The sequence below is a fragment of the Asparagus officinalis genome, chromosome 3 (assembly GCF_001876935.1).
Source record: "Asparagus officinalis chromosome 3, Aspof.V1, whole genome shotgun sequence".
Taxonomy (NCBI): Eukaryota; Viridiplantae; Streptophyta; class Magnoliopsida; order Asparagales; family Asparagaceae; genus Asparagus; species Asparagus officinalis.
Window position 1 is genome coordinate 6,344,784 of NC_033796.1, and position 61,023 is coordinate 6,405,806.

The 61,023-nt window shown below is 35.2% G+C and overlaps 3 protein-coding genes across 9 annotated transcripts; 2 read left to right on the top strand and 1 right to left on the bottom strand.

Moving 5' to 3' along the window:
• On the top strand, positions 12,544 to 24,348 carry LOC109832787 (LMBR1 domain-containing protein 2 homolog A-like). 7 transcript variants are annotated; one of them, XM_020400199.1, is made up of 12 exons: positions 12,544 to 12,939; positions 14,667 to 14,743; positions 16,951 to 17,109; positions 20,033 to 20,246; positions 20,643 to 20,741; positions 20,818 to 20,957; positions 21,167 to 21,253; positions 21,732 to 21,796; positions 22,187 to 22,362; positions 23,852 to 23,982; positions 24,087 to 24,159; positions 24,247 to 24,348. In XM_020400199.1, the coding sequence occupies exons 1-12, from the start codon at positions 12,772 to 12,774 to the stop codon at positions 24,247 to 24,249; spliced, it is 1,392 nt and encodes a 463-aa protein (XP_020255788.1). In that variant the 5' UTR covers positions 12,544 to 12,771; the 3' UTR covers positions 24,250 to 24,348. The 7 variants fall into 7 exon arrangements, with proteins under 7 accessions (XP_020255788.1, XP_020255786.1, XP_020255787.1 ...); XM_020400197.1 differs by having other exon boundaries at positions 24,254 to 24,348; XM_020400198.1 differs by having other exon boundaries at positions 20,655 to 20,741; positions 24,254 to 24,348.
• Positions 24,347 to 26,736, top strand: LOC109834552 (60S ribosomal protein L18a-like protein; the record flags this gene model as incomplete). The annotated part of the gene is made up of 4 exons (XM_020402589.1): positions 24,347 to 24,551; positions 25,848 to 25,932; positions 26,041 to 26,155; positions 26,473 to 26,736. Coding segments are annotated over 4 exons (465 nt in total), but the record flags the coding sequence as incomplete, so codon positions are not given.
• LOC109832788 (persulfide dioxygenase ETHE1 homolog, mitochondrial-like) lies at positions 36,627 to 41,957 on the bottom strand. Its single transcript, XM_020400204.1, has 9 exons — positions 41,596 to 41,957; positions 40,823 to 40,951; positions 40,539 to 40,646; positions 38,960 to 39,094; positions 37,873 to 37,914; positions 37,715 to 37,774; positions 37,579 to 37,632; positions 37,293 to 37,317; positions 36,627 to 37,198 (listed from the first exon to the last, which is right to left on the bottom strand). The coding sequence occupies exons 1-9, from the start codon at positions 41,818 to 41,820 to the stop codon at positions 37,098 to 37,100; spliced, it is 879 nt and encodes a 292-aa protein (XP_020255793.1). The 5' UTR covers positions 41,821 to 41,957; the 3' UTR covers positions 36,627 to 37,097.

A 61,023-nucleotide genomic window follows, 5' to 3' on the forward strand; every position in this document is an offset into this window, starting at 1 on the left:
GCCCTGGCAACGGTCACGCTTGTGACCGTTATGGCCGGGCCGGGCCGGCCCGGCCCGGCCATTCGAAGCCACAGTGCCTTTTTTCGGCACTGTTCCGGGCCCGGGCCGGGCCCGGACGTGGCTCGCCAACGGCGACCCGGGCCCGGGCTCCGGGCTTTTTGGACACCCCTAAGTCCATGCAATTTGTATTGATATATTTAGAATAGAAGGAAATATAAAGTATTCAGAAATTAGATGGACTATTAGTATTGTGATGTGATTAAGATATTAAACATGGCTCGCCAACGGCGACCCGGGCCCGGGCTCCGGGCTTTTTGGACACCCCTAAGTCCATGCAATTTGTATTGATATATTTAGAATAGAAGGAAATATAAAGTATTCAGAAATTAGATGGACTATTAGTATTGTGATGTGATTAAGATATTAAGTCCATGCACTATTAGTATTGCTTTTTGCAAGTTTCTAATAAATAATAATAAGATATATCATGTTCAGTCAAAATATTCTGCTTTAATTAGATGCAAACTTCTCAGTAATTTGACCAGAATCAGAGTTCTACGTGAGATTCTAGCATAGAGCACAAGTCGACCCTTGTTGTCGACGACGGGTACAACAACTAGTCACTTAATACTACAGCTGGTAAACATTTCAACATAAGCTATAAATTATGTCATCAGCAGCACCAATTAGAAAACTACCAAGAAACAGTATAGAATGTTAGTAATAATAATGAGGAGACAAAATCTAAGCCACGAAGATCATTTTTTTAAAGAAATATTTGACTCACTTAATAATCTAAAGTATAAGAAAATTGCTATATAAAATGTAATGTAATTTTAACTTTCCCTAAAAAAATGGTGAAGTCACATGAAAATAAAAAAATTAGTAATTAATTTTAATTAAATAATTTTAACTATATTTACTATTAATCCTATTTTGATACATTAACTATCTTTGCATTACATTTTCAACAATAATTTTATTTTTCAAACAGACATTGTATTTCACTTGCACGCTCATCTGGATGCGAAACTTATTTGCAAAATAAAGTAACTTACACATTTTCAATTCACATTCAAATTGCCAAACATTCCCTAAGTTTGCTTCAGGTTAAGCAAATTATCTTTCCATGATATAGCAGATTATGAAAATTCTAGAAAGTAAAATTGGAAATTTCCACCAATTCTCAATGAAAAAAGTTCGTAGTATTGTATATTTTTTAGAGAGAAATTTTTTTTTTTGAAAAAGAAGTAAAGTTTGATGTCTAAAATCATAGACCATTTGTAGGATTGAAAAGTGCCTCCAACAGGCATAAATTTTCAAAACACCCATTGGAGAAAAATAGTCATTTTCCAATAGTAAAACAATCATTTTCTAACAGTCATTTGTTTGTTGGTTTGTTTCATAATATTGAAAATTAAAATAACAATAATGATAATAAGTAAAATAATATATTTGAGAAAATATATAGTGAAAATTTGAAGTATTTGAGAGTCAGCTACAAGCGTGTCAAGCGCTAAGTACGTTTAATAATTGCATAAAAATCGCACTATCACACTACCTGTTAGATCTGAGTAAGTCGTAGCACTTCTCGCACACCGGTTTAGAAGTCTATGCTTTGACCCATTTATCAAAGCTCGATCATTAAATATTTTTAAACCTTTAAATGAATGCTCAAATATCTGATACGAGGCTATCTTGTTTTTTATAAACAAATACTAACATAGAAACCACTGAGTTCAGATCTAGGTTGCGGCTTAGTTGCCCCCGTAACTATTTCATAATTACTTTTTAAAGCCTTCTTAAATTATAAATTACTATCCGCCCCGTATAATTGTTTAAGGAAATTCTGAATATCATTCATCCTTCCTCTCAAAAAGATTGGAGATGCCACTGTTACTCCGTCACAGCCGTTTAATAGTATCTAGATCATCGTGATTCATTTATAATATTCGATATTATGGTAGAAAACTATAAAGATGTTAAAGGTAGAAAATCGTTATTAACTGATCCATCTCTCTATTAACTAACCTGTAATTGAGGATCAAAGTCCATTCTAAACGGTCTTAATTAAGTCTGTAACATGTGTTAACCCCAGCTAATAATTTCTAATGATTAAGTGACGTAGAGAAATTAAGAGAGAAATGCTACATTAGTAACAGTAGTAGCCCATCAAATTCAACAGCCTGACTCGTGGGTCCTAATCTTGTTTGCAAAAGAAAGAACAATCCCAATGGAGAACAGAAGAGTCAGCTGCCTGCCTGCCCGCCTCTGATAAAAAAAAAACCCCGAAGATTCTGATAGGCATAGAGAATAATCTAAAGAGAGAACAGGCTGACTCCTTTATCAACCTGCTCCTTTGAAATTGTAGCTGGCTTGTTGACTTCAAAATTTAGGAAGTTGAACAAGAAATATGTAGTTAATCAACCACCAAATTTCTGATAGCACTGCGAGAGTGAAAGACCTATGTATGAGTCATACACATTGGACCGCTTTCTTTTAATATTATAATTACTGTTATTTGGATAATTAGGTGGATAACACCTACCCTCTTGATGAGATGATTAACTTTGGGAAAATTTTCAAAATAGACCGATTTTGCTAAATATTTAGCAAAATCGATCATTTTGTTAAATATTTAGCAAAATCGACCTCTTTTTTGCCAGCAGTCCAAAAAGATGTTGATTTTAAAAAACGCCTCCCAGAAAACATACGGGACTAGTAGTCTCGTATGTTTTCAGTGTGCTAGTCACGGAGTTGTGCTCTCAGAAAACATACGGGACTAGTCCCGTATATTTTCTGGGAGATTAGTGCCCTTGGAAATATATGGGACTAGTAGTCCCGTATGTTTTCAGCTGAGCGTTTTTTAAAATCGACATCTTTTTGGCCCGTTGGCAAAAAAAATATCAATTTTGCTAAATATTTAACAAAATGATCGACTTTTCTAAATATTTAACAAAGTCGGTCTATTTTGAAAAAAATTCCTTAACTTCGTGGCAAGTGTTGATTGCCACCTCCATTAATTACAATGACATACAGAGTTATCTACGAGATGGCGACTTCTCGTGCTATACGCTACGCTAGCGACCAAACAGACACACTTACCTTTCACGCTTTGCAAATGCAGATCAACGACATGAGGCGGCCATCAATCTGGGCTTCAAGGAGATAGCTCAAACCCACATGGAGGCGGGGGTGGATGATAACTTCTCAGCTATTAACTGATGGTACCCCTGGGGAGTTCCAGGTTTTTGGGAAGTAGCTTGCTGCAGTATATGTGGGCAGTATGTTTTGTAGTCCTCTATATCTCTTTCATTTTGGATGAGTTGCTGCTGTTTATTGTTTTAACAGATGTTCAGCCTCTTTCTTTCTTTCTTCTCTACATTTTGTAGTTTGCTGTTTTGTGTGGGTTGAAACATGGGCGAATTATTCTGATAGGTGACGACAAGGTCCGCTCCTTATCGATCAATTCGCCTCATGTTTCTTTTCCTCCACTCTTTATTAGTATGTAATCTCAACTGTTGGTTATCCTTATTATATATATATTTACGTACAGGGAACCTCTCCCTGTATTTCAGTCAAAAAAAAAATGCAGATCAACGACAGGTTGGTTTGATGATTAATTCGACGTGGAGATACGAGCTACTGGTGAGATTCATATTATTAATCATCACATCATAAGGGACAAATGAGTCTCATAAATTTTTTAATTTCTTTATAGTTCATTTAACAAAACACACCTCACATTTACTTGAATAATCATATACAAAGTTAATTTTGAGAAAATAGAACCCTTGCGCCTCGTTTGGTATGCGAGAATGGAGTCAAGTAAGAATGGAAAGAATGTAGAAATAGAATAGAATAGATGTGGGAATGGAATACATATTCTCATTCTCATGTTTGGACGCGTTTAGAGAATGGAACAGGAATGACAACCTTATTCTCATTCCCATGTTTGGTATCATTTGTTCACAAGCAAGAATAAAATTTAGTTTTCTAATTAATAATGCCCTTACAAAAACACAGAATTTTTAAAATATAAAAATATTTTAAATTGACTAAATAATTCATTTTTTAGAAAACAAGTTTTATAGAAATGATATTTTTTTATTATAGAAATAATATTCCAGTTAATAGTTATATTTTGGTACACCGCCTCAACAACAATTTTAGACTTTTAGCTTACTAATTGAAAAATAATTTTCATAAAAATTATTTTTGATTATAAATAATTATAATTGTATATTTCTAACTTCTAATATTACATGTCTATTACTTGTACGAGCAGCTAATGCTACTAGCATCACTGTGCACAAACATATACAATAGTCTGAATTCCATATGCACGCTACATAATTTACGATTGAATTCCATGTGCATGCATGAAGAGAGAGATTGGAAGAAAACACTAAAACTTGAAGGATTGAAAAAACATATTAACTTTTAGTCTGATAAAATTTCTATGAAATTTCAAATGCACTTTTAACTTTCAAAAAATTGATTAGGAATAAAAAAACATGTTAACCTAGAAAGTTTAAATGAATAAAAACATGTTAACCTCTAATTAAAACACAAAGTTTCAATCTCATCAATTAAACACATTATTTCTTGTTATGAGTGCTTGAAAAAATTACTGAAAAGATTAGGTATATATACTTCAATGAAACTCAAGTCATACATCCCAAGATAAAATATTTACTAACCTAATTGCCAACAGATTACGCAATCGAGTCGTCAAAAGATAAAAAGATGCTGTAAAGATTAGCCACACATACATATTTTAAAAAGAAATAATGGTTACCTAACCGAGTTGCGTCTGGTCGAAGACGAGATTTTTTTTTCTATTGTAGTCACGATGGAACTAGGGGCAAAGTCGAACAAATAATAATATTTTAATATTTTACATCTATTTGTATATTTGTACGAGAAACTAATGGTATTATTTCTATAGAAATAATTTTTCATATGAGAAATTATATCTATTCGTATCTTTAAGGAGGGTATAATCGAATATTATTTGATTATTTTATTCTCACTTAAGTGGGAATATCAATTCCTTGTTAAATGGATTCGGATCCTCTCCACTGCAAAAAAAACAGTGGAGTGACCACTATATAATCACGGTCATTGATTATCTAGTTAATGGTTGAGATTTTTTCTTTTAGTGCAAATTAGGAATGAGTGCAATACACGGGGGTATGGTAAGTGTTAGATTTAGATTGTATCATCACCGCCTAATAAATAATCAACGATTGGGATTAAAAGCAGTGGTCTCTCCACTACTTTTTTGTAGTGGAGAGGATCCAAATCCTTGTTAAATGGTTAGGAATGACAATTTCCACATAAAGTGGTAATTGATAAAAAAATGAGAATAGCAATTCTAACGTCTAAAAACATATCATTTTTGGTATGTATGAATAAAAAGTTATAATTGCATTTCATTCCCACTCATTTCCGCGTATGAAACGAGACGTTAATTTCTTGAGATATTTGCTAGTTATTATTTTCTTCACGGAAAAACGTACGTCTCTATCTCAGGAAAAGGTAGGACAAGAGATGGACAGGCGCAAGGAGCACTTTGAGACTCTTAACATACTAGTCCTTTAAAAGGTCAAAAAGGAAGGAAAAGAAAAGGAGAAGACGAGAGAAAATGCATGCAAAAGTGCAATAAAGAGTAGTGGAGGAAATGCAAAAGTGTAACAAGAGTAGTGGAGAGTGACCATCATCGCTTCCACAGTATAAATGATGGAAGAATTCACAACTCCCCCCCACAATTCGAGTCGGTATTTTAGCAAGCTGCAAGCCCCAAATCTTCATTTGATGTGGGCCCAAGAAGCTCTACGCGGATTTTGGGCCGAATCCAAAACAGGCCAAGTCCATTCCAGAAACACCCTCAACATCAAAAGGGCATTTTCGGCAATACAACTCCTAAAATTACTGTTTAGGAGTGGATATAGCAAACATGCCCCCCCCAATTCGAGTCGGTATTTTAGCAAGCTGCAAGCCCCAACTCTTCATTTGATGTGGGCCCAAGAAGCTCTACGCGGATTTTGGGCCGAATAAAGTTTACCTAAAACAATTAAATGGATGATGGCATGTCATTTTCAGAGTCTTCTTAAAAACATTAGCGCCTTTCCGCTTGCTATGTGGTATTCTATGAAGGACCCAGCATACATGAAAATTCTCGCCATCCAATACATAGATGAACATAATTAACTCATCTTCAAAATGTTAGTGACCTCTCGAGAAGTCAATTAGAATATTTTTAATAGAAGTAGAATAGTTTTTAGTACGAGATAATTTTTTAATGTGTAAGATATTTTAGTGGGATAATTGAGAGTAATTTTTCTAAAACATGATATTTTAGTGAGACAATTTTTAGTATAATTAAGGATAATTTTCAGAAATCAATAAGCATATAAGTCATGTATTTTGATGAATAAGGCTACTAGTTATGCATTTTAAAACTTATTATTATCATTATTAATTTTTACTTTACTGTTGATTAATTTTGAAGAAATATTAGATAGACTATAAGATATTATTATTGTTATAATAATTTGTAGCCTTTTGATTTTTTTGGAACTATTATTGTAACATAAATTAAAAAACGTTCATTTTTTTCTCTTTCTTTTTCGATCTATGAGACATCATTCCATCATCTCTCAATTTTAATTAATTTTAAATAAAACAGGAATTTTTAATTTTTAAATTTAAATAAATCATACAATTCAAATATTTAATAAAAATAAAAAGTAACATTAAATAGAAGGAAACGGTAAGAAGAGATGTGATCTAATTTTATGGTGTGGTTTGAAGATGATGGAGAAATGAAATATGAAAAATAAAAAAGTAAATAAGAAAGTTCTAGTGTTTACCATGCATTTATAGCTTAAAACTTGAGACAATTTGAGAGATTAGGACTCTCTTTTCTATATAAATTTGATAAAAGTGGGATAATTTTTTACAATTATCCTAGTTCTACTTTTTATCCAGTTCTTATTAACTAACACTGTATAATTTTATCATAGTTCTAGTTCCAACGAAATAACACTATAAAAAATTATCCTGAAAATTATTCCATTTCCAATTTTGAGTTCTACTTGACTAACACTCCCTTCTAAAGTATTAATTTATCTATTTTGCTTCTTAAATTATATTTGCAATTTTAATCATATCATTTTGTATTAGACATAGACTAGAACGGTCCAAGAGAAAAAATGATAGTAGACAAAAATTAGGTTAGCTACTTGGAATATAGGTACACTTATTAAAAATACTATGAAATTAGTAGATGTCATACTTAGAAGAAAGAAAAATATAATTTGTTTACAAAAAAACTAAATTGATAGGTGAAAAATCTAGAGAAATTAAGAAGACTGTTTATAAACTTTGGTACACGAGAAAAGAGAAGAATAGGAATGTAGTGGGAGTTCTTATAGATAACATAGTAAAAGAATGTGTTGTAGAAGTAAAAAGGGTTAGAGATAGATTAATACTAGGGAAAAATGCTTCCAGCCCCCAAAAGTCAAGTGAACATGCTTCCCACCCCCAGGACTTGGTCAATGGGCGTTTTACCCCTAAAAATAAAGAATCTGTTCTCTGAGCCCCCAAAACACAAAACCCAAGACATTAAAATATGTGAAGACCATAATACCCTTCTATCTCTCTTTCTTTTTTTATTAAAATATGATGGGAATTATTTTATTATTTTTGTTTTCTCTCTCTCTTTATCATGATGTACCAAGAGGATAGTTGAAATGATTGATGAGGATTATTTTATTATTTTCGTTTTTTATTATTTTGGTTGTTTGTATTGTGAGGTTGTTAAAGTTACGGGTTGATTGTTAAGGTTACGGGTTGGTTGTTAAGGTTAAGGGTTTGTTGTTAAGGTTATGAATCCTCTCTCTCTTTCTTTTTTTATTAAAATATGATGGGGATTATTTTATTATTTTTGTTTTCTCTCTCTCTCTTTATCATGATGTACCAAGAGGATAGTTGAAATGATTGATGAGGATTATTTTATTATTTTTATTTTTTATTAACCTTAACAATTAAACCCGTAACATTAATAATTAAACTCGTAACCTTAACAACAAATACGTAACCTACACAACAAACACATAACCTTAACAACAAACCCTTAACCTTAACAACCAACCCGTAACCTTAATAATCAATGCATAACCTTTACAACCAACCATTATTCTTAACAACAAATATTCTAAAAATACAAAAATAATAAAAAACAAAAATAATAAAATAATAATCCTCTTTAATCATTTCATATCATGAAAGAAACATCATGATAGAGAGAGAGAGAGAGAGAGAGAGAGAGAGAGAGAGAGGATTCACAACCTTAACAACAAACCCTTAACCTTAACAACCAACCCGTAACTTTAACAATCAACCCGTAACTTTAACAACCTCCCAATAGAAACAAAAAAAATAATAAAAAACGAAAATAATAAAATAATCCTCATCAATCATTTCAACTATCCTCTTGGTACATCATGATAAAAGAGAGAGAAAACAAAAAATAATAAAATAATCCCCATCATATTTTAATAAAAAAAGAAAGAGAGAGAGAGAGAGAGGATTCATAACCTTAACAACAAACCCTTAACCTTAACAACCAACCCGTAACCTTAACAATCAACCCGTAACTTTAACAACCTCCCAATACAAACAACGAAAATAATAAAAAATAAAAATAATAAAATAATCCTCATCAATCATTTCAACTATCCTCTTGGTACATCATGATAAAGAGAGAGAGAAAACAAAAATAATAAAATAATCCCCATCATATTTTAATAAAAAGAGAGAGAGAGAGAGAGAGAGGATTCATAACCTTAACAACAAACCCTTAACCTTAACAACCAACCCGTAACCTTAACAATCAACCCGTAACTTTAACAACCTCCCAATACAAACAACGAAAATAATAAAAAACAAAAATAATAAAATAATCTTCATCAATCATTTCAACTATCCTCTTGGTACATCATGATAAAGAGAGAGAGAGAGAGAAAAAAAAATAAAATAATCCCCATCATATTTTAATAAAAAAAGAAAGAGAGAGAGAAGGGTATTATGGTCTTCACATGTTTTAATGTCTTGGGTTTTATGTTTTGGGGGCTCAGAGAACAAAATCTTTATTTTTAGGGGTAAAACACCTATTGACCAAGTCTTGGGGGTGAGAAGCACGTTCACTTGACTTTTGGGGGCTGGAAGCAAATTTCCCTTAATACTAATACAAATTATCTTATGTGTAGATTACGCACCACAAATAGGCTTGCCTGAGAGTAGTAAAAGGGAATTTTAAGATAGATTAGATGAATTAGTACAATGAATCTCATTTGGAGAGAAATTATTTATAAGAGGGGATCTTAATGGGTATATGTTGGTAAGGATAATAACGGATATGAGAGGATACATAGAGACTTCGGGTATGGAGATAAGAACGATATGGGTAAATTGATTTTAAAGTTTGCAATATTGTATAATTTGATAATAGCAAATACACTTTTTTAGAAAAAAAAAGGGATAAACACTTAATAACCTTTAAAAATAGTTTTAATAATAGTCAAATGAACTTTTTTCTTACTAGAAGTACGGATAGGTTAATATACAAAGATCGTAAAGTTATACCAGGAGAGAGTTGAAGTACACAATATAGATTGATGATCTTAGACATATTTATTAAGAAGTGGAATAGAAAAACTAATGTGAACAATAAACTAAGAACTAAATGATGGAAATTAAAAGGAGAGAATTTAATGCATTTTAAAGATAAGATAATGAAAGAATATATATAAAATATAGATAATGAGAGTAATATTATGTGGAATATCATGTCTTCATATATTAGAAAAGTGGCTAGAGATATGCTAGGAGAATCTAAATGTTGTAGATTAGACGGTAAGGAGAGTTGGTGATGGAATAAGAGTGTGCAAAAGGTTATTAGAGAAAAGAAAACTTTATATAAAGAGTGGTAAATGTGTAGGAGTAGAAAAAACTTGGAAAAATATAAACCAGTAAGGAATGAAGTAAGGTTAGTGAGAATAAATATAAGGCTTATGAAATATTTTATAAGAAATTAGAATCTAAGGAGGGAGAGAAAGATATATATAAGCTTGCTAACATTAGAGAAAGGAAGAGTAGAGTTTTGGATATTATTAGGTGTATTAAAAGTGAGGATTAAAGAGTTCTAGTGACCGACGGGGAAATAAAAGAGAGGTGGAGAAGTTACTTTCATCAATTGTTTAATGATAACCAAACAAGTGAGCAAGATAGAGATTTTGACTATATAGCAAATGATAGGAACTATAGATATTATCAAAAAAATTAGAATTAGCGAGATTAAAGATGCTCTAATGAAAATAAAAAGTGAAAGAGCCGTAAGACCGGTTGGTATCCCTATTAAAGTTTAGAAATATATTAGAGATATAAGCTTAGGATGATTAACTAAACTATTTAAGAAGATTATCGAGACAAAAAGAATGTCGGATGGGTGGAGGATTAATACTTTAATACTGATATATAATAATAAAGGAGATGTACAAAGTTGTTCAAATTATCTATGTATAAAATTCGTGAGTCATACTATAAAACTTTGGAAGAGGGTAATTGAGCAAAGACTAAAAAAAGAAATAAGTATATCTGAAAATCAATTTGATTTTATGCTTGAGAGGTCAACTATGAAATTATACATATTTTAAGACAATTGATGAACAGATATAGAAAGAAGAGAAATGATGTACATATGATTTTTATCGATCTAGAAAAAATGTATGATAGAGGGTCTAGAGAGGTAATGTGGTGGGTTTTAGAAAAGAAACATGTAACTAGTATATATATTGATGTGGTTAAACATATATATGATAGGGTAACAACTAGAATAAGAACTAATGAAGGAGAAATTAAACCATTTTCTATTACTATAGGTTTACAACAAAGGATCAGCTATAAGTCCTTATCTTTTCTCATTAGTTATGGACCAACTTACTAAGTACATTCATGATGAAATTCCATGGTATATGTTATTTGTCGATGATATAATGTTAGTTGATGAAACTAGAAGAGACATTATTTCTAAAGTAGAAAGATTAAGAGAAGCTCTAGAATCTAAATGTTTTAGAATTAGTAGAACAAAAATATAAAATATGGAGTGTATTTTTAGGAAAACTAGGAAAGGAAGAGAGCCCATGGTACATATTAATGGTCAAGAAACACCTAAAACTAATCATTTTCGCTATTTAGGATCAATAATTAGGTATGATGATGAGATAGAGGATGATGTTGTGCATTGAATTAAATCGGGATGGTTGAAATGGAGGAGTACTTTGTGAGTCTTATGTAATCGTAGAATACCAATGAAACTAAAGGAAAAATTCTATAGAAAAGTTATAAGACCAACTATGTTTTATGGGTCAGACTGTTGGACAATTTAAAAAGTACATGTTCAAAAAATGAGTGTAACAGAAATAATAATGTTACGATGGTCTTATGAGTATATACTAAAAGATAGGATAAGAAATGAGTGCATCCGTAGTAAATTAGATGTTGCTCTTATTAAGGATAAAATAAGAGAGAATAGATTAAGATGGTTTGGGCGTGTACAACGGAGATTGCTTAGTGCACCGATTAGGAAAGTAGATAATATTATAGTTAATGGGGGCTAGGAGATCTGGAGGTAGACCTAGAATAACTTGGTTAGAAGCAATTAAGAATGATATGATTAGAACTAACTTAACGGAGGAGGTGACCTATAACAAAATGGAATGGAAGAATACGATTCAAACATTTAGAATAAATATTTGTTTATTGTTGTTGTTGTTGTTTCTTCCCCCCTTAATCTAAAAAAATTGTTAACTACTTCCTCCCATAACTTTTAACCCTTTAACCCTTTTTATGAATGAAAAAAAAACTATTTTTTAAACTACATAAATAAAAAATAGCACACCATTAGTCTATTAAATATTAAACTATAAACTCACAAAATAATCGTATTGGACACATAAACATAGTTTAAGGATGAAAATAGACAAATTGATACTTTATGGAATGGAGATGAGAATTCACCACCACTTTAAGGAATATTTGGTCATTTCATTCAAATACATAATATAAACTTTCTTATTGTAATACTTTTAAATAATTATGATTTCCACATTAAATGTAAATGTGAGTGATTTTTAAATATGAAATGAAATGAGTCGAGTGATGTTGTGGATGAAAATAATATTTTATTAGATGTGATGGATGCGATGGATGAGTTGTTGGATAAAAATAATATTTTATTAGATGTTATGGGTGAGTTTTAAAAATAAAAATGTGTAAAATTATACTTTTTAAGATTTCTTGGTTTTTATTTCTATTTTTTGATTTTTTAGGAAATAACCAAACAAGCCCTAAAAAGATAAAAAAGAAAGAACAGAAAAACGAAAAAAGGGTACATGTCGAATCCATCCGACCGTTGGTACCAACTGACTCTTCATCTGGTAGCCGCGAGACAGCAGACCGGACCTAAACCCGCGCGCTACCGTCACTTCCCCGCACGCTGCCCGACAAAACGCAGCTCCCGGTACGCTGCCTCGCGTTCCACGATCCGCTCCTTCCCTCCGTTCTCCGTTTTCTTTTTCCCTTGCATTTTCTTATCGGATCCCAACTTCTCCAAATCCGACCCGCTTCCATAGGGGAAGGAGGTGGGCGAGAGAGCGAAATTCGAAAGGGGGGAAAACAAGAAAAAAGAAAAAAAAAAGGAAAATGTGGGTGTTTTACTTGATCTCGCTTCCGCTCACCCTCAGTATGGTGACGTTCACGCTGCGGTACTTCGCGGGGCCGCACGTGCCGACGTACGTGCTGCTCGCCGTCGGGTACGCCTGGTTCTGCTCCATCTCGATCATCATCATCGTCCCCGCCGACATATGGACTGTAAGATCCGTGCTCACCCTCGGCAAATTTGACGCATTTTCTTTCAATGCTCAGCTAGGTTTTCAATTCTGTTGCCTTATTCTAAATGAATAATCCGACATTTGTGCTTTTTGAATGTGTTTTTTTTTCTTTTGTTAAATAATGATTAACAAAGTTGATGTTTTCTAATTTTTGAAGGTTTGCCTGTGTGCCATTTTGTGCCATTTTGTGAAGTAAATCTACGCATTTGAAGGTTAAGATGTTTTGTTTAGGTATTTGATAACTTTTGCTAGTTTCATGATTTTATTTTGAGATTATAGAAGACTTTTTTTGGTGATAGGTTGCTTTCACCTTTCAGTTTCAGTGTAAAATTTTGCTTGTGCTTTTATAAATAAGCAAAAATTGGGCAAAAAACCTGTAGAAATTAGAATGCCTGTGGATTTTCTGCGTTCAATATGGTTAACCTTGCATATTCATTGCGGACAATCCTAGAGTTTTAAATGGGACAGAAAGAAGACTGCGCAATTTTCAACTTCAAGAGGGAGAAATTGTGGAATGTAACTATTGCTCTATGCAGTTAGAAATTGAAAACCTTTTGACAAGCAATGCATATTTCCTTGTTGATTATTGAACATAAGATCTTGAGGGCGTCACTTGCGGTAAATCTTTGACATATTGATTTTGTTTTGCTAAAAACCCTTGATATATTATTGTTAAAGGAAATGTTAAATGTAAGCATGCTTCATCTGCAAGTACAATTCCTCGAGATTTCTGCATCAGAATAAGAGATCTTAATTAACTGAACCAACGGGAGAACTGACGGCATTTCTTTAGGAAGTGTCTGGATTTCTTGAAGAAGCATCTCAGCTGCGTCTTCAACTCGTGGAACAGCAAGCATATAAATCTCGTTTCTGACAGTGGAAAGCTTTGTGCAAAGACTAATGACAGAGTGTTATGCCATGGAGTATATACCATATAGAGCATGTTTTGACTTTGCTTTTATATGGCATGCTAAGCTCGATTGAGAAATGGCGGGAAGCATTTTACCTAAAGTAAAATTGATGTGTTCTGAGCTACTGTTATATTCAAGCGAACTTAATGCTACTTGTGCGTGTTTTCAGGCCGCTTTAAGCGATTGAAAGGAAGAATAGACAAGGGTAATAAACATATATTGAATTCTAATTGGCGAGATTTGAAGTTTGAATTCCTACAAATCCAATGCACTGAAAATAATCGCTTTAGCCAAAGGCTGTATCTTGTGAGTGGTGGACAAACAAGATATATCAGACGATTTAACGCCTAAGACAGCAAAGAATAGTGTTTCATTCAATTATCATCACCAAGGCTGAGAGAAAAAGAAATATTTTCTTCATCACAGCACTCTTTTCAGTCTGATAGGTTGTGCTCACTGAATAGAGTTTGCTTGCTATAAAACATGGACGACTCCACCCCCCCCAAAAAAAAACAAAAAAAAAACAAAAAAGAAGAAGACAAACCTGATTAAGTTATTTGTTCTATAATGTTGAGATTTCTTCACTACACTGAAAACGAGAAGGATAGGTAACTTTACGGTTGTGTGCTTTTCCGCCATCATATGTTTGTATGGAATTCCCTAACCTTTTTGTTGCTCACTGCAATAGCGATATGAATTTGCATTCCGTGCTTTTGTTTGGTTTATTTTTTTGATAAATTGTGCTCATGTTTCATTCTTAAAACTAACCATTAGCTATACCTCCATTTCCTTGCAGACAGTAGTTGGCCAGGAAAAGGGGGGTATAGCTTTCTTTTGGGGCTGGTCGTATTGGAGTACTTTTGCATTGACCTGGTATATTTAATCATCCTGATAGCTATGCAAATTTCTCTTATTATGTGGCCTTTGTCTGTCGTTATATCAATCAATGACCATTGGTTATTAAAATACCTTTTTTACCCCATCGGTTTCTTGTCTTATAAAATCTACAAAATTCGTATGGAAAATGACCATTTGTTTTTGAAAGGGTTTTTTTTCATAGAAACCACCTTTAAAATATGGTCATTCTATAGAAACCACCTTCGATTTTCAATTTATAAATTGCCACCTTTAAAGCATTTTTTTGTTGCAATCAACCACCTAGGCCCACTTTTTATTTAAATTTTTTTCGTAATTGATCCCACCTAACCTCCATTAAAGATCATCTCTCTAATATACTTGGTATTTGGCAACTAATTATAACATAAAAACCACCTAACCTCCATTAAAGATCATCTCTCTAATATACTTGGTATTTGGCAACTAATTATAACATAAAAACCGAAAAAACTTGACTTAAAAGTGAGTCCATAATATACTTGGTATTTGGCAACTAATTATAACATAAAAACCGAAAAAACTTGACTTAAAAGTGAGTCCATGTGTTTGATAGCAACAAAAAGTACTTTAAAGGTGGTTTATGTGTAATTTGAAGATCAAAAGTGGATTCTATAGAATGACCGTATTTTAAAGGTGGTTTCTATGAAAAAACCCTTTCTGATTTCTATGAAAAAACCCTTTCTTAAATTTATACTCCTTAATTTTTCTATCATAACATGGTACGTTTTACTTATGAATATAAGAATTATGGTGTGGGCCTTTTTGTCTTGTAATATTTTTGGGCATGGACTTGAAACCAATTTAATAAAGAATTCATTAAGATTACTGCATACAGTGAAACTTCAGTAAATTCCTTTATGAAGGTTTCTTGGTTTTCATCTTATAAACTTGAAGTGATTAATAGAAAGAATTTACCATTTGCTAATAGTAGCTATATAACTTAACTTTTATGTGGAACATTCAAGTTTTATGTATATCTGAAAAAACGGTTATGTGCATGGGTTTCTTTCTCCTCACAAGAATCTTCGCAAAGATTTTGCACCAAATGAGGATACAAAGTTGGCAAAATATTGTAGAAATCTAGTTTATTATTTTATAGATATTTTCTCCAGTTTTGGCTCTTTCCCACGTGCAACACCGTTGAGAACTTCCTATGAAGTCAGCGTTCCTAGTCTTTCTCCTCTCAAAATCGCCCTGCTTATGGAGGTTTTACCATTATTTCTTCCACAAAAGTGTTAGCTATAAGATTACTCCTTTGAGTTTTATTGGATCCCTTATATGTCTTTAGCACATATCCAATTTGGGACTATTCATCATGGGGTCTTCAACTATGTTTAGAAAGATGTTATGTAAGGTGCTGCCTATCGCTGGCAGGAACCACCATTCTTTTAGAAAATACTAGAATAATGGCCTGTGCAAATGCACATGAAAAAAGGGGTATTGCAAAGACATGAAGTTGGATTTAATACTTCATTTGGAAGATAATTAGTTGGATAAATAGTAAAATATTTTTGAATTCACGATTTGACTAGCGGATTAAATGAATCAATATGGATTCAAGCATATTAGTATTAGCTATTTAGTTTTTTGGGCCCTTACACCCCTACAATTACCTGTATGGGTGTAATTTTTTAGTGTTGACGAGTGTAAATTTACGTACCAAGTTATAATTGATTTCTTATGTAAGAAATTGTTAGGTATGGGTTGAAACTAAACCTTGTAATATTCATTCATTGGAATAGAATTATCCACCATGTAACAAGCAAAAATTCATCTGAGCATGGTGAAGCATTTTAGTACTAGTGAACTAAACATAATATACAACTAGAATACTATGGGAATAGAACAGGAGAAAAATAGGATTCTTGCAGATGAATCCTACGGGAATAGAACAGCATAGAAGAATATGATGATTCCTGTAGATGACCCCAAACATTTGGGATACAGTCTTTCTTCTTCTTGTTGTTGTACTATGCTTATCTACAATTTGGTTCTTGAACTATGTCTGTAGTTTCTCCTTTACGATATTCTGCTTTTGTGGCATTACAACGGAAACCATGCATTTTGTTTTAGTCATTGCTTAATATTACAGTATGTCCAGTATTCTTGTTTGTTAAATGTATATTTTATTTGATACTCATTAATGCATATATCCTCATATTGAAGTTATGCTTATCACTCAGGGCTGTGGTTCCCACTATTCAGGGTTATGAAGATGCTGGAGATTTCACGATGACTGAAAGACTAAAAACTAGCATGCGATATAACTTATTCTTTTACACGTGTGTGGGTTCGATTGGCCTTCTTGGGCTTATTCTGCTTGTCATTATGCATGGAAACTGGTCTGTCTCTTATGTCTTCACAAAAACGTCCTTTTTGTTACTTTTCCTTTTAATTCACGTGAAACTGCTAATGTATCATGAGTTAGGAATTTAGATGTTGTGCCTTATTGTCTTTCTTCGTTGCATTCACTACTAAGATATTTGTGGTTGGCAGCATAGAAGGTGAGAAAAGATGTAGGTCTGAAAAAGAACGGAAAAAAGAATCCAGCATTTGTCATTGTGGGAGGGTTTTCAATGATTTAGTAAAGACTGAAAAAGAACGGAAAAAAGAATCCAGCATTTGTCATTGTGGGAGGGTTTTCAATGATTTAGTAAAGAAATGTACCTAGAATTTTCTCGCAAAGAAACATGTTTTCCTGCTCTAAGTTTCTTCGAAAGCAAATATATCCTGAAAACCTGCACCCACTTATAATGTTTCTCTTAGCATTTACTGTGTTCTAAAACATTCCTCTTGTCATGAAAGCTTATGCACTTTGGAACAAATGCGTACACCAAACAATATATGAAAGGAAGTTTCAATCTTCTAATCAAGTTGCTCTCTTCACTTTTTCCAAGTTAATGATCTGATCTTCCTTATTGCAATTTACATAATGCCCTTATGCCTTCATTACAAATGTCTGCTAGTGCTACTTTTACAATGTCCAGGCCAATCAAGATGGTGGAAGGATCAGTGCAATTTGGCCTACAACAGTGTTATTCATGTCTTATGGAAGTCTTAGGATATCATTTTTGGACAATCAGAAATTAGGGCAGAAGCTTCCCATATAGTGACTATAAGTGTACTGCAAGTTTTCTAAATAAGATCCACAATTTTCAATGCTGGAGCCTGGAGTTGGAGCATGGACAAAACATGAGATTAGGAAAATGAGTTTCAGTGCTAATGATTTTATGAGTCAAACTTGTCCTTCCCCTTTTAATTTGGTTCCCATGTTCTCTTCCTCATTTTACATCATGCTATTGTTTACTCTATATTAGAATATAAAAGTATAACCCTCAACCCTCACCACAACTTTGGAGTTTTGTGTGGTGGCGGGCTATGTAGCACGGACACGGATCCGACACGGCCATCCGACACGCCGACACGAGGCAAATCCTAAAAAATACATAGGATACGTGTGTTCGACACGTGTGTCCGACACGGACACGACACGACACGGCTTCATGTTATGCGTGTCCGTGCTTCATAGGTGGCGGGTCCTTTGACATGGTATCAGAACAACCCAGGTCCAAACCCTATATGCCACAAAGTTAAAGCGGATTTTCTAAAAATCGACACCTCTGCGTGGATCTAAATTTTTGCCTATAAAAGGGCCTACAACCTATGGGGGCACGTTAGAATATAAAAATATAACCCTCAGCTCTCACCACAACTTGCAGAGTTTTGGTGTAGTGGCAGGATCTTTTAACAATCTACAAATCCACACTTGTGCATAACACCTAATTGGGAAGCAAAGGAGAAAAATACATTACTAGCACATGGTTTAGGCAAGTTTTACTAATCTATAATCTATTTACATACGTGGGATGCAAGTGTGACACTGTCTGAACACAGCGTTACGGCAGGTTTTGAAATTCTATGGCATACGAGTATGGCATGGATGCAGCAGTGTCCTTCCAATCTACAAAATCCGCACCTGTGCATAACACCTAAATGGGAAGCAAAGGAGAAAAAGACATTACTAACACATGGTTTAGGCAAGTTTTACTAATCTATAATCTATTTACTTACGTGGGATGCAAGTGTGACACTGTCTGAACACAGCGTTATGACAGATTTGGAATTCTATGGCATATGAGTATGGCATGGATACAACAAGTGACTATATAAGTATAATTAGGTATATATATTGGTGTGGGTTTGTGTGGGCACTTTGTTGTATTTAGTTTATGGACAACCTAGTTTATCTATTTATTCCTGCAATATTTGTACCTCTCTGGCAAAAGGCGAAAGATTTGCTGATGTTTTTGTCTCTGATTCCCAAATTTCATTCCTCAATATGTATTTCCTACTAGTGTTTACTTTATTCGTAATAAACCATTTATGTACATAACACACATTCCCTGCTGGAATCCTCTGGCATGTGATAATTCTTCTAACTCAAAGCATCAGCGCCATTAGCTTTGTTGCCTTGAACATAGATGTGATTCTCTATGCCTTTTCCAGCCTCAGCAAGTATCTTCTGTGTTATAGTTTACACGTGTTATTTTTAATTGTAGGAATGCTTGATTAGGTGCTGCTATAATTTCTTTTCCAATCAATTTTCTAAGATAAATGCTCCCATAGTTGACACTTAATGGTGAATCCTGGTGACTTGAGCAACTTTTACCCAGTTTTCTTGTACTTTATTGTTATCATTTTTCTGTCATTTGAAACATTTAGATGGGACTATTACCCATTTCTTCTGTTATATTTCTTAATATATTAACTTTCTGTCATTTGAAACATTTAGATGGGACTATTACCCATTTCTTCTGTTATATTTCTTAATATATTAACGGTTAGACAGCGACAAAAGACACTAGGGACTATTACCCATTTCTTCTGTTATATTTCTTAATATATTAACGGTTAGACAGCGACAAAAGACACTTACAGGATCTGAACTTTGTAGCATCCTCTGATTTGAACTAGTAAACTTGCATTTAGATCATCATAGAAGTAGTCAATAATTAGTCATGATTTTTCAGGTACTGCAACGTGGATTATAAAGTGCTAAGATGATTTACAAGAGTAAAAATAAAAAATAAAAAAATCTCACTAAATGTTTGCTGTGTTTTAAGAGAACATTTAGAGAAATTTTAATTTATTAGAAATTTCTTTGTTAACTTTGAGAATTTATTACAGTTTTCTAAACATTTGCTAAGGATGATATTTAAGACCATGTTATCCAATGTTAATTTCTTAAAACTGTCTTATTGATAGGAGCGGTGGTATTGTGGGATTTTCCATGGCCTGTTCAAATACCTTTGGGCTCGTAACTGGTGCATTTCTTTTTGGTTTTGGTCTGAGTGAAATACCAAAGAGCATCTGGAGGAATGCAGATTGGAGTAACCGCCAAAAAGTTCTCTCCCATAGGGTTGCGAAAATGGCTGTGAACCTTGATAATGCTCATCAGGAATTTTCAAATGTGATTGTGGTAATTGTATAACTCTATCTAATTATTTAAATGTTTCTATGCTCATCAGGAATTTTCAAATGTGATTGTGGTAATTGTATAACTCTATCTAATTATTTAAATGTTTCTCGTATTGCTTTTCTTTTTATGTTTCTATCGTGGTAATTGTATAACTCTATCTAATTATTTAAATGTTTCTCGTATTGCTTTTCTTTTTATGTTTCTATCTTATTCAATATGAAGTCGTTCATATGTAATTAGTTATGGTAAATGTATAACCCTATCTACTTATTTGAAATATTTGCGGGCTATCCTAGTCCACCCAGCGGCTGTGGGAGACAGTACTTGTGATTTCTTCCAGCTCTTTATAAAAAAATTATCAGCGATATTTAGATATGCTCATGTGGTTGACAACAGTCATATTGTCAGATTGCACAAGCAACATCAAAGCAAATATCCAAGCGTGACTTTTTAAGACGATACATGGATGTCATTGACAGGATGCTGCTTCAAATGGTATTTTAATGTCATTTTCAAATTTTATTAAGTTGGAACTCATAAAAATATTAATTGATATGTTTACATTCTTCAGATCCGGGAAGATCCTTCTTTTAAGCCATCTGGCGGTATGTTTGGAGAGAATGATATGGATTATGATACCGATGACAAAACCATGGCTGCACTTAGGCGGCGGCTTAGAAAAGCTCAAGAGGAGTATTACAGATACAGGAGGTACAATTTTATGGTGCACTTCAAATACGTGTGGGTCATTAAAGTATATACTAAGTGCAGATTTGGAAGGACTACTGCATATTTCTACACTTGAGACTAGAGAGAATCTGAATTTTCTCTTCCATGTGCTTGATGTGCTTAAAACAATATCGTAAGCTTTTTGTATCCATTCAAATTGATCCTGACTGGTTTATCTCAACCTCTTGTAGTGAATACGTTGCCTCTGTCATGGAGGCCCTTGAGCTGGAAGTGGAAGATACAGTGAAGAATTATGAACTTCGCAACGCTACTGAATGGTATGATGTCTTCTAGTTATGATGGCTGTGCACCTTTCTTAACACAGTGAGTTAGAGGATATAATAATATTATGATACAAGAACAATTTTTTCCTCTAATTATCTTTTTCCCCCTAATCATGTCGCACTAATGTTTTCTTCTGTATGTCCTCTTTGTTACGTCCCTCTCTTAGTTAGCTATGATCAAATCTGAGATGAAACTTTGACATGGCTATACACAGAGTCAATCACAATTTCCAAATAAACTATCTGCTAGAACCAATAGTTCAGGAATCCCAACTCTTGAAACCTAAATGAGTATCTGAAGAGGTCATATTGATTAGAATGAAGCAGCATGAATCTTATAATGTTACCTTCTATCCCACCCAATGAGAGAAACAATTTCATCTTGTTGGATATCACAAGTTTGTGAGCAATGTGTATATGTCTGTTATGATGATTTATCTGGCATTATGTTTAAATGTTGCTATCACTGCAGGAGATACGTTTCAAGTTTAAGAGGAAGACATGCTGGCAAGTTTGGGTCCTTTCTTGATACAATAGGTACCCAGTCCAAGTTATATCTCACCTTTAGACAGGAAAATATAAACCACTGGAGGTTTGCTATGATGGTTACTCACAGAACAGGCTTCATTTCTGAGTAATGCATAAATTAGCAACTTCTGTCTTTAATAGTTATTTTCTTGATACAATATGTACTGGTTCAATCTGTATTTCACCATTAAATGAAGAAAATTATAGACTGCGCTCTTTCGTTCGGCTGCAATTCCTACTTCCTTAGGTGGGATGCAATTCATACTTAAAGAATAGTAGCTTTTAGTTTTGAGTATCCTTAAATACCCTCTCTAGTCTCAAGTAGATGGTAAATACACTGATTTCCAAAGATGTAATCTACTTTGCTGATTTTGAAATCGAGACTGTTGGATCTTTCAGAGCTGGTATGGCGTTGCATACTAAGGAAGCAACTGGAGAAACTCTTAGCTGTAGTGCTTGGTTGCATGTCAGCTGCTATTCTCTTGGCCGAGGCTACAATTTTGCCAAGTGGAGTTGATCTATCTTTTTTCTCCATTCTTATAAACGCAGTGGGTAAACAGGAGATGGTGGGACAGGTAAATTTTCGGAAGCATAATTTATTTTTGTGCATATGTTATAAAATTTTCCATGTTTATATCATGACTAATTAGGGATGAAACTTTTCCATCAGATAGTCCCATGTATGCCAGATTATTTTTCTTACTTGCAATCTTGGATAAACTCTTGTTATTAGTTAGTGTGTCATCAGATTATGACTGTACCTGCTGTGTGTAAATTGCTGAAAAATCCACCTTATCAGGCATTCTAGGCTTCTATTCTGTAGGTTCCAAATTTTAGTTATGACAGGTAAGTATTTTATCATTCCCTATAGGTTAGTGGAACTCTGTTCTGCCTACTCCAATCTGTGAGGCGAGAAATGTTGTGTCTTTTAGATACTTACATTGTATTAACACATTCTTTTTGTTATATGTAGCACATATTGTTCGGCATCTGTTTGACACATTATGGAAGTTTTATCCTGTTCTATCCTACTATTGAGCTTAGACAACATGTACAGCATCTGTTTGACACATTATGGAAGTTTTATCCTGTTCTATCCTACTATTGAGCTTAGACAACATGTACACTGATTTACATTTTATTATTTCATAGAACATCCTGTTCTATCCTACTATTGAGCTTAGACAACATGTACACTGATTTACATTTTATTATTTCATAGAACGATTTAAGGATTGGAAGGACGGATGTGACACTTAAGCTTACAGTTCATCAAGTGTGTATATTCTTTTGCAAATGAAAAGGCTTCCCATGTCAGTCTCTCATAATGTCTCGTTGTCATCCTAGATTTGTTGGCCTGATTTAAGTTGATGGGATAAATTTTCAAAACCACCCCTTTTGCGATTTTATTCCCAAAAAACGACCCCTTTCCCACTTATTTGTAAAAACCGACCTGGTTTCAGCCTCAGGGCTGAAACCAGGTCGGTTTTTACAAAAAAGTTCTGAAACTTCACGGGAGTTGAACTCCCGTGAAGTTTAGCAATCATTTAATTAAGATGCTAAACTTCACGGGAGTTCAACTCCCGTGAAGTTCCACAACTCAACTTTTTTTTAACTAAGAAACTTCACGGGAGTTCAACTCCCGTGAAGTTTAACAGCTATTTAATTAAGCTGCTAAACTTCACGGGAGTTGAACTCCCATGAAGTTTCGGAACTTTTTTTGTAAAAACCGACCTGGTTTTTACAAATAAAGAGGAAAGAGGTCGTTTTTTGGGAATAAAATCGCAAAAGGGGTGGTTTTGAAAATTTGTCATAAGTTGATGTCTATGCTTTCACCAAAATCTAATTTGACAAAAGTAAGCATCCACCATATCCTTGTACGATCAGATAGTGTTGTTCATTCTGAAATTACATTTCATGCTTCCTCAACTCCAAAAAATTTACAGTATCTACTATTAGAAAATGCATCATATATCTGCCTGAGGGCTTTACCCATATCAACTATTAAGTTTAGAAATCTTGCTTACGTTTTTTTCTCTCTCAATGATTGTGGATGTTTTGCAGATAGCAGCATTTGTTCCTCTGATGTACATGTGCATCTGCACATACTATTCCTTATTCAAGATTGGGATGCTGATGTTCTATTCATTAACACCACGACAGACAAACTCAGTCCGCTTGCTTATGATTTGTTCGTAAGTTTCTTCACCGAAGTTATTTCATACTATATCCTTTATGAATTATACAGAATCTCACCATTATGGCAAAAATTAAATATCTTTTCCACAATGGTCGCGAGATATGCACCTCCAATTTCTTATAACTTTCTTAACCTCATACGTCTTCGAGGCACCAAAACTGTTTTTGAAAAGGTAACTAATTTTAATATGAATACCTGTTCAGAAGTTTTCCCCTACTAATATGGTGCTCCTAACTGTGTGTTCATCATCTTAATGAAGTAAACAGACTATTGACTTGAAGGATTCAACAAAAATACGAAGAAAATAGGATTGAAATCATCCCTGTAGTTAACAGAATTCAACAAGAAGACGAAGATGAGCGAAGAGGAGAGAAGGATCGTCCATCAATACCAGCAATACTACGGCACGTTCCAACAAGTACCCGGATCCTATTATCCTCCGCCGCCGGCGGGAATTCCTCAGCCCGTTCCTCCGCCGCCGTCGGCGGGCGGGCAACGGCCAACCTCACATCGCCCCTTACTCGCCCCCCTACTGTTATGCTAATGGGTACCAGCCTATTCCAGGTATTATTAATTCTTCTGACGAATGAATTCGATCCTTACCATTATTATTGGGAATAACAAAACCCCAATTTCCAAATTCCGATTCCAATTAAAAGGAACCAAAATGAATAAGAGATGCGGCAATTGCCAATTAGGTAGTTAATTAACTCAGTCAGTATATTGTTAGGGTTGAAATTGCTTGTCCACCTAATGGGTGTTATTATGGGTGAGCGCCAAATAGAAGAGTTTAGTAAAAGTCTGAGATTTAATTGTCCTTTGGTTCTTCAGCTACGCCTTCAAATCATTAAATGTCTATATTATTGATTATCTATTATTTTGTAAAGATCAGCCTTCACTGTGGAAACTCGTATTTTCTCTGAATGAGGTGGTGCAAATACTTTTAGTGAACGACAACCACACCATTAGAATGTTATAAGATTTTGCGTTCACAAATAGCGCTTATTTTCGTTTCGAGAAGTAGATTTGTAGTGCCATATCAAGTGAGTACTAGTACATAATAGGCTTGGGATTAAGTTGACTTAGTTGAAGGCAAGAATAGATAATGCAACTTGCATTGGCATTTAGAAACCAACCTATAGTTTTCCTGATGTATGACTTCGGGTTGATGCCAAAAAAAGGAAAAAGAAAAAGAAAGGATGATGAGACTATCTCATGTTAGATTGGTTGATGCTTGAACTAAATTAAGGGTCGAACATAATAATTGTTTCTCGGAGATCAGGAAACAAGTCAGCTCTTGTGCACCGCGATATCGTTATTGGGCTTGCTTATTAAAAATTCTAGACAATCTTTGCATCGTTTGTACATTTTGATGTTGTATCTAACTATCTTATCTTTAAAGACTAATTTATACTTCCGAATACTAGAAGCTTTGAAAGTTGGCATCCCAATGGATTTTCAACTTTTGGCGTAGTGATTCAACAACCTGTTCAGCGATGTTAGTAAAGCTTTTTTACTTCTGGATCACCTCTTTATACAAGGTATATAGATCACCTCGTGCTTGAGATGATATCATCTTGCAACAACAGTTTGTATGCTTTTGGTATAGTACTAAGAGGGTACATTAGGAATTCAATAAAACTGGTATTCCATAAAAACAAAGATAATTAAGGACCTATCTTGTCAAAATCGTTAAATCCATGTGTCAGCGTTCATATTCTGTTACAGGGGTCAGTTAGTTGGTTGATGATCTCGGTTTCTAAGAACCACGAAAGTTTTTCCTATGTATTGTTTTCTTATATTCTTAAGAGTCAAACAGCTTGTACTTACCCAATTTCGTTACGTTGGTTGATATCCAAGTATATAATGGAGTCGCTGAAGGAAGACCTTTGACAGTAAGGATGCAACGCCTTCCATGTTGTGGCTTGGGTATTGGCTGGTTTCTGTAAGTGTTAGCTACAAAGAAGCCTCTTTTCCTTGTTTGTATCTATTTCTAAAATTCTCTGATTTATGATGCTCAGTAATTTTCCGTCATTTGTTGTCTCTGGAATAGGTTTATTATTGGTTTCTTTCTTGCTGCTATTCCCTGGTATGTTGGAGCCTTCATTCTACTTTGTGTCAGAGTAGATTACAGGGAGAAACCTGGGTTTGCCGCCTGCACAATTGCTGTAAGTAGCAATTCTTCATATAGTCCGCTAAAAGGTTGCACCTTCAATTTTCTTGCCGGGTATATGTCCACATTATTCACTTTCATTTGACTTTAAAAATTAGGATCAGCATCAGCTACATGAAGAATCTTATTTTGACGCGTTTGCATGAGATCAGACTTCTAAATGATAATCTATGGCGTGGAGATTTCAAAATTTTCAAGAATGATTCATCCTTTTACCTTGTGATGCCAAATTCCTCATTTTAAGAAAGAGATGCGATAATGATCACTGTAAATTATTCTGTCTTCTAAAAAGGTTGTTATTTGTACAAACAGGCTGTTGTTGCTGCTGTTGCTGTGATTGTTGGTGCGACGAAGCATGGTAATCAATGGTGAGTAGCGCAACAATGAAATAAAGCTGTTATCGGTGTACATCTGTACTCAAATTCCGAATCCTGCCTGCGTCGTGTTATTTGTATAATTATGTAGCCGAGTGTTATTAATTTTCTTAAGCTCCATGTAAATTCAGCAGTATAAATATGTAGTCTTGTGTTATTAATTTTCTTAAACTTAAACAAGTTTGTTTCTTTGGTACGATCATATATTTGGTTTATGATTACTAGCCCGTTGCTTTCTCTAGCAATACTGAACTGGTGTTGCTCATGCCGTGTGTTAAAGTTGGACTCCAATATCGCTGGAAAGATAGAAAATGTTATGAGAGATGGAAACTTTACTATAAAAGAAAGAACAATTCAGGTTCCATAGGGGACTTGCGAGTAGATAGTCTAAAGTGCTCCGTCTAAAGAGCTCCGAAGTTTTAATCCATTTGTCTAAAAAGCTCTCAGGTTTCTATTTTTTTTTTTTTATAGAAAAGCCCCCAAGTTTCCCCCTATTTTCTAGGAAGCCTCTAAATTTCTATTTTTGATAATAAAACCCCCAAATCTTACCATTTCCTACTAAGAAGCCCTTAAATTTTACCCTTCACTTCTAAGAAAACCTAAAGTTTTCTTGTTAACTTAGAGATTTCATTATCAAGAAAAGAAAGTCGGAGGCTTTTTAGAAGAGAGGGGTAGAACTTAGGGACGTGTTTGTCAAAAATAAAAAAGTTAGGAGCTTCCTAAAAAAGATGAGTACAATTTAGGAGGATCAAAATTAGAAAGCAAGGGACTTCTTTAAAAAAAAAAGATAGAACTTAGGGGCTCTTTAGACTATATTCTCGGAGATTTTCAAAATGAACAAGATCTGTAGATGTTGTGTGAATCTCCTTGTTTGGTTCACTAATCCACACTGTTCCGTTTACACAAATAAGCGGCGAGGTAAATTGGCATTAAATAACGTAACAAGCTTTCAGATGAACTGCTCTGTCAAGTCCTTTGTATTAGGCTTAATTGCAGTTAAATGCACTATAATTTCACCAATCTTGCACTTAAATGTCTTATATTTAAAACTGTGCACTTAAATGCCTCTAAAGTATTTATATATTATAAGATAAATGTCTCAACATTTCAAAATATTACACATTGGTGTCCTCTTGTTCTAATGTTGCACGTTGGTGCCCTCTTTTTTATCCAATGTTACATATAAATTCAAATTGTAAATGGCCTCACTCAGATACCTTAACATTTTTTAAAAAGTTTCACTTTAGTACTCTCTCTAATGTGATATACGTGGACACGTAAAGAAAATTTAACGTCGTCTGGGTTTTTATTTTAATAAAAATCATTTTTAAAATAAAGTCACTCTATTTTGTTTTTAATTTATACAGAAACCACATTCGCATCATTTTTTATTTCAATCAACCACATGAGCCCATGTTTTAGTAAATTTTTTCAAGTAATTAGCCTTGCCTAACCTCAATTAAGAATAATCTTTCTAATGTACTTGGTATTGGCTACTAATTATCATAACAAAATTGAAAAATTTTGACTTAAAAGTGGGCTCAGGTGGTTGATTTCAACAAAAAATATTAAAAATAGTTTATTTATAAATTCAAAATCCAATGTGGCTTCAATCGAATGACCCTATTTTAAAGGTGATTTCTATAATATAACTCTCTTTTAACTATAGGCTATTTATAAGAAACAATTAAATGCTGTAGGCCCTGTTTGGCAAAAATTTAAGAAAGATGGATTAAGGAGAAGAATTAACGTAGTTAGCTCATTCGATAACATGAAGGACTAAATTATTAACTCCTTAAATAAGTTTTATTTTGACTATTGTGATCGATTTTAATGTTTGGGAATAACGAGGATTTTGACTATTTTCTTTATAAATAGAACGATTAACTATTTGTCATTCTAAATAGGAATATTAATTAGTAAACCTCTCATTTTGAGGGGTTAACTCATTTTAATCTCTCTGGAGGGGTTAGCTTAACTCTTATGTATTTTTTACATTTGACAAATTATAGAGGGCTAACTAGCTTTTACTCTTCTATTAATTTTTTTTGTGTTTGGCGGGTTAAGAAGAAGTTAAGTGGTGGAACTCTAGGGAGTTTAGGTGCAATTCAGCCTTCGTATTAGTACAGTTTGGCTGCTGGCACACCTCATGTATGGACTCGTGGAGGGTACCTACCGTTCAAATGATCCAAATTACTTGGTGTTACATTTCCAATTTACCTTTTATCATTAGGTTAATGGGGAGCACCTTGTGCCTACATTTCCTGTTATAAGAGGATTCTGGTCCATTGCTTACTTGGATGTAGCTTTGTTGTTATGGTTTCATGCTTTTTATGCGCTTGTTGAACCTCAAAATATGAAACTCTAATTCCTAGGATTCTTTGATCCAGAGAATTTCATGCTGAGCGGAATCGATCACCATAACTTCAATGCTTTGGAATTCAACGTTTTTTATTGCGACCCACCTAGATTTGCTCTTGTGTCTACAAGATACAGGGCAACTGTTTTTCTATTGGGTGTGGGCTTTCAGTTGACAACGAACTAACGAAATGCCAATGCTAAGGGGCTGTTTGGTTCAATTTGGAAAAAGGAAAGTACTCAAAAATTTGATTTTCTTGTATTTCTATAAAATTGAATTTATGGAACTCAAAAGAGTATCATTTCTTATTTTTTTGATATTTCTTTGTTTGGTTTAAAGTATGAAAAAATTTCCAACTTTATAGAAAATATGTTGTTGTTTTTTCTTTTGTTTGACTGGATGTTACGATATAGAATATTGTTTACTAACAATGCCCATGAGAATAGTACTAATATACCTAATTATTTTTTAATATATATGCTTTAGCCAATTTTGAGCGAAAATTGATTTCTATAAAATGAGGTACTTTTCTGTATTTTATAGTAATATTTTTTTGAACCAAACACATTTAATAGAAATCTCCATAAAATTTTTATTTATAAAACTGTCACTATCAATCATTTTCTATAAAGTTTACTATAGAACAACTCAACCAAACAGCCCCTAATATCATCACCATTTTGTTTGGGATGTAGTTTTATGTGAAGGTGGTGTAAGAATTCATGTGCATACCTGCTAATCAAATAGGAATTCAATCTTCTTTTAAAGTTATATTTGGAATTTAAGAGGCAGCTTTGCCGAGGTAACCGTTTTCCTTCTTGGTTTCCTCTTTTTCCCTGATGCCGATAATAAATTGTCTCCTGGTGTTGCCAAAAACCATTTACGTTGTTGTTATGTTAATGGTGAACACCCGGTGACTAAATTTCTGTTAAGAAGCCCAATTAACTTTTTCCAGTTATCTTCATAATTAAATTTACACTTATAAATGGCAAATGCCTCAACCCTACATTTATTGCGAGAAAGTTTATTAAATGGGCGGGCAAAAACCCGCCCATTTAGAAAATGTTAAATGGACCATAAATGGGTAAACGGGCAAAACCTGCCCGCCCATTTATGGCCCGCCCATTTAACACCCAAACCCACCCATTTAACATCCCTAGCTATGAACAACACGGTAAGAGCACGTCAGTCCCCTCTTTTAGAGCGGGAATGAGTTGAAAGCATGTTAAACCTATCACTTTTGGCAAAAAAAAACTTGTCAAAACTATTACTTTTGGCAAGCTTTCCCCTTCCCCCTTATGCAAACAAACAGCCCCTAAATTTCAAAAACTACCCGAATTCGTGCGCCACTAGTCCAGACCCCCGATTTTGTTCTTTTTCCCCTTACTAAGCCCCTAAACTTTCTCGACATAGGCCCCCAATTTTAAACACCGTCAGTTTTGAACATCGAAACGTATTCTCATTTTAATGCTTCTATTTTTTGAAAAAAATTAATTTATATTTTTATAATTTCCAATAGGCGAAATTTGTCAGAAAATACATGAGGTTTTGAATTTTTTTAAAAATAATTAATGACGAGGATCGGAAGCTCCAATTTTGACTTATGTGGCAACAAAAATAAAGGTAGGGAATTCGTTGGTAAAGTAAGGAGAGTTTAATTTGAGAAACAAAGTTAGAACGGCTTCGAGGAAAACAACCTAAACTTTTCCTATAAGTAATACATTTTAAAGTTGAAAATTGTAGTTATTCAACATTTTGATTGAGCCTATATTTGTTATTTCACTGTTTGTACAGGTTTTGATTAAATTTTTTTAAATACATTTACTAACTAATATTATTATATCACATAATCTTCACATTGCATATTTAACAATAATTTTGCTTGGTAAGCAAACAATATATTTCACTTCCATACTTATATGGATTTGAAAGTCATTTGCAAAAAAAATAAAAAGGTAACTTATATTTTGATTGAGCCTATATTTGCTATTTCACTGTTAGTACAGATTTTGATTAAAAAAATTTAAATACATTTACTAATTAATCTTATTATATCACGTAATCTTCACATTGCACATTTAACAATAATTTTGTTTGTTAAGCGAACAATATATTTCACTCCCATACTTATATGGATGTGAAAGTCATTTGTAAAAAAACAAAAAAGGTAACTTACATGTTTTCAATTCACTTTCAAACAGCCAAACAGGGGTTTTTTTCTGACATTTTGAAAGTCATGGAGGGTTAAGCTAGCAATCGCCCAAAGTTAAGGGTGGTTTTCTGATATTTATTTAGCTAACCCGTCACCAAATAAGCGCGACTGCCTCACACGGCACTCCATAACGCAAAGCGGAGATCCACGACGAATAGAAATATCCAAATAAACCCATCACGTTTCACTCAACCAACAGAAAAAAAAAATAAGAAGGGAAACCCCCCGAAAAAGGGCAAATGCTGTCTCTTCGATCCCATCAGCATCTTCTTCTTCGTGATTCTCTTCACTATTTCTCTTCAATTTCTCCTTGGAGATCAGCGATGAGATTTGAGGCAGCGTCGGCAACGCCTTCGCCTTACAGCACAGCGTCGAGATTGCTTTTGCGGCAGTTGTTCGAGAAGGAATCGTCGACTTATACTTATCTCCTTATCGATCTAAGCCACCCCCAAAAGCCCGCTGTGGTAAAAAAATTTTGATTTTTTACGACGATTATTAGCTTAACTCATGCAAATATGTTATGGGACTTGAATTTTTCACTCAAATTATCTGTCGTAACACATTTGCATGAGTTAAGCTAATAATCGTCGTAAAAAACCAATTTTTTTTTTACCACAGCGGGCTTTTGGGGGTGGCGTAGATCGGCAAGGAGATAAGTCTAAGTTGACGATTCCTTCTCGAACAACTGCTGGAAAAGCAATCTCGACGCTGTGCTGTAAGGCGGAGCCGTTGCAAACGCTGCCCCAAATCTCATCGCTGATCTCCAAGGAGAAATTGAAGAGAAATAGTGAAGAGAATCACGAAGAAGAAGATGCTGATGGGATCGAAGAGACAGCATTTGCCCTTTTTCGAGGGGTTTCCCTTCTTATTTTTTTTTCTGTTGGTTGAGTGAAACGTGAGGGGTTTATTTGGATATTTCTATTCGTCGTGGATCTCCGCTTTGCGTTATGGAGTGCCGTGTGAGGCAGTCGCGCTGATTTGATATTTCTATTCGTCGTGGATCTCCGCTTTGCGTTATGGAGTGCCGTGTGAGGCAGTCGCGCTGATTTGGTGACGGGCTAGCTAAATAAATATCAGAAAACCACCCTTAACTTTGGCCGATTGCTAGCTTAACCCTCCATGACTTTCAAAATGTCAGAAAAAAACCCCTGTTTAGCTGTTTAAAAGTGAATTGAAAACATGTAAGTTACCTTTTTGTTTTTTTACAAATGACTTTCACATCCATATAAGTATGGGAGTGAAATATATTGTTCGCTTAACAAACAAAATTATTGTTAAATGTGCAATGTGAAGATTACGTGATTTAATAAGATCAATTAGTAAATGTATTTAAATTTTTTTAATCAAAATATGTACTAACAGTGAAATAGCAAATATAGGCTCAAAAAAATAATCCAAATAAAAGTAATTAACGAAGACATTAAGATTGATTGAAGGGATGAATGAAGGGCGATAAGAATCATTGGCTTGATTTCTCCGAAGAGAAAATTAAAGTGCGCATATTATAATCTCATTTGGGGAAAGGATCATCACCTCAGCCCTTTCTCATTCAAACTTCTAAATGAAATAAAAGAAATATTCATTTGGGGAAAGGATCATCACCTCAGCCCTTTCTCATTCAAACTTCTAAATGAAATAAAAGAAATATTTTGAAAATATAATTCGAAAAAGAGAAGGGAAAAAATAACAATAACAGACAAACCCTAGAATAATGAAGCGGCGGAGTCAGAGAGATAGATGGCGAAGAGGAATTGCTAGAGTATTTGCAGAGGAAAGGACGAAAGAGCGGAGAGAAACCCTAGAGTGCTTATTGAGATGACCGTCTGATTCGGATGTGCCACGTGGACGGTAGATATTCGTTTAGCCTGAACTGGTTCTTTGTGGGCCGGTCCCGTAGTAGTGACCTCTGGTCATGCGGTACATAAAAAAAAAATAACACTACATGCACACCCTTCCACCACACATTGGGGCACACCCCTCTCACAGCTACAGCGCACAGGGCCCACTTTAGATTTTTTTAAAAATCTAAAGTGGGCCCCGTGCACTGTAGCTGTGAGAGGGGTGTGCCCCAAGGTGTGGTGGAAGGGTGTGCCTGTAGTACCACTCCAAAGATCCAGAGACGACCATCCAAGGTCTCAACAACTAGATCAGAGGAAAATTTCTAATTTCATTCCAGTTCAAATCATATCAGAAGTGATACGTATCTTTCGAAGGACACAAGTTTGCACATGTAAATGCAAATAAAGCTATAACATATAGAAGCTTAAATACAACAATACAACTTCCCTCGACGGCAACTATCAGTCATACAGCGTTGATAAGCAAAATTAGAGCAAGGACACCTGACACGAGGAACAAAAGCGAAGTAACAATACAAATAGCCCTGAGAACTGCAAGGAGACATTGTCTAGGGTGACAAATGAAAAAAATCAGAATCATGGCCATACTGCAAAATTGCGCGGTTGTCAACAAGACGCAGATCGATCTGAAGAGAAAAAGAGTTCCCGGGGTCCTTTTTGTAAGATTTGCAGAAAGTAGGCTGTACTGGGCCGAGGATGAAAGGCCCAGTATAAATACTGCGAATTTTAGTAAGGCCTTGTACATGCATTGAGCAGTCGTTTCCGATGTATTTGTGGTTGATTGTTCATCATAATTGGATTCTGTGCTTGTAGTAGATCCGCTGCTGTGTTGACGTCCCTAGATAAATGGAAATTTAATTAGAAGCACAATTCAGGTAGAATTTAAGGTTACATAGGTTGAAATATTTGGAGACTCGCGATAATTAATAAGTAATCTGGTGTTAGTTTTATTTGCCAGTAAGACCAAAACTCATAAGATAGGCTTCATATGTAATATCGAGAGTTTTATTCTGATTTAGATGCGTATATATACTTGGTCAAAGAATGATACGTATCTACTTTATTTATTATGACCTGACAAAGAGTTTCCATTTTAGGAAAAGTTAAAGTGTGTATGTGTGCATAACTGCATACAATTGTTATCTTGTTTAACAAATGAACAGAAGAGGAGAGGTGACTGTATGTGAATGTATATGTACTTATGTCTATATTTACGGAATTTATTGGATGTTTACTGTCATTTGACGTGACTAATGACATAGATGCCTGTTTTCGCCAAAAGTTGGTTTCGTTGAGGAATTCATCATATCTTCGGTCGATTACAACAAATTCGAAAAGAGATAGCCTTTTTATAAGACTTCTTTTACACAACAAAAGGAAAATTACAACTTTTTAGAAACAAACGCAGGATCGTTGTTTGAATCGCTGCTTGCGCGGGATCTTTGCCTGTGCCGGGGGTGCGTTAACCCGTGGACCACCAAATCACGGATTCTGATTGAATCGTGAAGGCTTTGAGGATTCTTCCTTCGTTTATCGAAGTAGGAATTTGAAGTGAATATCTTATCAAAGTAAGACGATCACTCTTCTTAAGATCAAGTCAAAGCTCGAATCTCAAGGAATCCCAAAGTTGCTGTTTGCACTCGAATTTGATGAAGACCCCCTCTCTCTCTCTTGAGAAAAACGTCTTAAAATGCTCCCTAATCAGCCCCCCTTTTTGTCATCATTGTCCCACTACCTAAATATCATCCTTTTATGATGTTAGTGGGTCTCTTTTCAGTTTGTAACCATCTCCCCACGTTTATGATTGATTTCAAGTAGTTATGAAGTCAAAAAACCGTCAAAAAACCGTCAAAAAACTTGTTGTAACCAACTCTATAGCCGAGACAGTGAAGTCTGTCTCGCACTTCCGAGACAGTTTGTACTGTCTCGGGTATTTTGGCTCTAACTCCCTCGTCTAATATCGGAATGAGATGATCCAAGATGCGTTGGAAAGCTGACGAAGAGATCTACAACTTTTATCTTTTAACCTTCTTCAGATTTGGTGCGAGATAGTCATGACTGTCTTGCATTCCGAGATAGTGAAGTCTGTCTCGCACTTCCGAGACAGTTTGTGTTGTCTCGGGTATTTTGGCTCTAACTCCCTCGTCCGATCTCGGAATGAGATGATCCAAGATACGTTGGAAAGCTGACGAAGAGATATACAACTTTTGTCTTTTAACCTTCTTCAGATTTGGTGCGAGACAGTCATGACTGTCTCGCATTCTGAGACAGTGAAGTCTGTCTCGCACTTCCAAGACAGTTTGTGTTATCTCGGGTATTTTGGCTCTAACTCCCTCGTCCGATCTCAGAATAAGATGATCCAAGATGCGTTGGAAAACTCATGAAGAGATCTATAACTTTCCATAGGCAAGACATTCATAGAGTAGATGAGACACACATGGTACTTCACCCTTTTGTGGATAAAGCACAACTCCTGGTTGAGTTGTTCATTTATCGTTTAGCATGTTTCACAGACTCGTACGCTTCGCCGACTTATTTCGTGTGCTTTTTAGCTTCTCTACAATATCAGATGATCTTCTTTGACTCAAATAATCCTCCTTGACTCGGATAGTAACATTCATCGTATTTTTTTCATCTCGAGCTATATGCGAGAACCTATAGATAATTTTTTTATGCCTACAGATACCCCCTCCAAAGTGTTTCAGCCTCATTCTTTTATAAAAGAGGCTGGAATACTTTGGATATGATAAGCTCTGGCCGTTAATTCGTTGACTTCTTCATCTTTTAGTCTACTCAGTGCTTTGTAGAATAGCTAAAATTCTTCCGGCGCTGGGTTTATCGCTTGACCGTTGTCAAAGTCTTGAACTGAAACTGATGTTTTGATTTGTGAATTAGCTCTTGTCGTTGAACTGATGTTGAACTGATTTTCTTCATTAAGAATTCATATCTGAATCGCAATTGAATCCCCTGAGATCATCCATTGGACTTTTTTCCTTAGCCTTATTTTGGCAAAAATCATTGACATGTTGGCAGGCGTTAACATAGTTTATCCTCGTGTGTTTACTGGAGTCTACACAGTTTAAACTCTTAAAACGTTAGAGCATAGCAGTCTTGAGTGTTGAGGCTGCAGGACCAATTATTCAGGTCGGTTCATCTGCAGATATGAATTTTATCCTAAGTTTGTCAGATACTCAAGTCACGAGACCAACTAATAAAGCTGGTGCGTCAGTGATTATCGTATTTATAGGATTTTTGGCAAACTCTCAGCCCTCAACGGGTTTGAGAAGATTTTATCGATTACCGTTTGAATCGGGCTAGAATGCAGATTGTTTAAGTCCGTTCTGCATGTAACGTTATGCTAAGAGAATAAACTCTCTTAGACTTGGTGCTATGATGTTGAATACATAGACTTGTTCGTTTTTACGGGAACAGACCACCCGGCAATGCGTATTAGGCGTAGACTTATCTCTAATAAGGAATCGAGATAGAGTTCCCCATGCATCAAACATGAATTTGGAAATGTTGATGGGTTACTCAAAAGGTTCTTCAATACTCCTATAAATATCAGTTTGTAAGTAAAACAAAAACATGTACAGAGCTAGAATTTATTATAAAGATATTACTACAATGAATAGCTAGAAAAATATTAATACAACATCTATAGAACTAACGTCTTAGCCTTAGCTTCTTTATCACCCATATCATAGACTATCTTTCACAAACAATTGTTGCTTCAAAAGTTACAAACATTTCTGCTCCCCTCAAGACTCAAACTCCAACACTTACACGATAGTTTTACAGCAACAGTAATGTTTACGATTAGTTATACAGCAACAGTAATTGTTTTCAGTAACAAATTTTGTGAGCTATTGATTCAGCAGGGAGTTGCATAATGGAAAAGGAATGGCATGAAGAGGCACCTTAATAACATAACAGTCTCAATAATATCACAAGGTCACTGGTTTTGCTCGCTTTTATTTTTAACCAGAGAAAGCTTCAATATACAAGGGTAGCTTCCTGTGAGCACAAACCATTTCATCGTAATGATGCGTTCAAACGATATACGTAGAGATTGCTTTCTTAATTTCTTTAACAGTATTATATTACTGCAGGCTGAACCTGCTCTATTGAGCCTAAGCTGATGCTCGAGCCTCTGGCGTGCTATCTTGAAATCCACAAGCCAAGTTTGCTGGCACCGCTACATCAATCATCTTTGGGTATGCCAGGTTCAAATCTAGAGGGGGGGGAAGCCATTTCTGTGTTAGATATTCTCAATTGTAGATATTAAAATTTGGTAGAATAAGATTCGGAATGGTAAAATGACTCACTTTTCATGATACTTGTGAAGGTTTCCTGCAAAATATATAAGAGACGAGTTAGAAAGCAAAATTTACCCTTCAATTAATAAGAGAATAGTACAAGCAATTAATGTAAGATGATAAGATATGAAGATCGCAAAAAATAATGATTTCTGAATTATTTTGCTTTTTGTACAAGTATTATATAAAGGCCCCTTTAATATAAAAGTACAACATTTTTATGCTTATGGACTTGTAGAATACTCAAATGAATAATCATACACTACTATAATGACAGGCTCTGTCGAGGAATTACCTCATCCTTTGTTAGCCGAGGGTTGAGAATCATCTCCTCTCCAACTGTGCTGACCTGCACGAACATGATGTATGTTTGAATTAAGCAGAAACTGGGGGAAAGTTCACAAAGTTTAAAAGAAATAACAGTTGCTTACTGTGAATCCTTTATAGTCATGAGCAGGGTATATTAGAGTATCCTTTGGCAATGCGAATATCTGTTCACCAAAAGAAAAAGAAAAAGAAAAAAAAATGGTTAGATAATACTCCTCTGTATATGATTTTGAAAATGTTTTCGCAAATTTCATCTGCTTGCCTGAGAATGCACTGATTGATAAAGTTGATGTGAACTTCCTCCCTGTTGTACAAATCATTTAAGGTTAAACAAAATCCGATCTACTTGTCTAATTTTTCAATGTTTCTCTCGCGTTTGCATTCCGAACGTACAAATGATTAGATTAAATACCAGCATAAAAGTCTGAACAAATTGTGGCTTTGAAGAATTCAATGTGGCTTTGAAGAATTCAATGATTAGATTAAATATAGTACTATATGAGCTCTTTGGTTCATTATGCCAATTCCATATTGTAAGCCTTACTGCCTTTCTCCACTAAGTCTATTGTTTCCACATCTAGGGTGTTTTGAAAGTTTATCCTTGGTTACAGGAGCTTAAAATGCATGGTAAAAAAGGATAGAAGCAACTATCTAACAGCTGGATTTCAAGGTTTTAAAGCAAATCACTCCACTCTTAGTTGCATAGACTTGGCAACAAAAGTAAGTGATTTGCTTAGGTCAGAAATAACAGTCAAATCTCTCAATATTTCGAAAAGAATTCATCAACGGGAGAAAGTGCCCCATTGGAAAAAATGATGATGACAATGGTTTATTGTAGTCCTAACTTACTTTCCAAATTAATACCTGATGGTTAATTTCACATATCTAGATATCAAATTTAAACCTTAAAAAATTCCACGTCAAACGTATGATCGTTTGCAATTGACTTTTTCATAAAAGATATGTACTTCTTTTTCCAGAATATACAGTCTGAATTTCAGCTCTCCATGCCAAAGCTTGCCAGCTTTAAGAGAAAATGATCTTCACCAAAGAAAATTAAATTGTTTCCAACCAGTAGACTATGCTATCAAGCATATATCTCTTTTGATATTGAAATCATCAAAACTTCCTAGCTCAGATTTATTTTAAAGCTTCCCAGTGCCTAAAACAAGGCCCAGTGCCAAATAAACTTATTTTCCCTTTTCAAGACAACAATGAGCAATCAATGCAAGCCATCATGATCATTGTTATCTTTGACCTTCATTTTTTATATGCTTGACCATTTCTTGGAAGAAACTTCTATATACTCAAGCTCAAGAGGGATACAAGAAATCAAGCTGATGTGTTACCTGAAAATCTGTCCTTCCACAGCCACGTATGAGCAAGGCGTCACCAGTAAAAGCCATCCTTGGATGAGGTTGATCAGGTCCTTCCCCAGTTACATATGTAACACAACCCAAAGTGTGACCAGGTGTTGCACGCACCTGTATAAGTTTAAGATCTTAATGTGTAGAAAGTAACCAGGTACGAAAATTTTCAGTACTGAGCCAGTTCATAAATCTGCTGGTTCAGGGCCACTGTCTAGAACAAGTATACATTTTATGCATGAGATTTATATATTTGATGATGACACAATATAGCATGTTAATTATGGAAAAGTTGTTAGGTTCATTAACTTCTATCAATTTAACAAAAAATTATAGCCCATGTATGGTTAAGCACATTTGTCAATCAAAAATATTCCTAAAATTTAAGTTTCTTAGGTATTAATGTTATCCTTGGAGTCGCTTAGATGTCCATGGAAGAAATTTTTTGCTGGCCCTTGTTGTCTAGGTAGTTAAATAGAGTTCACTGCATCTATACCATAGCATGTGAAGCATGAACACTGACTTTGGCATGATTTGATCGTACGATGTGATCCAAGTAGGTTATGTGATTGCTACTTCATGAATACAAATAAAACTATATGTGGACACAAGATGCACCAGAAGACCGATAACGATGGCAATACAACTCTATATGTGATCCAAGTAGGTTATGACATTGGCATGATTTGATCGTACAATGTGATCCAAGCAGGTTATGTGACTGATACTTCACGAATACAAATAAAACTATATGTGGACACAAGATGCACCAGAAGACCGATAACGATAGCAATACAACTCTATACGGGTATGCAGACTCATAAATCTTAAAAAATAGACTAATGATACTTCTAGTAAGGCAATAAGAAAATTAATGTGGACTTGTTTTAATGTTCACATATCTCAGGATGAACTTTTGAGGTTAGAAACATAAAAAAGAGTGTAATGTTTAGCATATCATGTAACATTTTGAAGCTGCAGATCATCAGCTACAGGCATAGTCATATCTAGGACTTTAAAATCCTAAATAAGAAACTGGGTAAACTACTACATATATGTGAAGCATATAAGAAATAAAAAATAGTGAACCCATCATACATTTGATTTTATTGCTGAATACCATAGAGATCTGTGATATGTCATCAATATATTTAGGATCCTTCACAAGTTTCAGTATAAGTCAAAGAAACATCTGACACCTAACCAACGAGTATCAAACTATCTGAGTAGGTTATGCAACTGATACTGTTTACGCCCCTTTCATTAAACTACACATGAGAAAAAGATCACAGATTATTGCACGGGATCCAAACTGTATTCTTTGCCCCTTTCATTAAACTACACATGAGAAAAAGATCACAGATTATTGCACGGGATCCAAACTGTATTCTTTTTTCTATATCATCATCATCAGAGATCACAGATTATTGCACGGGATCCAAACTGTATTCTTTTTTCTATATCATCATCATCAGGCAATGTGCGCAAGTACAGAATTGATCAAAGTTTACAGTACTCATTCACACTTTATGAAATATATTCAGGCTCCAGGTAGACATACCTCTAGGAACAGGTTTCCGAAATGTATTTTGTCACCATGTTCAACCACATGATCTGCTTTTGCTTGGCTAGCTTTTGAAATGACAGACTTCACGCCAGGCATCTTGGTCTACAGAAAATGCCTCATATCAGTGCATACTAAGAAGCTTTGGAAACTCAAACTAAAAGAGTAGAAATAACTGAAGTCACTGAACAAACAAATCTATAGCTATTCATATTAAAATGAGCCATTGAAGTCATTCGCTAAGCATTTAAGCAAAATCGAACCATAGAAGTGCAACCAACCTTTATTAAGCCCGTTCCGGTCACATGATCAGCATGCACATGGGTATTCATTGCATAGATGAGTTTCAAACCCAGGTCTCTAATAAGAGCTAAATCTCGGTCTGCTGTTTTGTCTACTGGATCAAGCAGCTGCAAAAGGAAATCAAATTTAGCAAATCTAAATAACCTGAATCTGAGGCAGGCATAAAAATGCATGAGAATCTTGTGGACTACTCTGTGAGATATTATTATTATTATTATTATTATTATTATTATTATTATTATTATTATTATTATTATTATTATTATTATTATTATTTATTATTATTATTATTATTATTATTATTATTATTATTATTATTATTATTATTATTATTATTATTATTAACATTTTGAACCTGCGAGCACAAACCAATGTCTAACTTATTAAGGCATTTAAAATTATTGAAAGATAAAAGTTAGAACAATGCCATTAACATCCCAAAATGACAAAAGCATCATCAATTAGTCTAGAACGGATAAAAATTCAAACTAAACGGCTTAACACAGGACAAAACCCCAAGAATTCACAAGAGAATTTTCTCATGAATGAGCATATTCAACGATTGGGTTCCGAGAAAACTAAAAGTTAGAACAAACTATTCTCTGAAAAAGTTTTGAAATTGGTCCTCAATTGAAACTTTGACATGAAATAGTCGATGATAGGCAGATAATTTGAGTGAAAAATTCAAGTCACATAACACATTTGCACGAGTTAAGCTAATAATCGTCGTAAAAAATCAAATTTTTTTTACCACAGCGGGCTTTTGGGGGTGGCGTAGATCGGCAAGGAGATAAGTATAAGTCGACGATTCCTTCTCGAACAACTGCCGGAAAAGCAATCTCGACGCTGTGCTGTAAGGCGAAGCCGTTGCCGACGCTGCCCCAAATCTCATCGCTGATCTCCAAGGAGAAATTGAAGAGAAATAGTGAAGAGAATCACGAAGAAGAAGATGCTGATGGGATCGAAGAGACAGCATTTGCCCTTTTTCGGGGGTTTCCCTTCTTATTTTTTTTCTGTTGGTTGAGTGAAACGTGCGGGGTTTATTTGGATATATTTCTATTCGTCGTGGATCTCCGCTTTGCGTTATGGAGTGCCGTGTGAGGCAGTCGCGCTGATTTGATATTTCTATTCGTCGTGGATCTCCGCTTTGCGTTATGGAGTGCCGTGTGAGGCAGTCGCGCTGATTTGGTGACGGGCTAGCTAAATAAATATCAGAAAACCACCCTTAACTTTGGCCGATTGCTAGCTTAACCCTCCATGACTTTCAAAATGTCAGAAAAAACCCCTGTTTAGCTGTTTGAAAGTGAATTGAAAACATGTAAGTTACCTTTTTGTTTTTTTACAAATGACTTTCACATCCATATAAGTATGGGAGTGAAATATATTGTTCGCTTAACAAACAAAATTATTGTTAAATGTGCAATGTGAAGATTACGTGATATAATAAGATTAATTAGTAAATGTATTTAAATTTTTTTAATCAAAATCTGTACTAACAGTGAAATAGCAAATATAGGCTCAAAAAAATAATCCAAATAAAAGTAATTAACGAAGACATTAAGATTGATTGAAGGGATGAATGAAGGGCGATAAGAATCATTGGCTTGATTTCTCCGAAGAGAAAATTAAAGTGCGCATATTATAATCAGAGTCGATCATTTGGGGAAAGGATCATCACCTCAGCCCTTTCTCATTCAAACTTCTAAATGAAATAAAAGAAATATTCATTTGGGGAAAGGATCATCACCTCAGCCCTTTCTCATTCAAACTTCTAAATGAAATAAAAGAAATATTTTGAAAATATAATTCGAAAAAGAGAAGGGAAAAAATAACAATAACAGACAAACCCTAGAATAATGAAGCGGCGGAGTCAGAGAGAAAAAAGAGAAGGGAAAAAATAACAATAACAGACAAACCCTAGAATAATGAAGCGGCGGAGTCAGAGAGAGAGATGGCGAAGAGGAATTGCTAGAGTATTTAAAAAGGAAAGGACGAAAGAGCGGAGAGAAACTCTTATTGAGATGACCGTCTGATTGGGATGTGCCACGTGGACGGTAGATATTCGTTTAGCCTGAACTGGTTCTTTGTGGGCCGGTCGCCGGTCCCGTAGTAGTGACCTCTGGTCATGCGGTACATGAAAAAAGTAATGAAACGATTTATCTTTTAATAATAATTTTTAATATCTTAGATCATATTATTTTCTATTCGGGCGTTCTAATAAATTTGTACCGCCGTTTTAATAATTAGTTATTGAACACACAATATACCATGAAAGAGCTATAAGAAGGGAGCAAATAACTCGTGTTCCGTAATGAATGAAGTCACATCATAAAATTAGATGAAGCCTACGATTTAGAATGACTCATAATCCTCCGCTACATTGATGAATGATTGTGATAGAGAATGTAGAACTTTTGCTATTTTTGAGGATCCGATAGAATCAAAAATTTTAAAAATTGTTCCTAATGTGATTTACATGATTTACACATGCTAGCTCCATAATTTCTAATTTCATTCCAGTTCAAATCATATCAGAAGTGATACGTATCTTTCGAAGGACACAAGTTTGCACATGTAAATGCAAATAAAGCTATAACATATAGAAGCTTAAATACAACAATACAACTTCCCTCGACGGCAACTATCAGTCATACAACGTTGAGAAGCAAAATTAGAGCAAGGACACCTGACACGAGGAACAAAAGCGAAGTAACAATACAAATAGCCCTGAGAACTGCAAGGCGACATTGTCTAGGGTGACAAATGAAAAAAATCAGAATCATGGCCATACTGCAAAATTGCGCGGTTGTCAACAAGACGCAGATCGATCTGAAGAGAAAAAGAGTTCCCGGGGTCCTTTTTGTAAGATTTGCAGAAAGTAGGCTGTACTGGGCCGAGGATGAAAGGCCCAGTATAAATACTGCGAATTTTAGTAAGGCCTTGTACATGCATTGAGCAGTCGTTTCCGATGTATTTGTGGTTGATTGTTCATCATAATTGGATTCTGTGCTTGTAGTAGATCCGCTGCTGTGTTGACGTCCCTAGATAAATGGAAATTTAATTAGAAGCACAATTCAGGTAGAATTTAAGGTTACATAGGTTGAAATATTTGGAGACTCGCGATAATTAATAAGTAATCTGGTGTTAGTTTTATTTGCCAGTAAGACCAAAACTCATAAGATAGGCTTCATATGTAATATCGAGAGTTTTATTCTGATTTAGATGCGTATATATACTTGGTCAAAGAATGATACGTATCTACTTTATTTATTATGACCTGACAAAGAGTTTCCATTTTAGGAAAAGTTGAAGTGTGTATGTGTGCATAACTGCATACAATTGTTATCTTGTTTAACAAATGAACAGAAGAGGAGAGGTGACTGTATGTGAATGTATATGTACTTATGTCTATATTTACGGAATTTATTGGATGTTTACTGTCATTTGACGTGACTAATGACATAGATGCCTGTTTTCGCCAAAAGTTGGTTTCGTTGAGGAATTCATCATATCTTCGGTCGATTACAACAAATTTGAAAAGAGATAGCTTTTTTATAAGACTTCTTTTACACAACAAAAGAAAAATTACAACTTTTAGAAACAAACGCAGCATCGTTGTTTGAATCGCTGCTTACGCGGGATCTTTGCCTGTGCCGGGAGTGCGTTAACCCGTGGACCACCAAATCACGGATTCTGATTGAATCGTGAAGGCTTTGAGGATTCTTCCTTCGTTTATCGAAGTAGGAATTTGAAGTGAATATCTTATCAAAGTAAGACGATCACTCTTCTTAAGATCAAGTCAAAGCTCGAATCTCAAGGAATCCCAAAGTTACTGTTTGCACTCGAATTTGATGAAGACCCCCTCTCTCTCTTGAGAAGAACGTCTTAAAATGCTCCCTAATCAGCCCCCCTTTTTGTCATCATTGTCCCACTACCTAAATATCATCCTTTTATGATGTTAGTGGGTCTCTTTTCAGTTTGTAACCATCTCCCCACGTTTATGATTGATCTTAAGTAGTTATGAAGTCAAAAAACCGTCAAAAAACCGTCAAAAAACTTGTTGTAACCAACTCTATAGCCGAGACAGTGAAGTCTGTCTCGCACTTCCGAGACAGTTTGTACTGTCTCGGGTATTTTGGCTCTAACTCCCTCGTCCAATATCGGAATGAGATGATCCAAGATGCGTTGGAAAGCTGACAAAGAGATCTACAACTTTTGTCTGACCTTCTTCAGATTTGGTGCGAGACAATCATGACTGTCTTGCATTCCGAGATAGTGAAGTCTGTCTCGCACTTCCGAGACAGTTTGTGTTATCTCGGGTATTTTGGCTCTAACTCCCTCGTCCGATCTCGGAATGAGATGATCCAAGATACGTTGGAAAGCTGACGAAGAGATATATAACTTTTATCTTTTAACCTTCTTCAGATTTGGTTCGAGACAGTCATGACTGTCTTGCATTCCGAGATAGTGAAGTCTGTCTCGCACTTCCGAGACAGTTTGTGTTGTCTCGGGTATTTTGGCTCTAACTCCCTCGTCCAATCTCGGAATGAGATGATCCAAGATACGTTGGAAAGATGACGAAGAGATATACAACTTTTGTCTTTTAACCTTCTTCAGATTTGGTGCGAGACAGTCATGACTGTCTCGCATTCCGAGACAGTGAAGTCTGTCTCGCACTTCCAAGACAGTTTGTGTTATCTCGGGTATTTTGGCTCTAACTCCCTCGTCCGATCTCGGAATGAGATGATCCAAGATACGTTAGAAATCTGATGAAGAGATCTACAACTTTTGTCTTTTAACCTTCTTCAGATTTGGTGCGAGACAGTCATGACTGTCTCGCATTCCGAGACAGTGAAGTCTGTCTCGCACTTCCAAGACAGTTTGTGTTATCTCGGGTATTTTAGCTCTAACTCCCTCGTCCGATCTCAGAATAAGATGATCCAAGATGTGTTGGAAAGCTCATGAAGAGATCTACAACTTTCCATAGGCAAGACACTCATAGAGTAGATGAGACACACATGGTACTTCACCCTTTTGTGGATAAAGCACAACTCCTGGTTGAGTTGTTCATTTATCGTTTAGCATGTTTCACAGACTCGTACGCTTCGCCGACTTATTTCGTGTGCTTTTTAGTTTCTCTACAATATCAGATGATCTTCTTTGACTCAGATAATCCTCCTTGACTCGGATAGTAACATTCATCGTCTTTTTTCATCTCGAGCTATATGCGAGAACCTATAGGCAATTTTTTTATGCCTACAGATACCCCTCCAAAGTGTTTCAGCCTCATTCTTTTATAAAAGAGGCTGGAATACTTTGGATATGATAAGCTCTGGCCGTTAATTTGTTGACTTCTTCATCTTTTAGTCTACTCAGTGCTTTGTAGAATAGCTAAAATTCTTCCGGTGCTGCGTTGACTTCTTCATCTTTTAGTCTACTCAGTGCTTTGTAGAATAGCTAAAATTCTTCCGGTGCTGCGTTTATGGCTTGACCTTTGTCAAAGTCTTGAACTGAAACTGATGTTTTGATTTGTGAATTAGCTCTTGTCGTTGAACTGATGTTGAACTGATTTTCTTCATTAAGAATTCATATCTGAATCGCAATTGAATCCCCTGAGATCATCCATTGGACTTTTTTCCTTAGCCTTATTTTGGCAAAAATCATTGACGTGTTGGCAGGCGTTAACATAGTTTATCCTCGTGTGTTTACTGGAGTCTACACAGTTTAAACACTTAAAACGTTAGAGCATAGCAGTCTTGAGTGTTGAGGCTGCAGGACTAATTATTCAGGTCGGTTCATCTGCAGATATGAATTTTATCCTAAGTTTGTCAGATACTCAAGTCACGAGACCAACTAATAAAGCTGGTGCGTCAGTGATTATCGCATTTATAGGATTTTTGGCAAACCCTCAGCCCTCAACGGGTTTGAGAAGCTTTTACCGATTACCGTTTGAATCGGGCTAGCATGCAGATTATTTAAGTTCGTTCTGCATGTAACGTTATGCTAAGAGAATAAACTCTCTTAGACTTGGTGCTATGATGTTGAATACATAGACTTGTTCGTTTTTACGGGAACGGACCACCCGGCAATGCGTATTAGGCGTAGGCTTATCTCTAATAAGGGATCGAGATAGAGTCCCCCATGCATCAAACATGAATTTGGAAATGTTGATGGGTTACGTCTTTTTGGTGGAAAGATAAACCTGACACTGGAGAGGAAGAATTTTATATTCTATCTCCTAGTCTCTTTTTTGTTGGTAGAGATGAACCCGGTGATGGAGAGGAAGAATTTTATATTCTATCTCCTGGTCTCTTTTTTTGTTGGTAGAGATGAACTCAAAATTGGAGAGGAAGAATTTTATATTCTATCTCCTGGTGCAAAGAAAACTCGAAGTGAGATCTCCACTTAGAGAATCTGGATTGGTTTGAATAATCCTAACTGTCATAAGATTTGATTATCCAATTCAAAGTTGGACCTTTCGTTCGCAAAATGAATCGAAAGGAGATTTTGGCTGTGGTCCTAACTACAGTAAGGTTTGACCAAGTGGGAGTTTCGAGGTGATCCTAACTGTAGGAAGGTTTGATCGCTCGATTTATGGACCTCTCGTTCATTGAAGGAATCGAGAGGGGATTTTAGCTTTGGTCCTAACTGTTTAAATGTTTGACCAAATGGGCAGTGAGACGATCCTAACTGTTTAAAGGTTTAACCGTTCAATTTGTGGACCTCTCGTTCATGGAAGGAATCGAGAGGGGATTTTAGCTTTGGTCCTAACTATTTAAAGGTTTGACCAAATGAGGATTTGAGATGATCCCAATTGTTTAAAGGTTTGATCGTTCAATTTGTGGACCTCTCGTTCATGGAAAGAATCGAGAGTGGATTTTGGTTTTGGTCCTAACTGTTTAAATGTTTGACCAAATAGGAGTTTGAGACGACCCTAACTGTTTAAAGGTTTGATCATTCAATTTGTAGACCTCTCGTTCATGGAAGGAATCGAGAGGGGATTTCGACTTTGGTCCTAACTGTTTAAAGGTTTGACCAAATGAGAGTTTGAGACGACCCCAACTGTTTAAAGGTTTGATCGTTTAATTTGTAGACCTCTCGTTCATGGAAGGAATCGAGATGGGATTTTGGCTTTGGTCCTAACTGTAGGAAGGTTTGACCAAATAAGAAGTGGGAGCGAGGCACAAATAACGATGGGAATGTTAACTTGTGCACAACACCTGGTGGGAGTTTTTGGTGTCAAGCGATAAGGACTTAACACGAAGGGGTTTGATAATCGCTATGGATCACCTGATTAAAATTTTGGATGTCGTGTCAGGACTTCAACAGTGGGAGTGTTAAAGGCTTAGGCACAGTGGGGGTTTGAATGGATTCAACCGTGAAGAATTTTGGTGGACCCACCGTCAATTAATTTGATCAGTGAGGGATTTTGTGGTGGAGGACCGTGAATCATTAAGCACTCCACAATCACTCCGTGGGAGTTTCGTGAGGGAAAATTGACCCGATGAAGTCATTGAATCTCATCTCAACGAAAGAGTATTTCGAAAGTCACTGTAGAAAGGTTTTAATCATCTTGGAAATGATTAAATAGCCACAGTGGGAGGTTCTTAATCATGATTAAGAATAAATTATTCTGATGATTAGTTTTCACCTTGAATAATTAATCGGTTTTGGGTTATCCTTAAAAAATACCATGTGTAGTATTCTCTAGGAACTTTCCATTGGAATGAATTGAGGTATTCCACCCCCAGCACTTTGGCGAATCTAAATCTAATTATATTCGGCCATATTGTTGGGTTATCCTTAAGAATATTAGGAGTAATATTCTCTAGGAACTTCCCAATTGTTGGGTTATCCTTAAGAATATTAGGAGTAATATTCTCTAGGAACTTCCCGTTATTAAAAATAAGGAAAGTAGTTTAACCTCGTATACCCATTAGGAGTAATATTCTCTAGGAACTTCCCGTTATTAAAAATAAGGAAAGTAGTTTAACCTCGTATACCCGTCGGAGGAAAAGGAGAAGCAGTTTATACTCTTATACTCTTCGGAGTTACATGAAGAAGCAGTTTATTCTCGTATACTCTTTGGAGTTAGGGAAAACAGTTTATACTCGTGTACCCAATGGAGTATTCAGGTTATTCTTAAGAATATTCTGAGTGATATTCTCCAGAAACTTACTGTTGAGATTAGGGAAATAGTTTAGACTCGTATACCTATTGGAGTATCCTGGTCTCTTTTTTATTGGTAGAGATGAACCAGATAATGGAGAGGAAGAATTTTATATTCTATCTCCTGGTCTCTTGTTTGTTGGTAGAGATGAACCCAATGATGGAGAGGAAGAATTTTATATTCTATCTCCTGGTCTCTTGTTTGTTGGTAGAGATAAACCCAGAATCGGAGATTAGGAATTTTATATTCTATCTCCTGATGCAAAAGAAACTCAAAGTGGGATTTCCACTTAGAGAATCTGGACTGGTTTGAATAATCCTGACTGTCATAAGGTTTGATTATTCAATTCAAAAGTAGACCTCTAGTTCGTGAAATGAATCGAAAGGGAATCTTGATTGTGGTCCTAACTGTAGTAAGGTTTGACCAAGTGAGAGTTTTGAGACGATCCTAATTGTTTAAAGGTTTGATCGTTCAATTTGTGGACCTCTCGTTCATGAAAGGAATCAAGAGGGGATTTTGGCTTTGGTCCTAACTGTTTAAATGTTCGACCAACTGGGAGTTTGAGATGATCCTAACTGTTTAAAGGTTTGATCGTTCAATTTGTGGACCTCTCATTCATGGGAGGAATCGAGAGGGGATTTTGACTTTGGTCCTAACTGTTTAAAGGTTTGACCAACTGGGAGTTTGAGGCGATCCTAACTGTTTAAAGGTTTGATCGTTCAATTTGTGGATCTCTCGTTCATGGGAGGAATCGAGAGGGGATTTTGACTTGGGTCCTAACTGTTTAAAGGTTTGACCAAATGAGCAGTGGGAGTGGGAGTACAAATCATAACGGGAGTGTGGACTCGATCAAATCACAGTGGGAGTGCTGACTCGTACCAATCACTCGGTAGAATTTTTGGTGTCAAGTGATAAGGACTTAACACGAAGGGGTTTGACAATTCGTCAAGGATTGACAGATCAAAATTGGACTTAACACGAAGGGGTTTGACAATTCGTCAAGGATTGACAGATCAAAATTCTAAGCATTATATCCGAACTCTAACCATGAAAGTTTGACAATTCGTCAAGGATTGACAGATCAAAATTCTAAGCATTATATCCGAACTCTAACCATGAAAGTGTTGAGTGCATGAACATAGCGGAAGTTTAAATGGATTAAACAAGAAAGAATTTTGGTAGTCCCACCTTCAATTAATCTGATCGGTGGGGGATTCTGTGGTGGGAGACTGTGAGTCGTCAAACACCAATGAAAGTTTTGTGAGGGAAAATTGATCTAATGAAGTGATCGAATCTCATCTCAGTAAAAGAGTGTTCGAAAATCATAATAGGAGTTTAGTGTTTATCATTTTGTTCATAATAATCGGGCTATCCCTAAGAATATTATATTTAACATTCTTCTGGGAACTTCCCGTTACATGAATTATCGACCCCCAGCTTTCTTTACAAAACTGAGTATAACGAGGAGGCGTCATCCTCAGTCGCATGTTCGGGTTATCCTTAAGAATATAAGATTCTCTAGGAACTTCCCGTTACATAAATCATCCACCCCCAGCTTCCTTTGTGAGGCCGGGTTTAACATTGTACTTAGTTGGATGACCGAGAAGCAGTTTATACTCGTATACTCTTTGGAGTGTCATGAAGAAGCAGTTTATACTCGTGCATCCAATGGAGTAAATGTCATCTTTATTTGGCTTGTTTTACCGTTATGACGCCAGAGTCAATTAAGGCTTGGATCTTGTTCTTGAGTCCAAAGCAAATCTCGGTGGGATGAAGAACCCTTTTGTGGTACGCACAGTAGTTTGGATCCATAATTCTCTTAGCTCACTCCTGATCTTTAATGGGTGGTAGCTCGATTTTATTATTGGCGAGGAGGTATTTTAATATGGCTGGAGCTTTATCATTTTCGAAAGAATACTCCTTTTGAAACTTCGGATCGAGAGTCGCGTTCCCAGCGATTGCAGATGTCGTCGTTCGACTTCTCTCAACTTTCTTTCTTTTAAGAAAGTATTCAGCTTGTTCACCACGCATTTTCAAATCTTTCCAAGTTTCGGATGGTACGACCCCCAGGGCTTCCAGGACATCAATGGAGAGATTATTGTGGCATGTTTGCAGGATAAACTCCTCTGTAATAGGATCTCTGCAATTCATTGCTTTGTTACGGAAGCGTTTGACAAAATTATCGACTGACTCTCCGTCTTTTTGCTTCTTATCTAAAGGGGTTCCGATTGACACTTTAGTGTCATCATCGAAGAAATTGCTGAGGAACAAACTTTCCATGTCATCCCAGTAATTGATGCTTCCTAGCTTGAGACGTCGGTACCAATCGAAGGCGGGCCCACGAAGGGTGCCAACGAATGACCGGACCATTAAAGCCTCATTTCCAGAGATCATGCCCAAATAAGACTTGAAATAAATCAAGTGCTGATGTCCGATTGTTTCCAGAGATCCAGCCCCATGTCCGATTGTTTTACCGTTTTCTTTACTTCCTGAGCGGACATCAAAACCTTGACTTTGTTTTCAAGGTCTTCCATTTTCTTGTCCTCATCTTCATCTCTCTTTGAGTAATGTTGAGCAGAAATAATTGGGCCACCCCCAGTGTCATTAAGAGGTGAAATTGAACCACCCCAATATTGTTGTTGGGAGGATCCGTTGAACCACCCCCGGTGTTATCGTCATTAGGAGGTGTATCAGCCATAATAACTTCATCCACTACTGGATCACTGTTATTATAATATTCTGAGTATGTCGGCTGGATTCAGCTCGCTGACTGGACTCGGGAGGTTGAGGCCGTTGAGCCAGTAATTCTCTTATTTGTTGGATAGCTAATTTCATCTCTGTCTTTATCACAGCTCTAATTTCTTCACATTGCTTGGCTAAAGCTTCTTGAAGCATTTGAGCAAACTGATTAGAAGTGATTGTGAACACTTCTTTGGTTTGCCCCGTGCTAGACATTGTATCATCAGAAGCGATCGCAGAACAAGTGTCCGAGAGTTCATCCTCCGAGGACATTCCTTCATACATTCTCTTGTAATCTCTATGTCTGATAGCTCCTAACTGGAGTCGAGACATCCGTTGGGCAATTCTCGAATTGACTTTTCTCCCCGAGGAAAAGTTGGGGTTTGATTCATTTGAACGCCCCTTAGATTTTCCTTTATCAGCCATGTTGATGGTGACTTCAAGGAATTCATCCTCTTGAATAGCAAACTTCTTGCTGAAACGTCTCGGCCTGGGCTTTGACATTTTGGTGAAAAACCTCTGAAACACTGAGACTCTTTGCGGGATGACTTCTCATTTGGCGTAGTTATATTCCGAAAATGCTGCTTTAATGAGTCGCGCACAGGAACAATGAGAGTTTATTTCTCGAATAATTCTCTTTCGAAATTTATTCAAACCCACAGCTTGATAGTACGATTCATCGGTATGATTGCCGAAAAATCCTATCGTCTGTTGGTATGACCTCCTAGGCATAACGATGTCTTTTGGCGAACACGTCTTCTTCTGGGGGTGTAAAGCCTTGTTGGCATTCTCAGAACAAATTATTATTGCCTTTGAGCAATCCAATGTTATGTCAGGAGTCACACGTTTAGAACCACCCCCCTGCGGGTGCGGAGTCTTAACGGGCTCCAAATACTGATTTTGCACAACTCCGGACTTTGGAATCCAAACTTTGTAGAGTTTTGGTGGTTCTTTGGCCACCATTTTCTTGTTTCTTTCTTGTCTTTGTTGTAAGAGAGCACGAGCATGAGCAGCGTTTGCACGACGCTTTTGTATACGTTCTTTGAGGGTCGAGCGAGCCCTCTTGACAAAAGTCCATCCATCCATTGTTAGTTTAGCAGAGAAATGAGTGATTGGTTGTTGAGACAACTGAACCACTCGATGCCTCCTCGACTCTAGGTCTGCGTGATAACGAACCCCGTCGGTTTGTTCCAATGCCTTAGCTATTTGGCGAGCGCGACGCTGACGTTGTCTCTGACGAGCCCTCTTCGTCAGTGCCGGTGGGTTTTGATTCGATGACTCTTTAACTAGATAAGAGTCATTGTGAGCAGAGGTGTTACGAGTAAAATCCTCAGCAACAATCAGGCGAGAGTCTTCATCTGTAGCGTTCGACGGAGTCGAAAACTTAAAAACCTTCTTAGAAGATAAAATTTTCCTGTATTTATGAGGCGAGGAAGATTTTGAGGATGAGGATGACAGATATTCCTCAAACTTCGTTTGGTCGAACTCGTACTCGACCTTTGATTCAATCGGGATCTTGATCGGCTGCGACACGACGGTCTCGGTAGCGAGACCGTTGGCTCCCACTGTGGTCGCCAGTTTGTTTTCGCCAAAAGTTGGTTTCGTTGTGGAATTCATCATATCTTCGATCGATTACAACAAATTCGAAAATAGATAGCCTTTTTATAAGACTTCTTTTACACAACAAAAGGAAAATTATAACTTTTTAGAAACAAACGCAAGATCGTTGTTTGAATCGATGCTTGCGCGGGATCTTTGCCTGTGCCGGGGGTGCGTTAACCCGTGGACCACCAAATCACGGATTCTGATTGAATCGTGAAGGCTTTGGGGATTCTTCCTTCGTTTATCGAAGTAGGGATTTGAAATGAATATCTTATCAAAGTAAGACGATCATTCTTCTTAAGATCAAGTCAAAGCTCGAATCTCAAGGAATCCCAAAGTTGCTGTTTGCACTCGAATTTGATGAAGACCCCCTCTCTCTCTTGAGAAGAACATCTTAAAATGCTCCCTAATCAGCCCCCCCTTTTGTCATCATTGTCCCACTACCTAAATATTATCCTTTTATGATGTTAGTGGGTCTCTTTTCAGTTTGTAACCATCTCCCCACGTTTATGATTGATCTCAAGTAGTTATGAAGTCAAAAAACCGTCAAAAAACGTGTTGTAACCAACTCTATGGCCGAGACAATGAAGTCTGTCTCGCACTTCCAAGACAGTTTGTACTGTCTCGGGTATTTTGGCTCTAACTCCCTCATCCGATATCGGAATGAGATGATACAAGATGCATTGGAAAGCTGACGAAGAGATCTATAACTTTTGTCTTTTGACCTTCTTCAGATTTGGTGCGAGACAGTCATGACTGTCTCGCATTCCGAGATAGTGAAGTCTGTCTCGCACTTCCGAGACAGTTTGTGTTGTCTCGGGTATTTTGGCTCTAACTCCCTCGTCCGATCTCAGAATGAGATGATCCAAGATGCGTTGGAAAGCTGACGAAGAGATATATAACTTTTGTCTTTTAACCTTCTTCAGATTTGGTGCGAGCCAGTCATGACTGTCTCGTATTCCGAGACAGTGAAGTCTGTCTCGCACTTCCGAGATAATTTATGTTGTTTCGGGTATTTTGGCTCTAACTCCCTCGTCCGATCTCGGAATCAGATGATCCAAGATACGTTGGAAATCTGATGAAGAGATATACAACTTTTTTCTTTTAACCTTCTTTAGATTTGGTGCGAGACAGTCATGATTGTCTCGCATTCCGAGACAGTGAAGTCTGTCTCGCACTTCTGAGACAGTTTGTGTTGTCTCTGGTATTTTGGCTCTAACTCCCTCGTCCGATCTCGGAATAAGATGATCCAAGATGCGTTGGAAAGCTCATGAAGAGATCTACAACTTTCCATAGGCAAGATACTCATAGAGTAGATGAGACACACATGGTATTTCACCCTTTTGTGGATAAAGCACAACTCCTGGTTGAGTTGTTCATTTATCGTTTAGCATGTTTCACAGACTCATACGCTTCGCCGACTTATTTCATGTGCTTTTCAGCTTCTCTACAATATCAGATGATCTTCTTTGACTCAGATAATCCTCCTTGACTCGGATAGTAACATTCATATTCTTTTTTTCATCTCGAGCTATATGCGAGAACCTATAGGCAATTTTTTTATGCCTACAATGCCATCAACAGTTCATATTTTATTAACTCATTTACAAAATAAATTGTCACATCATTTATTTATTTTTTTGCGACGCACCTATAAAGAGAGAATAAACAAGATTTTTTGTTATTCTTCGTAGTCACAACTATTTTAACGTGTTGTTGGTGAGGATATCTAGAACATCAAATATGACATGCGTATGTTGATGATCATGAGTATAGTGGCTTTGATGCAGAAAAATGAGAAAATTGCTATATAAAATGTAATGCAATTTTAACTTTCCCTAAAAAAATGGTGAAGGCACATTAAAATGAACAAAACAGTAATTAATATTAATTAAATAATTTTAACTATATTTACTATAAATCCTATTTTGATACATTAATTATCTTTGCATTATACTTTCAACAATAATTTTATTTTTCAAACAGACATTGTATTTCACTTGCATGCTCATCTGAATGCGAAACTTATTTGCAAAATAAAGTAACTTACACATTTTCAATTCGCATTCAAATTGCCAAACATTCCTTAAGTTTGCTTCAGGTTAAGCAAATTATCTTTCCATGATATAGTAGATTATGAAAATTCCAGAAAGCAAAATTGGAAATTTCCTCCAATCCTCAATGAAAAAAGTTCGTAGTATTGTATATTTTTTAGAGAGAATTTTTTTTTGAGAAAGAAGTAAAGTTTGATGTCTGAAATCACAGACTATTTCTAGGATTGAAAAGTGCCTCCAACAGTCATAAATTTTCAAAACACCCATTGGAAAACATAGTCATTTTCCAATAGTAAAAAACAATCATTTTCTAACAGCCATTTGTCCGTTGGTTTGTTTCATAATATTGAAAATTAAAATAACAATAATGATAACAAGTAAAATAATATATTTGAGAAAATATATAGTGAAAAATTGAAGTATTTGAGAGTCAGCGACAAGCGTGCCAAGTGCTAAGTGTATTTTAAGTGCGTTTAATAATTGCATAAAAATCACACTATCACACTACATGTTAGATCTGAGTAAGTCGTAGCACTTCTCGCAGACTGGTTTAGAAGTCTATGCTTTGACCCATTTATAAAAGCTCAATCATTAAATATTTTTAAACCTTTAAATGAATGCTCAAATATCCAACATGAGACTATCTTGCTTTTTATAAACAGACACTAACATAGAAACCACTGAGTTCAGATCTAGGTTGCGGCTTAGTCCCACCCGTAACTATTTCATAATTACTCTTTAAAGCCTTCTTAAATTATAAATTATAAATTGTTTGAGAAAATTCTGAATATCATTCATCCTTCCTCTCAAAAAGATTGGAGATGCCACTATTACTCCGTCACAGCCGTTTAATAGTATCTAGATCATCGTGATTCATTTATAATATTCGATATTATGGTAGAAAATTATAAAGATATTAAAGCTAGAAAATCGTGATTAACTAATCCATCTCTCTATTAACTAACCTGTAACTGAGAGGATCAAAATCCATTCTAAACGGTCTTAAGTCTGTAACATATATGTGTTAACCCTATAGCTAATAATTTCTAATGATTAAGTGACGTAGAGAAAGAGAGAAATACTACATTAGTAACAGTAGCCCATCAAATTCAACAGCCTGACTCGTGGGTCCTAATCAATTGTTTGCAAAAGAAAGAACAATCCCAATGGAGAATAGAAGAGTCTGCTGCCTGCCTGCCTGCCTCTGATAAAAAAAAAACCCCCCGAAGATTCTGATAGGCTTACTCCTTTATTAACCTGCTCCTTTGAAATTGTAGCTGGTTTGCTGACTTCAAAATTTAGGAAGTTGAACAAGAAATATGTAGTTAATCAACCACCAAAAATTCTTTTATTATTATAATTACTGTTATTTGGATAAGTAGGTGAGTTTTGATTGCCACCAAATAGAGACGCTTACCTTTCACGCTTTGCAAATGCAGATCAACGGCAGATGCGGAGATACGAGCTACTGTTGAGATTCATATTATTAATCATCACATCATAAGGGACAAATGAGTCTCAATCATTTTTTTTAATCTCTTTATAGTTCATTTAACAAAACACACCTCGTATTTACTTGAATAATCGTATACAAAGTTAATTTTGAGAAAATAGAACCCTTGCGCCTCGTTTGGTATGCGTGAATGGAGGCAAGTGAGAATGAAAAGAATGTAGAAATAGAACGGAATAGATGTGGGAATGGAATACACATTCTCATTCTCATGTTTAGACGCATTTAGAGAATGGAACATGAATGACAATCTTATTCTCATTCCTATGTTTGGTATCATTTGTTCACAAGCAAGAATAAAATTTAGTTTTCTAATTAATAATGCCCTTACAAAAACACAGGATTTTTAAAATATAAAAATATTTTAAAATGACTAAATAATTCATTTTTTAGAAAATAAGTTTTATAGAAATGATATTTTTTTTCTTATAGAAATAATATTTCAGTTGATAGTTATATTTTGGTACACCGTCTCAACAAAAATTTTAGACTTTTAGCTTACTAAATAAAAAATTATTTTCATAAAAATTATTTTTGATTATAAATAATTATAATTGTATATTTCTAACTTCTAATATTACACGTCTCTTACTTGTACGAGCAGCTAATGCTACTAGCATCACTGTGCACAAACGTATACAATAGTCTGAATTCCGTATGCATGCTACATAATTTACGATTGAATTCCATGTGCATGCATGAAGAGAGAGATTGGAAGAAAACACTAAAACTTGAAGGATTGAAAAAACATATTAACTTTTAGTCTGATAAAATTTCTATGAAATTTCAAAGGCACTTTTAACTTTCAAAAGTTTGATTAGGAATAGAGAACATGTTAATCTAGAAAGTTTAAATGAATAAAAACATGTTAACCTCTAATTAAAACACAAAATTTCAATCTCATCAATTAAGCACACTATTTCTTGTTATGAGCGCTTGAAAAAATTACTGAAAAGATTAGGTATATATGCTTCAATGAAACTCAAATCATACATCCCAAGATAAAATATTTACTAACCTAATTGCCAACAGATTACGCAATCGAGTCGCCAAAAGATAAAAAGTTGCTGTAGAGAATAGCCACACATACATATTTTTAAAAGAAATAATGGTTACCTAACCGAGTTGCGTCTAGTCGAAGATGAGATTTTTTTTTCCACTACAGTCGCGATGGAGGCAAAGTCGAACAAATAATAATATTTTAATATTTTACATCTATTTGTATATTTGTACGAGAAACTAATAGTACTATTTCTATAGAAATAATTTTTCATGTGTAAAATTATATTCTATTCGTGTCTTCAAGGAGGGTATAATCGAATATTATTTGATTATTTTATTCTCACTTAAGTGGGAATATCAATTCCTTGTTAAATGGTTAGGAATGATAGTTTCCACATAAAATGATAATTGATAAAAAATGAGAATAGCAATTCTAACGTCTAAAAACATATCATTTTTGGTATGCACGAATAAAGAGTTATAATTGCATTCTATTCCCATTTATTTTTGCATTCTATTTCACACTTATTTTCTTCACGGAAAAACGTACGTCTCTATCTCAGGAAAAGGTAGGACAATAGATGGACAGGCGCAAGGAGCACTTTGAGACTCTTAACATACTAGTCCTTTAAAAGGTCAAAAAGGAAGGAAAAGAAAAGGAGAAGACGAGAGAAAATGCATGCAAAAGTGCAATAAAGAGTAGTGGAGGAAATGCAAAAGTGTAACAAGAGTAGTGGAGAGTGACCATCATCGCTTCCACAGTATAAATGATGGAAGAATTCACAACTCCCCCCCACAATTCGAGTCGGTATTTTAGCAAGCTGCAAGCCCCAAATCTTCATTTGATGTGGGCCCAAGAAGCTCTACGCGGATTTTGGGCCGAATGAAGTTTACCTAAAACAATTAAATGGATGATGGCATGTCATTTTCAGAGTCTTCTTAAAAACATTAGCGCCTTTCCGCTTGCTACGTGGTATTCTATGAAGGACCCAACATACATGAAAGTTCTCGCCATCCAATGCATAGATGAACATAATTAACTCATCTTCAAAATGTTAGTGACCTCTCGAGAAGTCAATTAGAATATTTTTAATATAAGTAGAATAGTTTTTAGTACGAGATAATTTTTTAATGGGTAAGATATTTTAGTGGGATAATTGAGTGTAATTTTTCTAAAACATGATATTTTAGTGAGACAAATTTTAAGGATAATTTTCAGAAATCAATAAGCATATAAGTCATGTATTTTGATGGCTACTAGTTATACATTTTAAAACTTATTATTATCATTATTAATTTTTTACTTTACTGTTAATTAATCTTGAAGAAATATTAGATAGACTATAAGATATTATTATTGTCATAATAATTTGTAGCCTTTTGATTTTTTTGGAACTATTATTGCAACATAAATTAAAAGATGTTCATTTTTTCTCTTTCTTTTTCGATATACACGACATCATTCCATCATCTCTCAATTTTAATTAATTTTAAATAAAACAATATTTTTTTAAATTTAAATAAATCATACAATTCAAATATTTAATAAAAATAAAAAGTAACATTAAATAGAAGGAAACGGTAAGAAGAGATGTGATCTAATTTTATGGTGTAGTTTGAAGATGATGGAGAAGTGAAATATGAAAAATAAAAAAGTAAATAAGAAAGTTCTAGTGTTTACCATGCATTTATAGCTTAAAACTTGGGACAATTTGAGAGATTGGGACTCTCTTTTCTATATAAATTTGATAAAAGTGAGATAATTTTTTACAATTATCCTAGTTCTACTTTTTATCCAGTTCTTATTAACTAACACTATATAAATTTATCTTAGTTCTAGTTCCAACAAAATAACAATATAAAAAATTATCCTGAAAATTATTCCATTTCTAATTTTGAGTTCTACTTGACTAACACTCCCTTCCAAAGTATTAATTTATCTATTTTTCTTCATAAATTATATTTGCAATTTTAATCGTAACATTTTGTATTAGACATAGACTAGAACGGTCCAAGAGGAAAAATGATAGTAGACAAAAATTAGGTTAGCTATTTGGAATATAGGTACACTTATTGATAAGACTATGAAATTAGTATATGTCATACTTAGAAGAAAGATAAATATAATTTGTTTACAAAAAACTAAATGGATAGGTGAAAAATCTAGAGAAATTAAGAAGACCGGCTATAAACTTTGGTACACGAGAAAAGAGAATAATAGGAATGTAGTGGGAGTTCTTATAGATAACATAATAAAAGAATGTGTTGTGGAAGTAAAAAGGGTTAGAGATAGATTAATACTAATATAAATTATCTTACGTGTAGATTATGCACCACAAATAGGCTTGCTTGAGAGTAGTAAAAGGGAATTTTAAGATAGATTAGATGAATTAGTACAATAAATCTCATTTGGAGAGAAATTATTTTATAGGAGGGGATCTTAATGGGTATATGTTGGTAAGGATAATAACGGATATGAGAGGATACATAGAGACTTCGGGTATGGAGATAAGAACAATATGGGTAAATTGATTTTAAAGTTTGCAATATTGTATAATTTGATAATAGCAAATACACTTTTTAGAAAAAAAGTATAAACACTTAATAACCTTTAAAAATAGTTTTAATAATAGTCAAATAGATTTTTTTTCTTACAAGGACAGATAGGTTAATATATAAAGATCGTAAAGTTATACCAGGAGACAGTTGAAGTACACGATATAGATTGATGGTCTTAGACATATTTATTAAGAAGTGGAGTAGAAAAACTAATGTGAACAATAAACTAAGAACTAAATGATGGAAATTAAAAGGAGAGAATTAATGCATTTTAAAGATAATATAATGAAAGGATATATATAAAATATAGATAATGAGAGTACTATTACGTGGAATATCATATCTTCATGTATGAGGAAAGTGGCTAGAGATATGCTAGAAGAATCTAAATGTTGTAGATTAGACGGTAAGGAGAGTTGGTGATGGAATAAAAGTGTGCAAAAGGTTATTAGAGGGGGGAAAATTTTATATAAAGAGTGGTAAAAGTGTAGGAGTAGAAAAAACTAGGAAAAATATAAACCAGTAAGGAATGAAGTAAAAAGA

What these genes read in the sequence shown, in the direction of transcription:
- LOC109832787 (XM_020400197.1), top strand. Translation starts at nt 12,772, where the DNA reads ATGTGGGTGTTTTACTTGATCTCGCTTCCGCTCACCCTCAGTATGGTG. An exon ending in GTCCTTTCTTGATACAATAG is followed by an intron (nt 21,797 to 22,186) that starts GTACCCAGTCCA and finishes TGGATCTTTCAG; the next exon opens with AGCTGGTATGGCGTTGCATA. An exon ending in AACAGGAGATGGTGGGACAG is followed by an intron (nt 22,363 to 23,851) that starts GTAAATTTTCGG and finishes GATGTTTTGCAG; the next exon opens with ATAGCAGCATTTGTTCCTCT.
- LOC109832788 (XM_020400204.1), bottom strand. Translation starts at nt 41,820, where the DNA reads ATGCTGTCTCTTCGATCCCATCAGCATCTTCTTCTTCGTGATTCTCTT. An exon ending in TCGGAAACCTGTTCCTAGAG is followed by an intron (nt 39,095 to 40,538) that starts GTATGTCTACCT and finishes AAACTTATACAG; the next exon opens with GTGCGTGCAACACCTGGTCA. An exon ending in ATGACTATAAAGGATTCACA is followed by an intron (nt 37,633 to 37,714) that starts GTAAGCAACTGT and finishes ATGTTCGTGCAG; the next exon opens with GTCAGCACAGTTGGAGAGGA.